The 61,748-nt window shown below is 36.3% G+C and overlaps 2 protein-coding genes, 2 long non-coding RNA genes, 1 other non-coding gene and 1 pseudogene across 5 annotated transcripts; 4 read left to right on the plus strand and 2 right to left on the minus strand.

Moving 5' to 3' along the window:
• Positions 1 to 15,102: 15,102 nt before the first annotated feature.
• LOC140035623 (uncharacterized) lies at positions 15,103 to 30,512 on the minus strand (annotated as a pseudogene).
• Positions 20,207 to 20,313, minus strand: LOC113728283 (small nucleolar RNA R71). Its single transcript, XR_003458012.1, has one exon. It is a non-coding gene; the product is annotated as a small nucleolar RNA R71 (small nucleolar RNA).
• A 3,543-nt stretch (positions 30,513 to 34,055) lies between the features above and the next one.
• On the plus strand, positions 34,056 to 47,775 carry LOC113724290 (uncharacterized). Its single transcript, XM_027247209.2, has 5 exons — positions 34,056 to 35,444; positions 35,926 to 35,984; positions 36,404 to 36,490; positions 36,645 to 36,881; positions 47,690 to 47,775. The coding sequence occupies exon 1, from the start codon at positions 34,317 to 34,319 to the stop codon at positions 35,331 to 35,333; it is 1,017 nt and encodes a 338-aa protein (XP_027103010.2). The 5' UTR covers positions 34,056 to 34,316; the 3' UTR covers positions 35,334 to 35,444; positions 35,926 to 35,984; positions 36,404 to 36,490; positions 36,645 to 36,881; positions 47,690 to 47,775.
• Positions 44,876 to 46,458, plus strand: LOC140035914 (uncharacterized). Its single transcript, XR_011839809.1, has 2 exons — positions 44,876 to 45,650; positions 46,034 to 46,458. It is a non-coding gene; the product is annotated as an uncharacterized lncRNA (long non-coding RNA).
• An 11-nt stretch (positions 47,776 to 47,786) lies between the features above and the next one.
• On the plus strand, positions 47,787 to 48,957 carry LOC140035314 (uncharacterized). The gene is made up of 2 exons (XR_011839366.1): positions 47,787 to 47,871; positions 48,708 to 48,957. It is a non-coding gene; the product is annotated as an uncharacterized lncRNA (long non-coding RNA).
• A 2,285-nt stretch (positions 48,958 to 51,242) lies between these two features.
• Positions 51,243 to 52,538, plus strand: LOC113724291 (stemmadenine O-acetyltransferase-like). The gene has a single exon (XM_027247210.1). It carries the CDS (start codon positions 51,243 to 51,245, stop codon positions 52,536 to 52,538), a length of 1,296 nt encoding a protein of 431 aa, XP_027103011.1.
• The last annotated feature ends 9,210 nt before the right edge of the window (positions 52,539 to 61,748 follow it).

Here is a 61,748-nt window from a genome sequence, read left to right on the forward strand (position 1 = left end):
TCGAAACACAGGAGTTTCGCTTCAAGAAACTCAAGTACGTGAAACTCGTTTAAGTAGTATTCAAGTTACTTATCAAACTCTAGAAAATTCATGCTCACTTGTTTAGTTTTGATCAAAAAATGATTTAGATTTTGGAAGTCGCACTTGGTTCTAAAGACCGGAAAAATTATATTTTGAAAGGATCGCTACTTTCATTTTTCAAGGGTACGAGTTCCGGCGAAATTTCAGCTTATATACTTCTATCAAAGAAAACTCGAATACCCTAGACAAATCAAGTCCAATTCGACCTCAAGTCTTCGTTCAAGTCACGAGTACATACGCCTAACTCTCGAGTGAAAATTTGGGCGGCATGCCCTTTGTATTTAGTTATGTTCTAGTCATTTATGGCTTCCTTATTTTCCTCAACTCAGCCCAAATTCATACATAAACAATCTTAACACAATAGCCCTTCAAATAGGTTCGATGTCATCCAAATATAAGGCAATTCTAGCAATGCAACCATCAAAATCAAAACTGGAAACCGGTTTTAAAGGCAAATGGCTAAGTAGCAGGTTTGATGTCTTTTGGAATTTTTGTCACAACTGAAGCTATGCTTATCAGATTGGAGCAAAGTTTATGGTGTTTCGAAACTAAGATAGAGACCTACATTTTCTATGAGATATCGATACCCAATTCGTGCATTTTCAATGTCAAGATGTGAAATTTTAGAGAAAACAGAAAGCTGCCCGTGCAATAGGGCATTTGGACAGTCAGGGATATTTTAGTCATTTTATAAGATACAGTGCTCCGATTGAGTTGAAAGTTTTCAGGTAGACAGTTAACTCCATTCTCTACAACTTTTATGTTTTGAGCAAGGACTAATTCGGCAATTATCATGGACGAATATGCAGGTTAGTTTAGTTCTAAAACAGGGTAGAATCACTACAATTGCTGGAATTTGATGTTTCAATGCTTAAAAGTAACATTCATGCCTTTAATAACTACCCAAGTCCCTATCCAAGCTCATCAACATTATATACTAGATAAACAACACTAATCAAAACTGAAAATTACAAACCCTAACTGAAAATTATAAGCTAATAGGCAAGACCATGAAATCTTCCATAAAATTCATCACAATCAAGCCATGTGTTGCTTAAATTGCAATATAAGAAAGAAAAAGGAGAGGTTTATAGCATAATACCTCAAAACCCCCAAAATAAGTTATGATACAAGAACTTTTTTCCTCCCAAAAATTCCACCAAGTTCACCTCCAAGCTTTCCCAAAGATTGATCGGAGTGGATTCAAGTTTCAAGTTAATTTTCTCAAGAATCAAGCAAGATATCAAGTTGAAAAAATTGAAAATTTTTTCCCTCGTCTCCTCTCCCTAGAGCTCGGCCAACATGATGAAAATGAAGAAAAAATAGAGCCAAGAGAAACATAAGAAGATAGGAAATTGATTTGGTCAAAATTGGTTAGAGTACCGTCAAGTGTCGCCGCATGGTTTAATTTCAAAATTTTTCTTCTTTTCCTCTTTCTTTTGGTCAAGATTTTCTACCCCCTTCAAGGATATTTTAGGGCTGATATTTCTGAAATAAAATCAAGGAGATTAAGGTAATAAAGTAGTGTTTAAATGATGTATTCAATCGGTAACAAAAGGCGCACGTCGGTTCAAGCTTATTTTCTTTAACTCGTGCGTACATGTGTTTTCACTTGTGATTCACTCACTAATTATTAACACTTCTAATCATATACTTTTTCTTACCTAATACTCATTTTTATCCACCAAATTTAGTATACACACCTCTACAATTAATCACACCACTAAAATATACGCGAAAATCCTAATTTACGCTAACTATAAAACTAAAGGTAAAACTCTTGATTCTCTTATATATTACAACTAATGAGGAAGTAAAGAAGTAGTAAAAAAATTATAAAATAGTTTATTCAAAATAAGATGAAATTATAAGAAAATATGAGCAAATTTTCAGGTCGCCACACTTTCTTCTTCTTACACAAAAATCCGAGGTGTTATATTCTCCCTTCTTTAAAAGAATTTCATCCTCGAAATTCATACATTTATTCGTAAATAACTCAGGTCTCACCATTAGCCAAAATTTTAACAAGACAGTGGAAAACATGAATCGCACCTTCTACCACTGTAGACGGGTTAAGTATTGGCTGGTAGTTTAAGGTATATCCTCTGGCAGGCTCTCTGGATTTATTTCCTCCCACATTTGGTTGTTTAGGGTTTAACTTGAGAGAATAGGTTGCAACCTGATGCTTAGCACTACCACACTGTAAACATTTTCAGATCTTTCTCCAACAATTATCCTCAGTATGATTGGTTTTCCCACAATATTCACAAGAAAAACAATAGATTGAGGTTTGATCTTCTTGTGAGACACCTCTCAGTTGTCCTCCTCCACCTGGGACTCCTCTCGGAGTAACTCTCTTGGATGTCTCCGAAATTCTCACACCCCCAACTCCTCGACCCACCTTAGAGAGTGGCATACCTAGATTCTCTTGTTCTTGCCCTTGGTCTCCACTAGACGTGCCTTTCTTTCTAGCATGAAAAACCTTCACTTGTACCCTTGCAATCTCTATCCTCTGGTCTTTCTCAAGAGCCTCCATGAATGTATTAGTTTGTGCCGCCGCTAAAGCCTCTTCTGGGATCTCTTTATATTTCTTTTTCAGTTCTATGTTCTTGTGTAACAGTTCAATTTTCTCTGCATATTCTTGTTTCCATCGTCCTTCCCAATAGTCAACCAAATTCTTTTGAAATTCTACCTCCATCCGAAGGGTGTCTATTTCATTATGCATACCTTCCAAATTTGTCATATCACCAATTCCCTTAAGGTCAAATGATAGCCTGCCATGACAATCAAAAGATCAAAATGAATAACCAATCACAATTGAAAACTCTAGCCATATCACTCTTTCATTCTTTTGCTTACAGGTTATACAAGAAGTATGAATTTTAACTATACCCTACCGAGGTAGATAAGAAATCTAAACATAAGTACTTATTCTTATTCTTGGGTTTTTTCACGAGAATTACCATTATCACTTATCCATGAAACAAAATGCAGATTTATATTCCTTTAGTAGAAGTTCCGCATCTTAACTCACACTCTCTTATACACTTACTTATAAACTCACTCAAGAAAAAACTATAACTTTTAACTCCTCAATAGTGCCTTTCCATCATCCATTTGGGTGGTTGTCCTAATTTCGCCAAAATTAATGTGCAAGTGTAGAACTTACACTTTTGTCTCCAAAAATTTCATATATAATTCAAAACTTAAATAGAAATCAAAGTCAAGTTCCTATGTGGTATCGTAGAAGGATAGAAAATAGAAAAGATAATCAAGCAAAAGTTAAAACGAGTTCAAAAGAAATTCATGTATAACCGTAATCAAATTGCAATAAAATTATAGAAACACGGAATAAGAGTACATAGGTACGGGAGAAATAAAACAAACTATAATACTAGCGTCTTAACATTCACAACGATCACAAATCTAGTTATCATCTACAGAAACCCTAACCAGCCTTGCATGAGACTAATCGATGACAATACTCACTGATCCACTTTTCTTAATAAGTTCAATCTCAAGTCCATTACTAGAACCTTTCATACCTTGAATTTTACCGTCCAACTTTATCTTAAGTTCAATCGAGATATCGACCATTATTCTAGTATTCTCTATTTTTGGTATTCAAATACAAGAATCCGAAATTAGGAGAATTCACGTCTCAGGCCGTACGCTCCCAAGTGCAAATCATCCAAGTTTAAGATTCTTACCTGACATACATATTTATCTATCCCAAGTATCATGATAAAGGTTTTATGCCTATAAATTTTAAAATTCACAATTTATGCTTATGAAGAGCATGTAGTCCTTTATACTTATTCATATAATTGGAATCATATCACCACTTGGCCCAAGCTCACCTCGCGTAGAAACCACGCAAAACAGCTCTGATACTATCTGTGACGATCCACCTCCCCATAGGGCGTACTCTAGGATTTAGCGGACCGTCTCTCTATCTTTCGCCATGACTCACTCATTTACTGAAAGAAAATAACTTACAACCACAGAAAAAAAATAAAATAACAATTTCCAAGTTTAGAATATACATTAATACTTAAATCCAACTCTAAGGCTCATACATGCCCGTTACACAAAATATTTCAAAATTCAACATCCAACTCTAGTCAAGTACTAGCGCGAGTACAATAGCAAAAATTAAAAAATATCAGACTTTACTAGCCTTTACCAATCCCCACGCCCTTGCTTGTATCCCATGTAAGGAAAACAAATCTCATAAAATGAGCTAAAGCCTAGTGAGGCTCCAAAACTTCATGCAGACCCAAATAGCAAGTTGACCAAGATTTAAAATCACATGTATTAAAATAGCGAGCACATGAAGTCAAGAAATTAAGTAATAACACTTGTAAAACCAATCACTAGATATTTAACATATCAAGTTAAAGGATACAGCCGCTATTTCAAAATAGCTCTGCCATAGCTTGATCAAGTAGTAGTTGACGCTCCGTCAACTTTCAAATAGAGTAACCAGTCCAATAGAGCCCCACTTGACGCCAACCCATCCACCATTCAACCCCCTTACCGGGCTCGAATGTTCAGATAAACACATGTGTTAATACTCGAGTATACCGATTAGTCGATGAAGTATCACTCCACTCGACAAAACAAGAGACCCAGGGTTTGTTATCTAATCGACCAGGCCCTTGCCGACTCGACTCGATTAACTAGCCTCAGGGTTTTTGGAATTCCAGAGTGCTTACGCATATACAAGTATATCAAGTCATGTGCACTCAAGGCACGACAACAAGTCATGTTTAGGACACGTGCGATGAAGTCCACCCTTGTTCGTTGAAACAAGTCAAATATTGTTGAAACACATTGGTAAAACATGTAAACGCAAGTATCAAGTAAAAACATGCCCTTAGAACCACTCACCAAAGGTCTAGTACTTATCAAGGTCACGCCCAGGTGCAACTCCTTGGATAGAGTCCAAATCTGTGATAAAATATTATGCAAGAGTTTAAAATCAACTAGGGTTCGAAACACATGAGTTTCGCTTCAAGAAACTCAAGTACATGAAACTCGTTTAAGTAGTATCCAAGTTACTTATCAAACTCTAGAAAATTCATGCTCGCTTGTTTAGTTTTGATCAAGAAGTGGTTTAGACTTTGGAAGTCGCACTTGGTGTCAAAGACCGGAAAAATTGTATTTTGAAAGGGTCACTCCTTTCACTTTTCAAGGGTACGAGTTTCGGTGAAATTTCAGCTTATATACTTCTATCAAAGAAAACTCGAATACCCTAGACAAACCAAGTCCAATTCGACCTAAAGTCTTCGTTCAAGTTGCAAGTACATACGTCTAACCCTCGAGTGAAAATTTGGGCAGCATGCCCTTTGTATTTAGCTATGTTCCAGTTATTTATGATTTCATTATTTTCCTCAACTCAGCCCAAATTCACACATAAACAAGGCAATTCTAGCAATGCAACCATCAAAATCAAAGCTGGAAACCAGTTTTAAAGGCAAATGGCTAAGTAGCAGGTTTGACATCTTTTGACATTTTGGTCACAATGGAAGCTACGCTTATCGGATTGGAACAAATTTATGCCGTTTCAAAGCTAAGACAGAGACCTACATTTCCTGTGAAAATATTGACACCCAATTCATGCATTTTCAAGGTCAAAATGTGAAATTTCAGAGAAAATAGAAAGCTACCCATGCAATAGGGCATTTAGGAAGTCAGGAATATTTTAATCATTTTACAAGATACAGTGCTTCGATTGAGCTGAAAATTTTTAGGTAGATAGTTAACTCCAATACCTACAACTTTCATGGTTTGAATAAGGACTAATTCGGCAGTTATCATGGACGAATATGCAGGTCAGTTTGGTTCTAAAATAGGGCAGAATCACTACAATTGCTGGAATTTGATGTTTCAACGTTTCAAAGTAACATTCATGCCTTTAATAACTACCCCAAGTCCCTATCCAAACTCATCAACATCATATATTATATAAACAACATTAATCAAAGCTGAAAATTACAAACTTTAGCTGAAAATTATAAGTTAAAAGGCAAGACCATGAAATCTTCCATAAAATTCATCACAATCAAGCCACGTGTTACTTAAATTGTAAAATAAGAAAGAAAAAGGAGAGGTTTCTAACATAATACCTCCAACCCCCAAAATAAGTTATGATACAAGAATTTTCTTCCTCCCAAAAGTTCCACCAAACTCACCTCAAAGTTTTCCCAAAGATTGATTGGAGTGGATTCAAGTTTCACGTTAATTTTCTCAAGAATCGAGTAAGATATCAAGTTGAAAAAATTAGAAATTTTTTTATACGAACGGCACCAACCGTGTGATGCAACCCGTACAGACAAGAAGGATCTAGAAGGTAAGAATTCACGTTGGAGATGATGAACGCAGCGGACAACCTAAACCCATTGATCATGTGGTCAACGAACCTCGGTATTTGGTAGAGGACGTCACAATCTAGCCTAGATTGATAAGTCGATTGAATACCTAAGAATGAATCTAAGATATTCAATAGATGCTTCAACGAAACTTTTAAGAGAACTCTCAATGTAATTTTTATTAATCATCAAAAGGTGAATGTAACATCCGATTTGAGCCTATTTATAGCCGCGACAAGACCTAATAAAATTGGAAAAATAACAAGGAGGAGTCGACCAGCCATTTGGGATCTCATCTGGAAAAACGTCCTCAAATTCCTGCAACAACGAAGAGATTTCAGGAGGTAAGTTAGTGAGTGTCTCATGAGAGAATAGAATCACTTCCTTGCAGTATAAGACATAAACAACTTGTTTGGATAAAAGTAACTTGCGAACTTCTCTGTTCTTTGCAAGCAAAGTTAGACACTTGTCCAGTCGCCCAGAAGTACTAGGTGTGGATGTCTTCGCGGCTGGTGCTTTAATGATTGTTTTAGAGTCGTTGGATTTCTTGGCCAACTCTCGCTCATGCTTCTGTTGCAACCGCAGTTGGTCTTCATGCACTTGCTGGGGTATGAGAGGAACCAGTGTCATCTTCTTATTGTGGTGCAAGAAGAAATACTTGTTGGTGAAGCCATCATGCGTAGTCTTCTTGTCATATTGACATGGCCGTCCCAACAAAATGTGAGAAACTTGCATGGGAACGACGTCGCAAAGAATCTCGTCCTCATACTTTCCGATCCGAAACGGCACCACCACTTGTTTGGTGACTTTGATATCGCCACTCTCGTTGAGCCATTGCAAGCGGTATGGGTTGGGGTACCTCAACGTGGGCAAAGAAAGATGGTCCACCATAAGTGTAATTGCCACATTGGTACAACTTCCGGCGTCGATGATGAGGCTGCATACTCGACCCTTGACGTGACAACGTGTGTAGAAGATATTGTCACGTTGGGGCTCATCTACTCTCTTGACTTGGGTCGCGAGAGCTCGACGGGCTACGAGAGTAACACCCACTTACTCCTTAATGGCCTCAACCTCTACCTCGAAATCTTCACATTCTTCAGTCAATGGAGGCATGTCGGCGAACTCGTCCTCGTCATCAGATATGACATCTCCGCTCGGTAGGACAATCATGATACGCCTATTGGGACATTGAGAAGCAATGTGCCAAAATCCTTGGTATTTAAAACACTTGTCGCGGTTTCATGGTTTGGAGGGGTCGAATGAAGGTCTTGGAGTTGCCTTTGGGATTCTCTTGGGTGGCTCGGTCTTAGGAGTAAACTTGAACACCCCAGGATTAGGCCATTCCCGCTCGAAGGTCGGATTGCCCCTCCACACAGGCGTGGCCGAGAAGCTAGGGTTACGAGGGTTACCCCTCCTCTTAAACCTTCTCTCGATCTTGGATGCCTTGTCAATCAACTCAGGCATGTCCACGTAGTTTTGCAATTCCACCAATTTGGAGATTTCAGGTCTCAAACCGTTAAGGAATCTCGCCATGGTTGCCTCTATATCCTCCACAATGTCTGCTCGGAGCATGGTGATTTGCATCTCCTTGTAGTAGTCTTCCACACTACGGCTTCCTTGAACTAATGTCTGAAGCCTCTAATATAGATCACGGTAGTAGTGGCTGGGTACAAACCGTTTCCTCATGGTGGTTCGTAGCTCATCTTATGTACTAATTGACCGTTCTCTATTGCGGCGCCTGCTAGTGCGCTCCTGCTCCCACCAGACAATCGCGTAATCGGTGAATTCGAGGGTTGCCAGTTTGACATTTTGTTCATCGGTGTAGTCCTGGGACTCGAACACCATCTCAATTCGTTGTTCCCATTCCATGTAAACCTCAGGATTAGACTTGCCTTGGAATAAGGGAATTTTGATCTTGACCCCCTTTAGTCCGTCATCCGTCCTCCGGTAGTCCTGCTTGGGTTGACGGATGAAGTCTTTTTCCTCACCATTAGAAGCCATCTCCTCACGAGGTGGAGCACCTCGATGGGCAGTGTTGGACCGAGTTTGAGAAAACTTCAATTGATCCATCCGTAGATGTAGGGATTCCATAGACTCCTTAAGCATGCGTTTAAACTCCGCCATCAATGTCATGTTGTTCAATTTGGGGTCAAATTTGGAGGGCTCGCTCCCATCCAACATGATGTACGACACCTGCAAAAAGTTGGTAGCAAAGCAAATAGAGGTATGTATGCCTTACTCACTCCCTCACGTGTTTACTCTCGACTCTTGTGTATGTCACTCAAAGAGCATCCTAATAATCTCACCAATGCCCTCAAAAGCCTCTTGACAGCTTACCTTGAAGAAATTAGAACTCCTTCCAGGCAAACGATCAACTTCCGATTTGGATCACGAGAATGTGGTAATCCTCAATGGAATGGGAATGAGTGACTCGAGGACAATGGAAGTGGAATGATTCAAATGCAAGAAATGAAAGAGTAGGACTCGACACGGAATGAAAAAAACAAAGACACGACCTAAAAAAAGAAAACAATACTCTTTTTTTTTTTTTAGAAACGCAAGCTACCTTGCTTGTGGAGTAGATCCGAATGTGCAAATAAAGGCAAGAAATAGTAGCGGTTAACCCCCTATAATGTAGGAAGAGTGGCCGAAAAGAAAGGAAAAGGAACTTCTAAAATGTAGGGCTAAAATATATGTAAGAAATCCCTAAGAAATAGGGCAAAGGTGGCGGTTGGTGTATAGGTTAAAAGGTAGAAAAAAATGTTACTAAAATGTGGGGAAATAATCCCTAAAAGGTAGGACAAAGGTGGCGGCTATATTGTAGGAAGTTGTGAGAAAAAAAAGTAAGGAGAAAATTTAGGAGATTGAGTTTTGGAAACTGTCACAACTAGGAAATCTTAAGGATAGGAAGACAAGTTGGTTTTTTTGGAAAACCCCAATGAAAGGCACGGCTGGCCTAGGCTATTAAATACCCTAATGGGCGTGCACTTTGCCCCACAAATCGCAAACAAGCTTGCAAATTCTGGTCAAGGCAATTTGACAATTTTGGCTAGGCTCAAGACAAGAATAACGAGTTATGGACAACAAAAATGGTGCAACTAACCCTTCTCAGACTCCCCCCCAACGGGTTACCCAAGATGTTCCTACAAGATTCACTCCAAAATCGAGAAAACCTTTCACCACCGCAAGAGAATATAAGAAAATTTTTAAACGAAGAGTGATGCAAGTTCCCAAGACGCAAAGTGCTTAAGAATTTCAAGAAATAGTGGACCAAAATTTAGAAGTAGTGGACCAAAATTTTTGATTGTTTTGCTGTTGCTTTATCGTTTGGACCACTATGTAGCACTACGAATTAATTGGCAATAAAATCTGAAATTTTTTTTGGCTTGGCCAAAACAAATTCTTTGCTTGCTTTTTTTTTTTTGAACGACAAATCAAACAAAGGACGGCTAGGGTTTCTCCTTTCTTTTTTTTGGACTTGATCAGCTGCAACAAACAAAGGTCGGCTAGGGTTTCCTCTTTTTTTGGACTTGGTCAGCCGCAACAAACAAAGGTCAGTTAGGGTTTCCTTTTTTTTTTTGGAACTCAAACCCTAGATAAACCTAACGATTCATGACTTCCAACAAGGTACGGCAGCTCCAAATTACTTGACACACCACAACACCACCCGAACGAGCTACAACTCCACGCAACAAGGACGACTAGTGACGCAATTACTCAAACAGGAAACAGAATTTTTTTGAACGCAAAAACAAGAGTAACAAAGGCGGACTGACTTGGACAGATTGTAGACGGTTTTGGACAGAAATTTGACTCTAAAACACGACAAAACAACTTCAGATTCACGCGGACGAATTGAAGACAATCACGAACAGAATTGGACACAACACAAGAAAAGGAAAATGACAGAAATAATGGAGCAACAAAACAGAAATTTCGACTCCAAAACAAGACAAAAACAAAGATGACAAAGCTTGGGCAGACTTTTTTTTTTACTCCAAACAAGAATGGGAAACGACACCAACGGACACAATAAACGACACAACAGGACAAAGAAAAGGATATACGTGATACCTTCAACTAGCTCTGATGCCAGTTGATACGAACGGCACCAACCGTGTGATGCAATCCGTACAGATACGAAGGATTTAGAAGGTAGGAATTCACGTTGGAGATGACGAACGTAGCAGACAACCTAAACTCGTTGATCACTTGGTCAACGAAACTTGGTATTTAGTAAAGAACGTCACAATCTAGCGAGAACCCCGTATAGCTCAGCGTAGGGGTTAACTACGTGGCCCACATGGCCTAGTCCATTGACTCAAGGACCTCTTTATTACACTCTACTACACTAATAATGGGCCATGGGCCCTTAGCCAAGTCATGGTCAGCTAATTCTCATAGATGGCTAAAAGTAAAATAACATCTCTCGCTTCGTTGAGGCCCTCAATGGCCATTGGCTCTCCACTGGACTCTCGGGCCGCACGAACCAACGTTTGTAGTGCAGCATCTAACCTCTTCGCCCGAGCTCATGTTATAGGCCCCAATAGAACCTTCACTTGTTCTACTTGGATAGCTCCCTCGACCTCCTCATCATTCCCCTCGTTTTGCGAAAGATTTGTCCTCAAATCGACTTCATCATCTATAAGATATGGACTTAGGTCAGCAACATTAAAGGTAGTTGAGACATTATACTCTCCTAGAAGGTCGAGCTTGTATGCGTTGTTATTGATGCACGCCAAAATTTGGAATGGTCCATCTCTACGGGGTAGCAACTTGTTGCGACGTTGGACAGGAAAACGCTCTTTGCGCAGGTGTAACCAGACCCAATCACCTGGTTCAAATACCACGCAACGCCGACCCTTGTTGGCATGCTTGAGGTATTGCTGGGTCCGAGTTTCAATGTTTGCCCTCGCTTGCTGGTGCAAAATCTGGAAAAACTCAGCCTTTTTCTTGCCATCAAGGTTAGTACGCTCAGACAATGGCAAAGACATCGAATCCAAGAGAGTCAAAGGGTTAAAACCGTAAACAATTTTAAATGGTGAAAACTGAGTAGCACTATGAATTGTACGGTTATAAGCAAACTCAACATGTGGTAGACACTCCTCCCAAGTTTTGAGGTTCTTTTTAATGATGACCCTAAGTAATGTAGACAATGTGCGATTAACGACCTCTGTTTGGCCATCGGTCTGGGGGTGACTGGATGTAGAAAATAGCAACTTAGTTCCCAACTTTCCCCAAAAAATTCTTCCAGAAGTAAGAGAGAAACTTCACATCTCTATCAGACACAATGATCCTAGGTACACCATGCAAACGGACAACTTTCTTAAAGAACAGATCAGCTATATGAGTAGCATCGTTCGTCTTATGACATGGGATAAAATGGGCCATTTTAGAAAATTGGTCAACAATGACAAAAATATTATCATGACCTCTTTTACTCCTAGATAGACCAAGTACAAAATTCATCGAAATGTCAACCCATGGTTCAGAAAGGATAGGTAGAAGTGTGTACAAACCAAAGGGTTGGAGTTTGGACTTGGCACGGTGACAGGTGATGCAGCGTGACACCACTCGCTCCACATCTCTTCTTATGCGTGGCCAATAGAAGTGTTCCTGTAAAGCACTCAAAGTCTTGGTGACACCAATGTGTCCTATCAAACCACCTCCGTGAGCCTCACGGGTTAGTAACTCACGAATGAAACATGATGAAATGCATAATTTATCATGACAATACAGAAATTCATCATGGATGAAGAACTTACCTTGACCTGACTTAACACAAAATGCATAGATAGCAGAAAAATCCGAGTCGGTATCATAAAGTTCCTTGATAAGATCAAATCCAAGGACTTTAGCATCAAGTAAAGTAGTCAAGGCATACCTCCTGGACAGTGCATCGGCAACGATATTGGTCTTACCAGTTTTGTATTTGATCACATAGGGGAAGGACTCCACAAAATTGACCCACCGAACGTGTCTCTTATTCAACTTTTGTTGAGACTTGAAGTGCTTTAATGCCTCATAGTCAGCGTGGATGACAAATTTCTTAGGCTTCAAGTAGTGCTGCCATGTCTCTAGTGTACGAATCAAAGCATAGAGTCCTTGTCGTAGGTGGAGTAATTCAAGGCGGCACCATTTAACTTCTCGCTAAAGTACGCGATCGGCCTTCCCTCTTGGATCAACATGGCTCCAATTCCTACACCAGAAGCATCACACTCAACCTCAAAAATTTTATCAAAACTAGGTAAGGACAATAAGGGTGCGTGTGTGAGCTTGTGTTTAAGGAGTTGGAACGCCTTCTCCTAAGCTTCCTCCCATTCGAACTTCACATCTTTCTTGATAATGGCGGTAAGAGGGGCAGCTATAGTGCTGAAATCCTTCACGAATCGACGATAAAAGCTCACAAGGCCGTGGAAACTCCGAACTTCACTCATGGTCTTGGGGACGGGCCACTCATTGATGGTTTGGATCTTGCTCTCGTCCACACTAATGCCCTGTGCACTAACCTTATAACCAAGAAAAACAAGCTCATTAGTGCAGAAAGTACATTTGCTAAGGTTGGCGAACAACCTCTCCCGACGCAAAACCTTAAGGACAGCTCGTACACGTGCTACATGTTCCTCAGGACTCTTGCTGTAGATCAGAATATCGTTAAAATAAACAACAACAAATTTACCTAAGAAAGGATGAAACACATGATTCATAAGACGCATAAATTTACTAGGAGTATTAGTCAAACCAAACAGCATAACTAACCACTCATATAGACTATACTTAGTCTTGAAGGCCATCTTCCACTCGTCCCCTTCCTTCATTCGAATTTGATGGCAGCCACTCTTAAGATCGATCTTGGTGAATATGACTGCACCATACAATTCGTCAAACAAATCATCTAAAAGAGGTATACGGTAACGATCCTTAATTGTGATAGCGTTGACGGCGCGACAGTCCATACACATCCTCCAAGTGCCCTTTTTTTTGGAACGAGGATGACGGAAACTGCACGTGGGCTCATGCTCTCTTGAGCCCAACCTTTCTCTAAAAGTTCATCCACTTGCCTCTGGATCTTCTTAATCTCTTCAGGACCCATCTTGTAGGTCGGCCTGTTCGGCAAGGATGCTCCAGGGACGAAGTCTATCTGGTGCTCGATCCCTCTGAGTGGGGGTAGTCCACTTGGGATCTCGTCTGGGAAAACGTCCTCAAATTCCTGCAACAACGAAGAGATTTTAGGAGGTAAGTCAGTGAGTGTCTCATGAGAGAGTAGAATCACTTCCTTGCAGTATAAGACATAAACAACTTATTTGGATAAAAGTAACTTGCGAACTTCTCTGTTCTTTGCAAACAAGCTTGGACGCTTGTCCAGTCGTCCAGAAGTACTAGGTGTGGATGTCTTCGCGATTGGTGCTTTAATGATTGTTTTAGAGTCGTTGGATTTCTTGGCCAACTCTCGCTCATGCTCCTGTTGCAACCGCAATTGGTCTTCATGCACTTGCTGGGGTGTGAGAGGAACCAGTGTCATCTTCTTGTTATGGTGCAAGAAGAAATACTTGTTAGTGAAGCCATCATGCGTAGTTTTCTTGTCATATTGCCATGACCGTCCCAATAAAATGTGAGAAACTTGCATGGGAACGACGTTGCAAAGAACCTCGTCCTCATACTTTTCGATCCGAAGCGGCACCACCACTTGCTTGGTGACTTTGATATCGCCACTCTCGTTGAGCCATTGCAAGCGGTATGGGTTGGGGTGCCTCAACGTGGGCAAAAAAAGATGATCCACCATGAGTGTACTTGCCACATTGGTACAACTTCTGGCGTCGATGATGAGGCTGCATACTCGACCCTTGACGTGACAATGTGTGTAGAAGATATTGTCACGTTGGGGCTCATCTACTCTCTTGACTTAGGTCGCGAGAGCTCGACGGGCTACGAGAGTAACACCCACTTGCTCCTTAGTGGCCTCAACCTCCACCTCGGAATCTTCACCTTCTTCAGTCAATGGAGGCATGTCAGCGAATTTGTTCTCGTCATCATATATGATATCTCCGCTCGGTAGGACAATCATGGTACGCCTATTGGGACATTGAGAAGCAATGTGCCAAAATCCTTGGTATTTAAAACACTTGTCGCAGCTTCATGGCTTGGAGAGGTCGAATGAAGGCATTGGAGTTTCCTTTGGAACTGTCTTGGGTGGCTCGGTCTTAAGAGTAAACTTGGACACCCCAGGACTAGGCCATTCTTGCTCGAAGGTCGGATTGCCCCTCCACACAGGCGTGGGCGAGAAGCTAGGGTTACGAGGGTTACCCCTCCTCTTAAGCTTTCTCTCGATCTTGGATGCCTTGTCAATCAACTCAGACATGTCCACGTAGTTTTGCAACTCCACCAATTCGGCGATTTCAGGTCTCAAGCCGTTAAGGAATCTCGCCATGGTTGCCTCTATATCCTCCACAATGTCTGCTCGGAGCATGGTGATCTCCATCTCTTTGTAGTAGTCCTCCACACTACGGCTTCCTTGAACTAATGTCTGGAGCCTCTAATATAGATCACGGTAGTAGTGACTGGGTACGAACCTTTTCCTCATGGTGGTTCGTAGCTCCTCCCATGTACTAATTGACGGTTCTCTATTGCGGCGCCTGCTAGTGCGCTACTGCTCCCACCAGACAATCGCGTAATCAGTGAATTCGAGGGTTTCCAGTTTGACTTTTTGTTCATCGATGTAGTCCTGGCACTCGAAAACCATCTCAATTCGCTGTTCCCATTCCAGGTAAACCTCAGGGTTAGACTTGCCTTGGAATGAGGGAATTTTGATCTTGACCCCCTTTAGTCTGTCATCCGTCCTCCGGTAGTCTTGCTTGGGTCGACGGATGAAGTCTTCTTCCTCGCCATTAGAAGCCATCTCCTCGCGAGGTGGAGCATCTCGATGGGCAGTGTTGGATCGAGTTTGAGAAAGCTCCAATTGATCCATCCGTAGATGTAGGGATTCCATAGACTCCTTAAGCATGCGTTTAAACTCTACCATCAATGCCATGTTGTTCAATTTGGGGTCAAATTTGGAGAGCTCGCTCCCGTCCGACATGATGTACGACACCTGCAAAAAGTTGGTAGCAAAGCAAATAGAGGTATGTATGCCTTACTCACTCCCTCACGTGTTTACTCTCGACTCTCGTGTATGTCACTCAAAAAGCACTCTAATAATCTCACAAATGCCCTCAAAAGCCTCTTGACAGCTTACCTTGAAGAAATAAGAACTCCTTCCAGGCAAACGATCAACTTCCAATTTGGATCACGAGAATGTGGTAATCCTTAATGGAATGGGAATGAGTGACTCGAGGACAATGGAAGTGGAATGACTCAAATGCAAGAAATGAAAGAGTAGGACTTGACACGGAATGAAAAAAACAAAGACACGGCCTAAAAAAAGAAAACAATTATCTTTTTTTTTTTTAGAAACACAAGCTGCCTTGCTTGTGGAGTAGATCTGAATGTGCAACTAAAGGCAAGAAATAGTAGCGATTAACCCCCTATGATGTAGGAAGAGTGGCCGAAAAGAAAGGAAAAGGAAAGGCTAAGGAACTCCTAAAATGTAGGAAAAGGTAGGACTAAAATATAGGTAAGAAATCCCTAAAAAGTAGGGCAAAGGTGGTGGCTGGTGTATAGGTTAAAAGGTAGGAGAAAATGTTGCTAAAATATGGGGAAGTAATCCCTAAAAGGTAGGGCAAAGGTGGCAGCTATAATGTAGGAAGTGGTGAGAAAAAAAAGTAAGGAGAAAATTTAAGAGATTGAGTTTTGGAAACTGTCACAACTAGGAAATCTCAAGGATAGGAAGACAAGTTGATTTTTTTGGAAAATCCCAATGAAAGGCACGGCTGGCCTAGGCTATTAAATACCCTAATGGCCGTGCACTTTACCCCACAAACCGCAAACAAGCTTGCAAATTCTGGTCAAGGCAATTTGGCAATTTTGGCTAGCCTCAAGACAAGAATAACGAGTTATGGACAACCAAAATGGTGCAACTAACCCTTCTTAGGCTCCCCCCCAACGGGTTACCCAAGATGTTCCCACAAGATTCACTCTAAAACCGAGGAAACCTTTCTCCACCGCAAGAGAATACAAGAAACTTTTTAAACGAAGAGTGATGCAAGTTCCCAAGACGCAAAGTGCTCAAGAATTTCAAAAAGTAGTGGACCAAAATTTTTGATTGTTTTACTGTTGCTTTATCATTTGGACCACTATGTAGCACTTCGAATTGATTGGCAATAAAATCTGAAATTTTTTTTGGCTTGGCCGAAACAAATTCTTTGCTTGCTTTTTTTTTTTGAACGACAAAGCAAACAAAGGACGGCTAGGGTTTCTCCTTTTCTTTTTTTTGGACTTGGTCAGCTGCAACAAACAAAGGTTGGCTAGGGTTTTCTCTTTTTGTGGACTTGGTCAGCCGCAACAAACAAAGGTCAGCTAGGGTTTTCTCTTTTTTTTTTTGGACTCAAACCCTAGATAAACCTAACGACTCACAGCTTCTAACAAGGTGCAGCAGCCCCAAACTACTCGACACATCACAACACCACACGAACGAGCTACAACTCCAAGCAACAAGGACGGCTAGTGACGCAATTACTCAAACAGGAAACAGAATTTTTTTGAACGCAAAAACAAGAGTAACAAAGGTGGACTGACTTGGACAGATTGTAGACGGTTTTGGATAGAAATTTGACTCTAAAACACGACAAAACAACTTCAGATTCACGCGGACAGATTGAAGACAATCACGGACGGAATTGGACAAAACACAAGAAAAGGAAAACGATACCTTCAACTAGTTTTGATGCCAGCTGATACGAACGGCACCAACCGTGTGATGCAACCCATACAGACAGGAAGGATCTAGAAGGTAGGAATTCACGTTGGAGATGACGAACACAACAGATAACTTAAACCCGTTGATCACGTGGTCAGCGAGCCTCGGTATTTGGTAGAGGACGCCACAATCTAGCGAGACCCCCGCACAGCTCAGCGTCAGGACTAACTACGTGGCCCACATGGCCTAACCCATTGACTCAAGAACTAACTACGACGAAGGTCCAAACCACAAGTTGGTTGGACCTCTTTATTACACTCTACTACACTAATAATAGGCCATGGGCCCTTAGCCAAGTCATAGTCAACGAATCCTCATAGATGGCTGAAAGTAGAATAACATCTCTCGATTCGTTGAGGCCCTCAATGGCCTTTGGCTCTCCACTGGACTCTCGAGCTTCACGAACCAATGTTTGTAGTGCAGCATCTAACCTTTTCGTGCGAGCTCGTGTTATAGGCCCCAATGGAACTTTCACTTGTTCCACTTGGATAGCTCCCTCGACCTCCTCATCATTTTTTCTCACTTCTTCTCTCTCTAGAGCTTGGCCAGCATGATGAAAATGAAGAAAAAATGGAGCCAAGAGAAAGATAAGAAGATAGGAAATTGGTTTGGTCAAAATTGGTTAGATTACCGCCAAGTGTCACCGCATGGTTCAATCTCAAAATTTTTCTTCTTTTCCTCTTTCTTTTGGTCAAGCTTTTTGGCCCTCCTTAAGGGTATTTTAGGGGATGATATTTCTGAAATAAAATCAAGAAGATTAAGGTAATAAAGTAGTGTTTAAGTGGTGTATTCAATCGGTAACAAACGGCGCACATCAGTTCAAGCCTATTTTCCTTAACTCACGCGTACTTGTGTTTTCACTTATGATTCACTCCCTTATTATTAACACTTCTAATAACACACCTTTTTTTTCCTGATATTTTTTCTTATCCACCAAATTTAGTACACACACCTCCACAATTAATCACATCACCAAAATACGTGAGAATCCTAATTTACGCTAACTATAAAACTAAAGGTAAAACTCTTGATTCTCTTATATATTACAACTAATGAGGAAGTAAAGTAGTAGTAAAAGAATTATAAAATAGTTTATTCAAAATAAGATGAAATTATAAGAAAATATGAGCAAATTTTCAAGTTGTCACACTTTCTTCTTCTTACACAAAAATCCGGGGTATCATAATTTTCAATTTTTGACTCTTTTAACATTATATATGTAAGAATCATTGAAGAGTGAGGGAGTTCTTGGAAGTTCTTGCTAGTTCTTGATAGAGCTTAGTTTTTAGTTTGTTTCTTCTCTTTAGCTAAAAGCTTGTAAGAAAACTTGGAGAACTCATTGTATCACTCATTTTGTTAAAGAAATAGAAGATTTGGGAGCTTGTTCACCATCTTGGCCAAACTTTCTTTGTCTTTCTCTTTACTTATGATTCAGTATGTTTGCATACAATGAAGTTATACTCTTTATTGTCTTATATTACACGAGTAGCTTATTTTCTCGATTTAAAGAGTAGATGAAACTTATGGCTACTTGATATGTATTGAATATAATTTACACTTGTTATCTCTTGTATTAACTTTTTCATTTATGCATGCTTATTACTTGTTGTTGTTTGATCACCAATAGCAAGTTTTTAGTTGTTATTATTCAATGAAAATTGGTAATAATGATGAAACAACATAAATAGAGCTTAAGGAATAGACTCATGAGAATAGAGGTACATTTAAATGGATTAACTTTGCATTTCATGAAGAATAAAAGAGTAGATCTAATTATTCACTATGAGAATAGGGAAAACCAGACTATTTTAAATCACTACATTATGAGAGTGAGTTTTGGTAAATTTGAAAATGAATCTCTAGTTAAACAAGAGTAGTAATAAAAAGTATATCTATTCACTTATATCTTTGTGCCATAAGTGGACTCTATCTCTCTGAACTCAAGTATTTAGTGAAATTTCTCTATTGCTATCTTGCAAGTTATTTAGTTAAAATAGTTAGATAGTAAGTATTATTATTTGTATTTCGTTTCATTTGATAAATAGTATAAATAATACAGTAAGTAAAGGACCTAGTACTTGTAATAATTGCTCTTCGTGGGATTGAGCTGGTATATGCTTTAAACTACTATTTGACCTATACACTTGTAGTCAAACAGGTGTATTTTGGATTAAACTTACACTTATATTGAGAACTCGTCAAGTTTTTGGTGCCGTTGTTGGAGAACGGCATTATTAGGGCCTAACAAACTTTATTAATTTGGACATTTTCTTTATTAGTTAGTTGAACTTTGTCAATAGATATGTTAGGATTTTTATTTATTTTTGTGATATAACTACTACATTATCTCTTTTTTTTCTTGCTTGTAGTGTATGCACCGGACGTTACGTGTGGTTGTACCTTTTGATTCGAAAATTTAAAGAACATTAAGACGACAAAGAAACAACAAGAGGAATGAGAGGTATAATATATCGAGGGAATCGCTATAAAGTTGCCTTTTGATGAAGAAATGATGAAAAATGAAACAAATAGGCGAGTTTTTAAAAATTGTACTCTACCAGGAACGCAAGAATCACAAACAAGTATAGAATGGCCAACAGTAAACGTTAACAATTTTGAGATTAAACTATCACTTATTCAAATGGTTCAACAATCTCAATTTGGAGGTAAAGCCGTAGAGAATCCAAATGCACACTTAACCACATTTTTGAAAATATGTGATACCATTAAAATGAATGAAATTAGTGAAGATGCAATAAGGCTAAGGTTGTTCCTGTTCTCTTTGTAAGATGAAGCTAAAGTGTGGTTGCATTCTTATGCTCCTAATACTTTCATCACTTGGAATGATTTATCTAGAACATTTTTGAACAAATATTTTTCACCTGGTAAAACGACTAAATTTAGAATGGACATAACTAGTTTTAACCAACAAAAGAGTGAATCATTGTATGAACTTTGGAAAAGGATTACAGATTTGTTATGAAAATATCCACATCATGGATTTTTCGATTGGCTTATAGTGTAAATTTTCTATAATGGTTTATTTTTCTCAACTAAAACTACAATTGATACAACCGCAGGTGGAGATTAATGGATAAATTGACCCAATAAACTCAAAACTTAATAGATGAATTGGCAGCAAACAACTATCAATAGGCGAACGAGTAAGGTAATTCTAAATGGCAAGTAGGTATGATTGAAATAGACACTCTAAATATGTTAAGTGCTTAAATGAATAATATGGTGAAATGGTTAAGTAGACAAGCCGGAGTTGGTCCCTTCATCTAATATACATGTTTCTTGCTGTTCTACATATGAGGGTGAACATGAAACTAATGTGTATGCTGATTTTGAGCATGTTCAATTTGTCAATAATTTTAATAGAAATGTTCAAAATAACCCCTACTCAAGTGGAGAAAGCATCCAAATTTTAGATAAAATGATCAAAACAATCCTCAAAAATCGATTAATCCGTCAGGATTCCAACCAAAGCAATCACAGATGGACACTAAATCAAGTTAGGAGATTGCGGTAGAAAAATTAGCTAAGAGCACTGTGAAAAGATTTGAGTAATTGGAGGTAAGATTGGATCAATTGACTGGGTTGTATAGGAATGTAGAGGTCTAAATAGGTCAAATTGCCAATTCTATCAACAATAGAAATCAAAGAGAATTACCAAGTAAAATGGAAGTGAATCCGAGGAAGCACGTCAAAGCCATTACCCTTTGTAGTGGTAGCAATTAGAGGACCATCCAATGATTGAAAGTAAGAGAAAGAATGAGAGTGAAGGAGAGAAAATTGAGAGGGAGAACAAAGAGCATAGTGTGGGGAAGGATAATAGGGAAAGGCAAAGTGAAGATCAACTCTCATCTTCCATTACCATTTCAATACTTTCAATGGTTCCATTCCTTCAAAGGTTCAAACCAAATAAATTTGATAAAGAATTTGAGAAAATTATTAAAATTTTTAAACAATTGCATATTAATATCCCTTTTGCTGATACTATTTTGCATATTCCTTCATATGCAAAGTTTCTCAAGGAGATCATGATTCGAAAGAGGAAATTAGAGGATTGTGAAACAATAGCATTAACGGAGGAGTGCAGTGCCATTATACAAAATAAGTTACCGTCAAAATTGAAAGACCCGGGGAGTTTCTCCATACAATGCACTATAGGTAATATTGAATTTTCTAAAATATTATGTGATCTTAGTGCGAGTGTATCATTAATTCCTTTAATGGTGGTTAGACAATTAAGTTTGCATGAGTTTAAACACACTAATATTATTTTGCAATTATTCGATAGGTCTATTAGATATCTATTGGAAGTGTTGAAAAATGTGTTAATTAAAGTGAAAAAATTTATTATTTCCATGAATTTTGTTGTATTAGATATAGAAGAAGATATATCTATATCAATTATTCTTGGTAGACCATTTTTAGCAACTGCAAGTACTATTATCGATGCTAAAAATGGCAATTTTAAGTTTCAAGTACATGAAAATGAAAATAAGGTAGAATTCAATTTGAATGAAATGAAAAAATACCCTTCTTTTACCAATCATGCTTGTTCTATTGGCACCATTGATAAACTAATCCAAGAGCTGAACTGAATTAATTTTGACTTCAACCCTTTTGAATTTTGTTTAATGAGTTTAGGGATGCAAGAGAGAGATTGTGAAGAAAATGAAGAATTGATCAAGTATTTGAATTTTCAAACACCTTATAAATGGAGTAATACTTATAAAAATCTTGGTCAAGGAAAAGAGCTCCCACCACCTTCGAAAATTGAACCTCCCAAATTAGAATTCAAACCATTTCCAAATCATCTAAGATATGATTTTTTTTTTTTGGAGAAAATAGCACTACTGGTAATTGTCAGTGCTCACCTAGATGAGGAACAATGTACAAACTTGCTAAAAATTCTAAAAAAATATAAAAAGGTAATTGGATAGACAATCTCGGACATCAAGGGTATAAGTCCTTCTATGTGTATGTATCGCGTTCTATTAGAAGACAATTGCAAATTGATTGTGAAAATGCAAAGAAGGCTCAATCCAAATATGAAAGAGGTGATAAGAAATGAAATTCTCAAATGACTCGATACAGGTATAAATGTCCTATCTCTGATAGTATTTGGATTAATCCTATTCATGTTGTCCCTAAAAAAGGTGGAATTACTATGGTTATGGATAAAAATGATGAAATGATTCCATCTCGACTTATGGTCGGGTAGAGGATGTGCATTGATTATCAGAAATTAAATGCAGTTACAAAAAAAGATCACTTTCCCTTACCCTTTCTTGATCAACTTTTGAAGCGAATAGCAGGTTATGAATTTTATTGTTTTCTTGATGATTTTTCAGGTTAGAACCAAATTGCTATAGTCTCGGAGGATCAACAGAAGACCACATTTACTTGGCTTTACGGCACATTTGCCTTTAGAAGGATGCCATTTGATCTATGCAACGCCTCTATTATATTTTAATGTTGCATAATGGCTATATTCTCTTATTACATCGAGAAAATTATAGAGATATTTATGGATGTGATGAGTGCAAGGTATACATATAAAAATTAACTCATCCATAGTCAAGTTTTATATTTATTAAGTTCTAAATACCCCACATGCGAATTTTCGCAAGTATATGAGTCGTTTATTGAGTATAGGAGCATTAGGTTTCAATTCCACATGGAAGATTGTCAATTACCGATTTTTTTCAAACTCCTTTATTATTTAAACGATTAACAAATTGAAGAAAATAAAACTAAGTTAAAATGTGCAACAAAATAACAAATGAAAGCTCTTTAGGTCATGGTATCCCTCACTACTCATGCAAGTGTAATTTTTGGATCATTAAACACTACTATCTTGACTAGTTATGGCGTAATTTTCTCATGTATGTGAAACCTACTCTCGTAGTGAATCAACTATACTTGCAGCTAAACTATACCTACTCTCGTGGTTATGAAATTAATTACAATTTTATTTCTTTTATAAAATTATATGAAATGAATCACTAAAGTCACAAAGATGCACCTCTACTTTCGTGAGTGTACTCCTTAGATTTAGCACTTCTTAAACTAGTGTTAAATCTCAATTTTCATTGAAAAAATAACACCTTTAGATGATCATAATCAATGGCCAATTAATCATGATTATAAGAGCAAAAGTGCTAAATAACTCAATCAGGATAATAGCATCAAATAGCCAAGAAGTTAGCACCAAACAATTATAGAAAGTTTAACCAAAACCTAAGGCATAAACTTTAGATCACATATTGAAATACAAATCCAAACTTGTATAATAACTAAATTTAAGAATCCAATACAAAAGATAAAGAGTTGGAGAAGAGAGAACCCTTGTCACATGAGCTTTATTTCCTTCTTCAACTCTATCTTCATCCTAATCTGATCAATACACAAGAGTGGATAGCACACATAACTACCTAAATTGTTCTATACTATACTAACCTAACTAATGAATTAAGAAAATTCTAGTGAAAACTACATTTTTTGATGAGTTTCGATAGCCTTCCAAAGATGTGAAAATATTCCCCAAAGGCTACTATTTATAGAGAGATTCAAGTTTAAGATGAGTTGTTTCTAGTAGGCAAAATTGCTTCTTAAAACTCTCAAAGGTTGCTTCTCAAAATTTCCATGCTCATCTACTCATTTTCAACTGGAATCTTTGCAAAAATGTTGGTCAAAACGGTTGTGTGAATAGAGCACAAGTTGCAGAGCAAGTTGCAGTCGAAATTAGAGACTACGTGTGCTATAAAACGCGACCTACCCTGCGTATTGACCCCCCATTTTGTTCTTTTTGCAGGTTTGCTCATTTTGGACAGATTTCATCCTTGCTCTATTTTTTGTCCAATTTCAACTGATATTTTCTCGATTATGGATGCTAAATTAGCTCTTCTACAAAACATAGAAGTTATAGTCATTTGGTTAGCTTTCCAATGCATCAAGAATCATTCAATTTGGAGATCTGTAGACTAAAAAATAACCAAAATACCCTCAACTAGTCAATTCCCTGTTTCAGCTTTCGACAACAAAATTGCACTTCTGTATTTTGATATTTTGACAATGAAAACGACTAAAATGGATCTCAATATCTTCATTCCAAATGTAAAGCCATCTATTAGCTTCAAAATGGTTTAAAAATCACCTCAATCCAATACTTGTAACTCAATATATAGCCGAAATACCAACAGGTGTCAAAGCTAAAAAACTCCCTTGATTGCATTTCATTTTTTGCACTTCATATTATCTTTTTATCACTTTAAATCATCATCAATCATCTAATTATCTTCTCAATTTATGCCATTCGATGATTGAATCCTTAAACCTATAAAAACATGAACTTTTTGCCATTAAAATCTATAGAAATGTAATTTTTATACTTTAAACTATAAAATACATATTTTCACTAGAAACTTAGCTCATAAGCTATAAAACTAATTAAAACACGTTTAAAACACTCAAAAATACACACTTATCAAACTCCCTCACACTTGAACCATTGCTTGTTTTCAAGCAATTAGAAATACAAACCAACAATGATCCAAAATTTTGAAAATAAACATATGTCCACAATTCAACTTCAATTCTTCAAAACAAGGTAAATAACCATTATGCAATCACTCAATTAAATTCAAGTACTCATAATGTCTAGTAAAGAAGAGCCAATTATACCATAATTTTGACTAGTTCAACTCAATTTCTCATCCTTATCTAATTTCACAAGTAAGTAATTCATATGGTTAATAAAAATGCTATCTAAATCCATGATCATATCTCTCTCAAGTTCAATGAGGGATTTTATTCATATAACATAGCTAAATATTACTCAAATTGTGAAAGTGCATTTTGACATGAAGATCAACATTTTTAAATGAAAATTACCGGTTACTCAACATTTCATATATTCAAGTTGCTTTGCATACTCTTAATTCTAGTACCGTTTTACGTGAAAGTCAACATTTATAGATAAAGACTCCTGGTTACTGAGTACAAGAACCATTGAAGTAGAACAATTCTTATTCTTTTTTTTTCTTTTTTCTTTTCTTTTCTTTCTTTTTTTCTATTTTTATTTTTTTCAAGGTAAAAATAATAATAATTCCCTCAAAAGACTAATCATGAGAAGAGTATTATAATTATTGACCATATTTATTACTCAACTATGTAAAATTAAGTAGGGAGAAGAAATTTCATTAAATTCAAAGTTGTCACCTGAGTGTGTAATCATGTAAAAACTAGGAAGTGTTGTCCTCATTAAAGAACCAAAATATTACAGGATTTCAACATTCAAGTAGAATCAAACAAGATTTCATCTGATAATTCAGTTAAGTCAAAACCTTCATCTAAGTTATCATCTACCCCAGTCTTTTGAAGAGAAGAATAGAAGTCCTAGAGACTATTCGGACAAGAAACAAAATCACAGGTTAGGACTTAATTAGAAGAGGCGCCCACGCATCGCGCGAATGAAAGGGAGGGTTAAAAAAGGGGCACGTGACAACTGTGAAAACACGTGAAAATGAAAACATTCCTTGGCTCTTTTGTTACTCATGTAGATAAAATTATTACTAATACTTGTTTCAAGTATAGTTCACCTGATTTCACATAGTTGGAACCTTGGAAAATCACTTTCTCTTTGTACCAATATGAACTAAAGTTCAGAATGAATTGGAAAATTGTATTTGTTTGTAGTGATTTTTTTTTATTGGCAACCTTAAAGAGAGAGAAATAGTGATGAATTGATGTTTGTTGATTGACATGAAAGATATGGCTGGGTGGCGGTTTGTATATCTTCTAGGTGACTATATATGAACATAATTTACTTTAATTTAATTTAATGCATTTTCTTTTCCCATCCCACCCCCTTCCCCCCCCCCCCCAAAAAGTTGACTTGCTTGCAATGTCAGTGGAAAAATATATTTAAACTTATTTGGCGATTGAATACATTTCCAATATATTTTATCCCTTGTATTTATTTATCATGTAAGTGGATACATGATATGAGTTTGGCCCAGCCTGATTAAGACTTAAAACTTCAATTTCTTTTTACAAGTAAAAAAATGAGCCACACATTTGTTAACCTAATTAAATAGAACTTGAGGTCAAGAATATAATCTTTGACATGAGTTAAACCCATGAATGACAATTATACAAAATTTGAATTTAAAATTTAACTTTTACACATGTGTCATGGATCTAACGGTGATGGTGTATACATTGTTAGTATATATAATATACACTTTATAATTTATTTCCCCAACATATACCTTAATACTCAGTTTACCCTAGAATCTTTTTTTTTTGTGTCACCTTAATCTATGGTGAGACAAAATTACCTTTCCATTATGTTGATATTTTCTCTTTTTCCTTCTCTCTTTTCTTTTTTGTCAAATTAGTTTTCTATTTTAAAATTTTTTTGGACAAATAAAAAAATCCATTAGTTTCCTTTTCTATGATTTATATTTGTCAAAGAATCAAATTTTAATTGAATTTACATTCTCTTATTATTTTCTAACATGTAGCGATTTCTACCATAACTTGTAACTCTTTAATTTTGTGTAATCCATCTTAACAAAAAATTTTGGATGTCTATTCTCCAATTTGCAAGTATGAAGAAGCTACAAAATTAGTCAATGACGAATCGATTGCATTCCAATTAATTTTATTAATTTTCAATCTAGGAAATTAAAGAAAAAATTTATTCTATATCCTTATTATCAGACAATTCAAAATAAATTATTCGTTTTGTACAATCACATTCACATGCTGCTTATTTAAACATCTTTTTTATTCCTTTTTCCTCTAATGTATTTATGCTTATTAGATTCTTTTCTTTACCATTTTTTTCAAAAGTTATCAAATATTAATATATATGCTAATAAATCTACTTCTCTCCTTCGACCTTTACCACTAACTTAGAGTAATCAAAAATAAATCATGGGTTAAAATTAACTGAGAAAAGAAAAAAGAAAAAAAAAAGAAAAATTTAACATAATAAAGAGGTAGTTTGTTTTGCAAGAGTTAAGTAATATGGGAAAAAAGATTAGGGATTAAAGTGAAAATCATGGTATATTTAGGTAGATTAAAGCCTATCTATAAATTCTGACTTCATTAGACACCTATCTATCTAACTTTATTAGGGATTGACAAGCCTATCTATAGATTTTAACTTCATTAGACACCTAAACTGCAAACCCTATATAATTATGTCATTTCGAGAGCAAGTCTTTTTTTTTTTTTTGGATAAAAAGCAAATTTCATTAGCATATTGCTTGAAATCATTCAGTTAGATTTGATTTGCATCACTGCTCTAATGGTAAGATAAACATGCACTAGAAATTACAAATATATAGTTTAACAAATACAATAGATTTACAAAATTGTGAATTAGAGTTAAAAAATATAAGAAATTTCAAAATTGTCTTCTAATAGATAAGTTAATGTAACTCTCTTCTATGCATATTGTAATGTCCAGATCTGCTAGTCAATGGTTTTAAACTCAAATAATGAAGATGAGATCTGTCACAATAGAACAAAGATCCATAAAGATTTGAGAAAGATTTGATTTATATTGCTGCTTTAATGGTAAGATAAACATACACTAGTAATTATATATCTATAATTTAACAAATATAATAGATTTAAAAAATTATGAATTAGATCTAAAAAATGTAAGAAATTTCAAAATTATCTTCTAATCGATAAATCATTGTAACTCCCTTCTGTACATGTTACAATCATTAGATTTGTTAGTCATTGGTTTTGAACTCCAATAATGATGATAAAATATGTCAAAATAGATCCAAGATCCAAAAAATTTCATATCTAACAATCAAATTTGAAATAAATTCATATTTAACAATAAAATAAGGGAAAAAACACAAAAATCCCCATGGGAATTCCTAGTATAACAGAAAAATTTCCCTAAGAATAACTAAGAGAAACATCAAACTCCACTTAGGAGAGACTTTGTTAGAAAAATAAAACAAAACGAAATTCATGGGTGTGATCTCCCTCCCAATGGGACTATCTTTGAAAAGAGGAGAAGTAAAGAGAAGTTGTAGTAGAAGAGCAGATAAAGAGAAGAGAGTTCCTATTGGATTTACTATGGCCTCCCTCCCTATGGGTAGATTTTCGAAAATAGGAGAAAAATTAGTGAGAAGTTGGATGAGAAGAGAGATAGAGAGGAGTTCCAATTGGGTTCGTAACTTAGTGCATTTGGAAAGTAAGTTGAACCAAGCATTGATTGGATAATTAAGAACCAAACATTTGTTAACTAAACGTGACCATCTATTAATCAAAAGAGGAAAAAAAGCAAAGAGAAGTCGACAAGAGGAGAGATAGAGAGAAAAGGAGTTCCTATTGCGAGTTCGTAACTTAGTGCATTTGGAAAGTAGGTTGAACCAAGCATTGATTGGATAATTGAGAACCAAATATTTGTTAACTAAACGTGACCATCTATTAATCAAAAGAGGAAAAAAAGCAAAGAGAAGTCGACAGGAGGAGAGATAGAGAGAAAAGGAGTTCCTATTGGGCTCGCAACTTAGTGCATTTGGAGAATAAGTTGATCCATTGGATTGATTGGATAATTGACAAAACATAGTGCATTTGGAGAGTAAGTTGAACCATTGGATTGATTGGATAATTGAAAACAATAGGACATGACCATCTATTGACTGGATGCTTGTGCACAAATTTTAAACACCTACCTTGAGACATTTGTTAGAAAAACCAAACTATTAAGGAAATATATGAAGTCATACACGGATGAGATAATTTTATATTCATCCACAATAGGATTCTCAAATTCAAATTTCAAAATTATCCACAGTGGGACTCTGAAATTCAAATTTCAAAATTTTATAAAGTGTATTGCAAGATATATATAATACTTTATCAAATAACAAAACGAAAGAATATGTCAAGTGTTTTGTTGACGGTCGTCTCATCTTTGAGACTCCATTCATCGCATCCAATGCCATTTTTCTTTCCTTTTTTTTTTTTGGGTGAGAATCCGATACTAAATTGCCAGCAGTCGCAGGTGATACTTTGGCCCTTGAAACTTTGGCAAGGCACAAATACATCTTTAGTTCTCAATGTCTGACACTTGTGCTGTTTAGTCTCAAAGGATTCGACAAAAACAAATATAGAACCCAGTGTTTGGCACCTGCGTGATTTTTATCTCTAAAATTTGGTTCAGCAAAAATAAATTTGGTTCTAAATATTTCCAATTTGAAGCATATTTAGAACGATTGATGGATTTTCTCCAATTATTGATTTCTCGACACGTACAATCACATACTCTTTTTTTTTTTTTTTGCACGAAAAAAATGATTTATTCAACAACATAGTATTATTGTTCCTAAAATACACTCTCTCAATCACGGTTCCTATAACGGAGCTTTAGCCCATTTTGTAGTCGTTTCTTCGATGGCGGGTTACATTTCCCTTCTTTCATTCTGATGTTCTTTCTTCTGTTTCCTTTGTGTTTTTTTTCCCCCTGTATAGTGATCGGTGGAAAAATGGAGTCATGTGTGATTTGATTCTAAGAAATCATATCTACATCAGACATCGCAGCTGAATTAAGGAAAAATATACAAATCCCCAGATCACACGCCCTTGCCCACAAATGCCTCCAAAGCCCGTGCAACTGTCAAGGCGGGAGCTAAAAAGTAGAACCACCACTAAGATGATCAACAAGAAAACAGAAAATGCCATTGCAGCTATTGCAGATGCGGCAAGCCCAGCTCGTTCTCTAGGATCCTTTTTGAAGTAATTACCAAAATACAGCAATGCGGCATAGTACCACATTATTGGGCAAACAAATCCTAATAGAAGTGAAAACCACCCAACTCCGCAGCCAAAACAGGGTAATGGCTTGTCATATATGCTTGGTTGGAAGTCATCTGCATCTCTGATCAGGGTATATTTACCCTTCTCACGGTCAGTAGCATCTGCCACTTAAATTGAATAATATCGGGCTGATGGTCTCAAAAGATCAAGATGCTTATCTGAAACTGATTTCACCAAATCAAGGCCACTTTTTACATCTCCCTCCTCGATAGTAATATTTTGATCCATGTGTAGTTTTCCAAAGCAAAATTGCCTAACAGTCAGTTGTCACCTCTACAACACCTGCTTTTATGGAGTTTGAGCTGGGGAAGCGGCTATTTGGAGTAGTTGAGCTCCAACTCGTGATGAAGGGACAGGAGACTCAGGGGTCGTTTGGAGTTGGAAGAGGAGACGAAAGAGGAGTCCAATTTCTTTTGATTTATTTTCTGTTTAAAATTAATTGTTGACGCTGACTATTATGCATAGTATGTACAATCACATACTCATTAAATTGAATGTTACATTAAAAAAAAAGGAAAGTAAAACTAGGGATGACAGCGACCGAGTACCCTCAAAAATCTCTCGTACCAAATCCTAACCCACGTATCTAAAATTTTTACCAAATCCTATCGAATAACCCTGCGGGTTTTAGTTCTCATTACTTTTTTTGATAATAAATAAAATAATTTTATTAATCATGGGGTTTTAGTTCTCATTACTAAACCCTCTCATTTCTGATTCAGATTATCTATCGAGTGCCCTTTAGTCACTAATCTGAATAATTAAAAAGAGAGAGAGAGAATTAGTTTTTATCAAACAAAAATCAATACATCTCATGTTAAATCAACACGCTCCATTAAATAGATCATAAAGAAATTTAACATTTTATAAAAGGTAAATTTAACACTCTTCTAAACAAGAAGATTTAAACAACTATCCCATATTTTCCAACAAGTAATTGTATAAAAAGCATGACAAATACCAATATACAAGACAAACATATGTGCCAATTGAATATAAACTAAAGGGAATAAGCATGTTTTATAGAAGTATTAATTCCTCGACACACACACATACACATGCACACACACATATATGGGTTTATGTTTGTCTTTTATATATATACCTAATGCGCGCGCGCACACACATGTTTGTATGTATACCTAATGCTTATATGTGTGTGTGCGTGCGTATGTGTACGTGCTAAACCTTATCAAATTATTCGTTGGTAACCCTTCATCAATATCCACTACAAGAAAATTGGTCATCAGTGACAACTTTTCTCTGTGACGAAAAAAAGTTGTCACAAAAGTGGATCCTTTATTGACGACTTTCTAGCTCGTCACAAACCTCTAATGGGAGCCAACTCATTTGTGACGACTTTTCTAAATTCCGGCCAAGATTTAACAAGAGCGCGGGAGTGTTTAGAACACACAATAGTGACGACATTAAGAACATCATCACTATTGTTTGGCCTATTTACGGACGACTTTTTGTTGTCGTCACTGATCACTAAAAAAAAAAGGTTATTAGTGACAACATTTTGTAGTGATGACAATAGGTCGTCACAAAAGGAGCTTCTTTAATCGCGACACCTAAAGTTGTCACAATTGCATCAAAGCAACTAAATGTTTAGTGACGACCCGTTATTTTCGTCACAAACTACACTACAAGAAATATGGTCATTAGTGACAACATTTTCTAGTGACTACAAAAGTCATCACAAAACGTGGTTGTTTAGTGACGACAAGGAAAGTTGTCATAATTGTTCAAAGCAACTAAGTCTTCAGTGACGACCTTGAAAATGTTGTCACTAAAATGCTCTATATAGTGACAACTTCTAATATCGTCACTGTCACTCTACCGATTCGGATTTAGTGACAAGAATTGATCGTCACTGTTTAAAGTACTTATTTCTAAGTCACTTTCATTAATTCTACTGTGCCACCCTAACTTTTGCGATTTAACCCCAAATGTTGTAAAAAATTTCATTATGATACCTTAACTTTTACAATTGAACCCCATATGTAGTACACCGATTTCTTTAATTCTATTATTGCTCCCTAACATTTGTAATTTAGCCCCATATGTAATTCACCAATTTCATTAATTCTACTATGGCACTCTAACTTTTGCAATTTAACCCCCATATGTAATACACCAATTTTATTATTTCTATTATGGCACCCTAACTTTTACAATTTAGCCCCTATTTTTTTATTAGGAAATTGCGAATGGTATCTTGATAAACTATGCATAAATATTTTATAATTTTCTCAAACTTAAGTAATAATTTGTTATAAACTCTAAAGATATATCTTTCATTACAATAGTTATAAGGCAGACAGGTTTTTTTATCAATGGAATAAGAAATTTATGCCAGATTTATCCTTTGTACTACATGCCAAGTAGTATTAGCAAAGGAATAACAAAGTACTACAAAGTAATTAACAAAATAGCCTTCAGGGAGTGTAGTTTATGGGCAAATGAGCATTATCTATTCAAAGTACCAACTTTTTATGGGCATTTTACTCTCAAACATATAATTTATGATAAATTTATAAATGTTTGTAAGTAAAATTCAAAAAGTGTTACACTGATTTCTTACAAAACGAAAACTGGCAGGTTATCTTTTCAACATAAATTAAATTTTTTTAAAAAAAGAAATGGCCCATAAAGTACCAACTCTTTGTGGGTTTCCTCCATTATATGAACAAATATTCTGGTCTTTATGGGCATTTCACTGCGAATCATTTAATTTATGTTAAATACATAAATGTTTGTAAGTAAAATTCAAAAAGTGTTGCACTAATATTTTTATGGAAGGGAAACTGGTAGGTTTTGTATTTAACATAAATTAAATATGTGAAAGCAAAAAAAAAAAAAGAAATTACCCATAAATTTGTGTCTTGCAAATGTATACTAGTAAAATAGTTTCAAACAAAATTAAACATTAAAATAAACTGTAATTTATACACATTAAAATATTTGTAATTTATACACATTTTGCAACTACTACTTTGTGTTTTCTCTGTAATGAATTTTTTAACTATTGAGAACTTAAGTTTTGTCTTGCAAATCTATACTAGTACAATAGTTTTAAACAAAATTAAACATTAAAATAAATGTTTCAAAAAGAACAAAAGTACATTTATCACTCGCGGTAATGTAACAAATTTTTCTCAACCATTATCAATATTTTCACAAAAGTATTAAAAACTAGCAATTGACAATATTAAAAACTAGCAATTTAATTAGTGACGACTTTTCTTGTCATTATAATCTTGAATAAATTAGTGATAACATTATGTCATCACTAAATTTTCTTTGATTTTGACTTAACAATAATGTCTTATTAATAGCATTTGATTATTTTTAATGAAAGTCTGTTATAACCATAGAATTTGACTTTCGTTATTTTCAATTAATGATGTACTTTAGTGCTGCAATTATAAAAAATTACAGGGCTAAAATATTTACAAATTATAAAAGTATATTTTCACTTATATGTAATTAACAAATTTTGCCACCTATATTGATGAAAATTTGTGTTTTTGTACTAAAAAATAAAGAATAATACTATAGCAATAAAATCTATGCTTCAAACCAAATTAAAAATAAAAAAAAGCATTGTGTTTTTGTAATCATTATGTGTTCTCTAATGATTTTTAACTGTTATATACTTATGAGCCTCCTTGTTAATTTAATTTTCTTGTATATGTAATAACTTCATTAGAATAAAAATAATTGAATAAATAAATAATTCATTAGTGTAAATAAACTTGTAACTACTTAACTTAGAATGATTATCAGTTAATTTGATATGAAAATTTGTGCCCAAGTTTTTTGGATATTGTTTGAGTTATGGGCGAAATCATCTCCACTAGAATTATTTTAGTTGTGAATACCATTACTTCATTTTTTTATTGTGCAAGATAAAGGTTTTTAGCGGAGTTGGTGGTGGAAACGGGTTTGAGAGATTGAGTTTGGGGACGAAGGTGAAGGTTTTAATTAGCTATAGTGGTAGGAGTGGATCCCCTTCTTCATCCACCTCTTCCACCGAGATTAACCCATCTAACTCCACTTCCTTCAACCACCAAAACGGTGGTCCTGCTCCCCACCGCATCGCTGCAGGAGCAAATAACTCCGACTCGATGCACTCCTGGTGGGAGTCCATATCAAAAGCCCGCACTCGAATCCATCTCCTCTCCACTCTTCTCCCCGAAACCTCCTCAGTTCTCTCGTTCCTTGCCGACTCCGACCGCCCTGCCCGCTCCCTCCTCCTCTCTTCCGCCGCCTATTCTTCCATCTCATCTTCCCTCTCCTCCCCTTCATCCGGCTCCGACGACGACTCTCTTTGCCTGTGGCTATACGACACCTTCCTCTCCGCTGACTCCGAACTCCGCCTCGTTGTCCTCTGCTATATCCCTCTCCTCTCCTCCTTCTATCTATCCCGCATCCACTCCTCCTCCACCACATCCGCTATCTCCCCCACCCCTAATCTCGCCGGCTTCGAAGCTGTCCTTCTTGTCCTCTACTCATCTGAAGTCAAGGCTCATTCGGGTATACCCGTGTTCATTTCAATCCCTTATCTCTCTCAACCTTCTCTTTATCACTCTTCTCGAAATCCCCCTTCGAATAAATCGAACCCCATTAACAATAACCCCTCGTCTCGGCCTCTAGTCGGCGTTCTATCGCCTCCTCTCGAACCCCAGATGGCGGTGAAGTCTACTAAACGAGCTTCCATTGTAGGCATTGCCCTTGATTGTTATTATAAGCAGATCTCGCAAATGCCCAGTTGGTCAAAGCTTGATTTTTGCAAATTTTCGGCAGATTGGGCAAGTCAGGATTGCCCTTGTAAATCTGATTTCGATGATTTTACTACCCAAAAACCTAATAATTTTACTGAAAGTAGCCATGGGCTTTCGGGTGACTCGAGGGGTCACAATGAGATTGAGGATGTTGTGGAAGAAATTCGGCATTTGCGAAGTGAGGGGAGGGATGACGAGTTGAGGTCACAGGGGGTGAGAATTCCGCTGCCATGGGAGTTATTACAGCCGGCATTGAGGATTTTGGGGCACTGCTTGCTAGGGCATTTGATTACAGAGGATGTGAAAGCAGCAACTTCAGTGGCAATAAGGAGCTTGTATGCTGGGCCTCCCACGACCTGAAGCCGCAGGCCATTTTGGCGACTAGCAGTCTGATTTAGCTAGATAACAGGGCACGCGAGGCTGTTGCTGCAACTGCAGCTGCCACTGCTACCTCCAATGCTAATACACCCAGTAAGGCTAAAAAGCCTGAGATCCTTTTGGTTTCTAAGTGATATCAAAAGTGAATGAGATAATTTGCTTTAATTTTTGAATGTGAGTTTGTATGTAGAATTATGTAGGTATAGGTGTAGATTATACGCGAGTAATGAGTAGCTTATTTTGAACTTGGAACTCAGCCTGAAAGTTGTGTATCATTATTACTGTGATATGAATAGGTGTTCCAATTGCTTATATTTGGACTTAAAAAAATATAAATAAATAAATCGAATGAATATGTAAGTTTTGATGATTATGTAGTGCTCTTGGAATATGTAGTTGTAACGTAATTAGGTACAAGTATAGATTAGTATCAAAATTAAAAGAAGAAAACATATGTTTTATATGCAAACATTTTCTTTTAAGAACTACAGCTACCATTTTATTCATTGTCTTCGAGCTTATAATGCACATTATCATTTCGCAGGGACATCATTGGTTTGTTATTGTCTTGCAGCTCATTATGCTGATGCTATTGGTCCCTGCGATGGAATTCCCAATTATTGTGATGTTTGGGTAAGTATATACTCCTTTCTATCTATGTTAGACTTGTTTCAAATGGTTGGGTCTTGTCAACAAAGTTTCTGTAAAAGTGACAATTTTCACTTTGTTCTAGGAGACATTTGCATATAAACAAGCTACAAGTGGTCTCTGATTTGTGTTTGATTTTCCTGCCAATTAATGAATATGATAGGAGTAATTTTCTTTTCCTTCCTTTTGGAAGTTTTTGCATGGTTTAGTTGAGTTGTTTGTGTGAGAGTAATTGATTCAGCTTCCTTTTTTTTGCATTATTGTTTGCTGACTTATTGGCCAAGAGGGCTCTCAATTAGTTTTAGGACCAAGAATTCCTTCTATAGTTTTCTAGTGCTAGTATTAGCTTCAAGTTAGCTTCTTAATGTCTCCTGCAGTCGACTGATTTTTGTTATTATTTGCAGCAATTGAACCTGTTGGCAGAGGCTTCGGATTCGGATTTGGGTCTAGGATATTACAATCTACCAATCAAGCTACCATTTTCGCTTGTGGTACCCTTATACTCTCTATCTCCTCTTTGCTTCTTTTTTTCTGTTATTTATAGCCAATCCAATTCACTATAAATTTATACTTTCTAAATCATCCTAAAAATTGAAATGTTGCTATACAGCTACTAAATGCACTATGTATATAATGCATATGTAGGTGCACTCCTCTCTTTCAAGCTCGCACTACCAAATCCATCATGAACTGAAGTTTGCCATTGTCATCAATTTAGGCAACTTTATCAAGTTCGAACCACCAACATACCTAATTCAGCTGTTACACTGGCTTGGTGGCATGAAATAAAAAATTAGGGCTTGAAAATTTGGGTGAAAGCTGGAGTTTAGAGCTTGAAGCTTGGGAAAAATGAGAAGTTAGGGAATGAAGGTATAGTTTGAGGTAATTTCAATATTAGTGTCTGATTTTGCAATGCATGGTATATATTTTTTGTGGGTACGGCTAGTTGCACCTTCTCTGTTTCGTCAGATTTAGTTTTTAGGTTCAATCTTGTTAGTCTCTGATTTAAGCATCAACAAGTTTTGAATCCCTTCTGTTCTGTTCTTATAGATTTGTTGGATTTTCATGAATTGATTCTTTGTTAGTGATTTTTGGCTAGAATGATGTGAATCTTGATTTGGGTTCTAGCAAAATTTGGTCAAATTCGTCAGGTCTCTTTGGAAGTGCTATTTCTTATAGCTAAGAATAATGAACGAGCTGATCCATTTTGGCTTTTCATAAAATCTGAAATCTGAGTTATTTTTAAGAGGTGAACGCTTCAGTCTTGATTTGGTTTTTTGGTAAAAGTAAGAAAGATTGTTGCTTTTCATTGTTGACCTTGGTCGATCAATCCTTGGTTTTGATGATTAATAAACCAAAATGTAGATTTGGTCTAATATTTTTATGTGAGAAATTTGTTAGAATCAGGTTCAATGGTGTCAAGGAAAGAAAACCAACCAAATGAAGAAGCAAAATCAGGTCACTCATGTCGGACGGCCAAAAGGAAACTATCGGACGTCCGAAAGGATGAAGAACATCAAGAAGGAAACTCTGTCGGACGCTCGTGAGGAAGCATCGGACGTCCGGAAGGATCGGACGCACGCCTCGGACGCACATCGATTGCATCGGACGTCCGAAAAATTTCGCAAAGATTTGATGACTCTCTGCCTACGTTCGGACGCAGGGTTCGGACGTCCGACAGGTGGTTCGGACGTCTGACAGGCACCTGTCGGACGTCCGACAGGCCAACGGCTAGTTTTGACAGCATTTAATATTTGACCGTTGGAGAGTCTTTTGGAGCCATTTCTCACCTTCTATAAAAACCCCAAAGCACAAGAAGACAAGGGACTTTTGCCAACACAAAATACAAGCTTACAAGTGAGATTTTTGAGTAGAAAGATTCTTTGTTGGTTGTATAAGGGGTTGGGGAAGTTGGGTTGTGAGGTTGCTCAAGTGAAGGTTACTCTCTTGGAGTAGTAAAACCTTGGTGAAGGTGAACCAATCACTTGGAGTGGTAAAACCTTGGTGAAGGTTGCCTCATTTGTATAAAATAGTTCTTAATTGGGTGAGTGATCTTTCAAGTGTAGGTTGTTGAGGGTTAACTAGAATAGTTGTAAAACTCCTTGGCTCAACCAAAGAGTATTTGGGGTGAGGAAGGAGTGAGCCTTCACTTGTACATTTTGGTTAGCATCGCCATCAATTGAAGAGGCTATTGGTTTGATATTTGGTTTGCATTTCTTATCTTTTCTCTTTAATTAAGTTTTCTTTATTGTGCTTAAATTTGATATATCTTTGTGCATCATTGTGAATTTGTTTGTACTCATTGGGTTGCACCGGGCTCTAACAATTGGTATCAGAGCTTGGTCTCTTTTGATCAAGCTTAACCGCTTAGAGTAAAGATCATGGCAACCATAAAAGTTTCTTTTTTAGAAGGGCAATCTATTGATAGACCACCTATGTTTAATGGTTCTCATTTTAGCATGTGGAAACAAAGAATGATGATTTTCTTACAATCTGTTTACATTGAATTATGGTATGTGGTAGAAGATGGTCCTTATGAAACTAGAATAGTTGACTCTATCACCAATTTGAATAGATTAAAGACTAGACAAGAATTGAATGAAAAAGACAAGAGATACCTTTCTTTGAATGCCAAGGCCATGTGTATATTGTACAATGCATTAGATGTAAATGAATCTAGTAGGATTAAAGGTTGTAAATCAGCTAAAGATATTTGGGATAAATTGTGTGTATTTCATGAAGGTAATCAAGATATTAAAGAACAAAAGAAATCTTTACTTGTTTCTCAATATGAATTTTTCAAAATGCATCCTCTTGAAAATGTTGATAAGATGTGTAGTAGATTTTGTGACATTATTGAAGATCTTAAATTGCTTGGAAAAGAATATTCTTTGGGTGAGAAAAATAGAAAGATTTTGAATGCCTTGCCAAAAGAATGGGAAAACAAAATAAATGCTATAGAAGAGGCAAAGGATTTAAATTCTATGTCCATTGAATCTCTTGTGGATACCCTAACCTCTTATGAATTAAAGCTGGAATTCAAAGTGCAAGAGGAAGAAAATGCAAGAATGTATAAGAGAGGCATAGCTTTTAAAGCATCTCAAGTGGGGGATAACCCATCCTTCATGGGTAATGAAATCATGGAAGTGGACAATGATATAACTCCTCACATCAAAAGTTTCAAGAAGATCTTCAACAAGAGATGCTCAAGAGGAGATTGCAAAATTACATGGGATGAATGCAATTCAAAAAGAGAAAAAGAAGAGTTGGCCCAAATGGCACTAATGGCCGTTGGAGAAGATGAGGTAAGTTCTTATCACTCTTCTTGTGATGAAGATAATGAAGATGATGATGTGAAAATTTTTATGATTAAAATGCATAAAAGTTTGAGAAAATCTTATGCTAAAAATAAAGATTTAAAAACAAAAATAAATGATTTGTTGGAAGAAAACTCCAAACTGTTTCAAGAAAACAAATGTTTGAGAATGAAAAATGATGATTTAAAAAATCAAAAAAGTGTTTTTGATTGCAAAAATAATTTGAAAAGGAAGTTAGAAGAGAAAACAAAGTTTTATGAAAAAATGTTGGAGGAACAAAATGTGTTAAAGAAAAGAATTAATGACTTGAACGAGTTTCTCCAAAATGAAAAACAAAAGTTTTCTCAAACAAAAGAAAGCAAATCTTTTCAAGGCACAAATAAGTTTGCTATGATAAGAAGTAAGAAAATTAATTGCATTAAATCCACCTATGTGCAAAATACTTCTATCATGTGTAACTTTTGTTGCAAATTTGGACATATGCAAAATGATTGCTATGTAAAGAAAAATATGAGAAAAGGCATGAAATTCATGTGGATTGCTAGATCATGTCGTATTAACTCCCAAGGACCCTATAAAGAAAGGGTACCAAATTAAATTTCTCATATTTAGGTACATCATGATGATTTGATCCAAGAAGTGCTATATGGTTGTAAGTACAATTGAAAATTTTGATATTCAATATGGTCTTGATTTGAAAAATAAAGGGGGAGTTTGTTTTTGATTGATGCCAAAAGGGGGAGTAGGATTTATTGAAATTTCTTTGTATGTTGGCACTTTCTAAGGGGGAGCTTTATTTGAATTTATTTGATAAAAGAAATCTTCATTTTGTTTGTCATCATCAAAAAGGGGGAGATTGTTGACCTTGGTCGATCAATCCTTGGTTTTGATGATTAATAAACCAAAATGTAGATTTCTTTTATCAAATAAATTCAAATAAAGATCATAAACCATAAAATGTAGATTTCTTTTATCAAATAAACCAAAACAACCAATGCAAAGATCATAAACGAAACAATAAGTAAATAAAAAGGAAAGGATTGCAAACCAATTAACTACCCAACTCCTCTTGAGCTTGTAGATTAATTGAAACAAGCTACTTCAAGTTGATGAATTACAATCACTCTTGTGTACAAAGGAAGGTTCACCTCCTCCTTGCCCCAAGCAGCACTCGGTCAAGCCAGGACGTTTTACTATCCCTCAGGACAACCCTCACAGAGCTACACTCATGAAAGATTCACTCACAAATGAAAAGCTTACAATGAACCTCACACCACTAAGACTACAAATATTCTTTTTGGAGTATTTTCTCACTAAAATCTCTCTAGATCTTTTGTATCTTCAGTGTGCCAAAGTTGTTTGAAGTGTCTGACCAACCACTATTTATATAGGACCAAGAAAGTGCCTCATTAATGCTTCCAACGGATAGAAAGTAGCTGAACAGTCAACTAGCCGTTGGCAGTGTCGGACGTCCGATAGCTCTGTTTTATGCGTCCGACAGTAGGCAGAGAGTTTAAGACTTTTTCTTCAATTCTTTCGGACGTCCGATAGGCTGGTTTTCTGCGTCCGAAGGTATGATGTAGAACTGGAAATTTTTCTTCAATTCCTTAGGACGTCCGATAGGCTGATTTTCTGCGTCCGAAGATACTCAATGGTTGTCGGACGTCCGATGCAGCCTTTTTGAGCGTCCGACAGCTTCAGCATACTTTGTTTTCTTCCAATTACACTTGTTCATGGAATCAAATAATTTCATAACTGAAAATATATCTTGAAGAAATATTAGTATTATCCATTTGTTTTGTAAACATCAAAAGATAGGGATCAAGATCAACAATCTCCCCCTTTTTGATGATGACAAAACAATGGATGGAAACAAACAAAAATAAGTATAAGCTCCCCCTCAATCATTGCAACCAAAACTTTTAAGAGCCAAACTCATAATCTCATAATAACTCCCCCTTACACATTGCATCCATCTCTCCCCCTTTTTGTCATCATAAGATGAGAGTAATAACCAACAACCATAATCCAACAACAATAACAGAAAATCCAGTATTTCAAACAAAAACAGAGAAATGATAGCAGAATTCAGCAATACCAACATACCAACTTATCACAGAGAAATTAGCAAATCATCGTTAGATCAGAATAGTTCTTTTCTCTCCCTTTTTGACATCATATAGATTCAGTAGTATTCAAAAATATCAGCGAAAACTCAAATCAAAATATCAGAAATATCAAAAGAAGAATATTGTGAACAAGAATCACTGCAATGATTAACAAAATCTCCTACTTGTTAAAGTTAGCATCATGTCTAACTATCCACATGTATTTCATGCCTTTTTTTATATTCTTTCTCACATAACAATCACTTTTCATGTGACCTTTTTGACAACAGAAATTACACATAATCAGGGAATTATTTATATGAACAGGTTTAATAAATTTTACTTGTCTTCTCCTATGGATAACAAACTCATTTGCAGCAGAATTTATCTTAAAATGAGGTTTTGATTTATTACTTTGAAAACAGTCCTGTTTTTTATGTTGAAGCAACTCATTTAAATCATCCATTCTTCTTTTCAAATCATCTTGTTCCCTTTTGAACATTTCACAAAAACTTGTTTTTCTATCAAGATCCAAGTGTAAAGCAGTCTCATTTTTTCTGAAGTAATCATTTTCAGTTTTCAACTTTTTGTTTTGTTGAAAAAGATTTGCATTATCTCGAAGCAAAAAACTAATTTTCTGTTTTAACTCCTTGTTTCTAACATAAGATTCTTTCAAACTATCATGCAATTTTATAATGAAAGATTCAAGATCATCATCATCTTCATCATCACTTTCAAATTGAGAGCTAGAAGATGTTACCTCATCATCTCCAATGGCCATGAAAGCCAATTGAGCAGATTGATCTTCCTCTTCAATTTCACCATCGGAATTGCATTCATTCCATGTGAATTGAAATTTGTTTATTCTTGGTTTTCTTCCTTCTTTCTTTTTCATCACTGGACAGTCACTTGCATAGTGTCCAGGTTGGCCGCATTCAAAGCACTGATCAGTTTGCTTTTTGTTGAACTCTAGCTTCCCTTTGTTTCTCGAGTTGTTGAACTGATTTGGGAATGAATTGCTAGGTCCACCATTTCTGAATCTCCTCTTGTTGAGTATTCGTTTAAAACTTTTTGTGATGAGAGCGATATCATTGTCATCACCTTCCACATCTTCTTCATCTAGGGAGGCAGAATCATCGTCATCTTGTGAGGCTTTTAGAGCAATATTCTTTCGCACTTTTGCATCCTCTTCCTCTTGCACCTTAGTCTTAAGTTTCAGCTCATAAGAGGTAAGAGAATTAATAAGAGATTCAATAGGCATAGTATTCAAATCTCTAGCCTCCTCAATAGCAGTCACTTTATTTTCCCAATCATTGGACAAGGCATTCAGGATTTTTCTATTTTTCTCACCAAGAGAATATTCTTTTTCCAGCACCTCTAAATCTTTAATGAGATCATTGAATCTACAATACATTTGATCAACATTTTCATGAGGTTCCATCTTGAAAGATTCATACTTTGTAACTAGAATGGATTTCTTTTGTTCTCTAACATTCTCACTACCTTCATGAATTTCTTTCAGTTTGTCCCAAATTTCTTTAGCTGACTTGCAACCCTTGACTCTAATAGATTCATTTGAGTCTAATGCACAATATAACACATTCATGGCTTTTGCATTTAAGGTGAGATGAGCTCTATCCACAGCAGTCAGTTCACTTCTTGTTTTCGGTCTAGATGCATGAGTATTTTCATCTATAAGAGAGGCATCATATGGACCTTCACTAATAATAAACCACAATTCGATATCAATAGATTGCAAAAAGATAATCATTCTTTCTTTCCAACTCATATAATTTGACCCATTAAACACAGGTGGTCTAATAACAGAATGCCCTTCAAAAAACATAGCATTATTGGTTGTCATCTTTACTCCAAAACCAATATGGTCTTGATTTGAAAAATAAAGGGGGAGTTTGTTTTTGATTGATGCCAAAAGGGGGAGTAGGATTTATTGAAATTTCTTTGTATGTTGGCACTTTCTAAGGGGGAGCTTTATTTGAATTTATTTGATAAAAGAAATCTTCATTTTGTTTGTCATCATCAAAAAGGGGGAGATTGTTGACCTTGGTCGATCAATCCTTGGTTTTGATGATTAATAAACCAAAATGTAGATTTGGTCTAATATTTTTATGTGAGAAATTTGTTAGAATCAGGTTCAATGGTGTCAAGGAAAGAAAACCAACCAAATGAAGAAGCAAAATCAGGTCACTCATGTCGGACGGCCAAAAGGAAACTATCGGACGTCCGAAAGGATGAAGAACATCAAGAAGGAAACTCTGTCGGACGCTCGTGAGGAAGCATCGGACGTCCGGAAGGATCGGACGCACGCCTCGGACGCACATCGATCGCATCGGACGTCCGAAAAATTTCGCAAAGATTTGATGACTCTCTGCCTACGTTCGGACGCAGGGTTCGGACGTCCGACAGGTGGTTCGGACGTCTGACAGGCACCTGTCGGACGTCCGACAGGCCAACGGCTAGTTTTGACAGCATTTAATATTTGACCGTTGGAGAGTCTTTTGGAGCCATTTCTCACCTTCTATAAAAACTCCAAAGCACAAGAAGACAAGGGACTTTTGCCAACACAAAATACAAGCTTACAAGTGAGATTTTTGAGTAGAAAGATTCTTTGTTGGTTGTATAAGGGGTTGGGGAAGTTGGGTTGTGAGGTTGCTCAAGTGAAGGTTACTCTCTTGGAGTAGTAAAACCTTGGTGAAGGTGAACCAATCACTTGGAGTGGTAAAACCTTGGTGAAGGTTGCCTCATTTGTATAAAATAGTTCTTAATTGGGTGAGTGATCTTTCAAGTGTAGGTTGTTGAGGGTTAACTAGAATAGTTGTAAAACTCCTTGGCTCAACCAAAGAGTATTTGGGGTGAGGAAGGAGTGATCCTTCACTTGTACATCTTGGTTAGCATCGCCATCAATTGAAGAGGCTATTGGTTTGATATTTGGTTTGCATTTCTTATCTTTTCTCTTTAATTAAGTTTTCTTTATTGTGCTTAAATTTGATATATCTTTGTGCATCATTGTGAATTTGTTTGTACTCATTGGGTTGCACCGGGCTCTAACATTCATCCTTTTGTGGAGTTGGATATAAACGGTTGTTTTAAATGAAAACTTGCAGTTTACTTTTTCTCATCCCATGTGTCTGCTTCTTCCAAATGTACTTTTATGATTGCTGATCCCAAAAGTTATAATTTTCTTTCATTTTTTTTTCTTTTTCGCTGGATCGGTTAAGTAATGGATAAGAAAAGGGTGATGTTCCCCTTGTTTGCCATGGTCATTCTCGTCTAGTTGTGGATTTGCAGCTAATTGTAAAAAGTTACAGTAATCTTTCCAGAAAGAACCTTTTTGGCCATCTCTTTTTATTTGTCTATTTATCAAGTCCTTTGTCTTTAGTTGCACCTACATGACTTGTTCTAATTCTCATAACTACCTTTAAGGGTGCGTTTGGTATCCCATAGAATTGGGGTTTAGAATTGGAATTGGAACCCCAATTCTAATTCTTGTGTTTGGACGCTGCATTTTCCATAGAATCAGCATTGAATTCTAATTCCAAGAGGTTCCAATTCCACAATCTTAATTCTTTGCCGGACCAAAAGAATTCTAATTCCAATTCCACAGCTGAATTCCTAATCGGGTCGACACGCGGGTCTTCTTCCAGTAAAAACTAAAAAATGGGTCAACAATAAAACGGATGGAAAAAACGCAAACCTCTCTCCTTCCCTTTCAATTATCGATGGCCATATCAGAAGCTCTGATGGAGCATTCTTCGTCGCCGCCGCCGCCTCCTCCTCCAATTACGCTGAGATAGAGGCACTTTTGCTGCCGCTTCCACCCCTCCATGCCCCACTCCCTGCCTTTTGCACAACTCAAGTTGAAATTTTGGGGTTCCAATTAGTTTCTATTAGTCTTTTCCTTCCCCTCTTTGTGTTGACTTGTGCCTCCACCTCCGCTGGCCTGGTGTTGCCCACCTTTGTCGTCACCGCGCATTCTCTCATCCTTCCTCTCCTGGATCGCTAATTCCTCTCTCCCTACTATTCCAGATTTTCCAGATAGATTTAGAGCTTACGAAGGTAACATCAAAATTTAATTTTGTCTGTTTTCCGGAGTTCCCTCAGCTATTACGGATAGATGATCACTCTGCATCGTGGCTACTCATAGCCCTTTTGACAAATCCACATCAACTGAAGACTCACCGCAGCTGCACAGCTAGTTCTGATCGGTAAATGGGCTCACTTTTTCTATCATTTACATTATACTGTTATGGGCCAAGTAATGGGCAAAATAATCCGTCTTTCATGTCTTACTTAATGTCACTTCCTGTTTGTTTAAATGCTTCAGTGAAGAGCGACCCCCTGTTCTTCACTGTGTTTTGGAATTATGACATATTTCGAACTCTTACTTGATCTGGGTTGTTTTTATTCTTCACAATCTGCCAAAATATTGCCTCTGCTTCTGGCGTTTAAACATCTCCTATCCTAGTAATTCCTCAGCCTATCATGGTTAATTACAGGTTAGTGCCATCTTCTCGCTATTGATGGGACCATTAGCTTACACCAATATATAACTATGTCCGGACTTTTCTGTTTCTTTCTTTTGTTGCAGTGTGCTGGAAAATCCTTACCAGTAGAAACACCAACATATATGAGCTCTGAAGCTACAGAAGACTCCAATGCATACGAGGCTTCTGATCATGGGAACTTGGAATTTCATGAAGATTTATGATGTAGGTTAATGCAAAACCATACAACATATTTGGCCGTCTGGAAGTGGCAATGTTCGTCAGTTGTAGATGCAAGCACATTGTTTTCCATTCTTGTTTGTACAGAAATCAAATTAGTGTAATATGTTCCAGGTTTTAATTTTGGGGTAATTTCATATGGAGGATGCCATCCTGCATAGCAAGAAAAACAGAGGAATGATTTGTATTTACCCTGCAGACTGGGTTTAAATAGTATGGATTGCATGTTTTAGTTGTATCTGATAACAGAAAAACATCAATAATATTTGAGATCTAATTATTATGTTAAGTGCTTATGGATTTTAATTAGGTTGTACAGTTAACCTTGACCCTATGTGTCAGAACAAGAAGGTGTATGTATGTTTTTGGAATTCTGAGAATGTTAATTAAATTGTTTTACAAACGTACTATTTGAGTTAATTAGTGACCAATTCACTGTCTAGTATTCTACCATGTTTTAAGAAATATGCTAGTGTCATTGGGGATTGACTTTTAAGGGGGTGAGGTCCAGTTTTGGTTGGATGCCAATATCTATACCATACTTGAACAAAAGAAGGCAGTCAATATGACACGTCTCGTTAATGCTGTGCTTAGCACAACCTAAGTCTGGAAATGTTCACCAAAGAAATTGATATGAGAGTGGGAAAAAAATAAATTATTAAAGGCACAAATTGGTTCTTTCTTTTAAATCTTTAGTAAAAATTAGCTAAATGTAAGAAAAAAAGAAATTATTATATAAAAAAGAAAAAAAAAAGAAAAATTTTATGTAAGCAAATGTTTCATGAAAACAATTCTAATTCCTAATGAATTCTTCTCTCATACAAACAAAGAATTTGGAATTTCAAATAAATTCCGTATCAATTCTATGCATTTCCCAAACGAAAGAATTGAAATGACTTGGAATTTCAATTCATAGAATTCCAATTCTATAGAATTTCAATTCTAATTCAATTCTAATTCTGTAGAACCAAACGTACCCTAAGATTTTTTTAATTTAAACCTTTTGAATCATGATATCACGGTCATTTGTACCAATTCGTACTTGAAACTAGCTACTGTTTCTAGCCATGAAATATACAGCCAGTCTGTTGCTATCATGAGTGTAAGTAACGTTTGAATGACTGTGTAAGCTCCTTTTTGTAATCTCCAGATCCCAAATACTTACTCGCAATCAATTTTCTTGATGTCTGATTACTTTTTTTCACTTGTTGGGGAGGTCTCTTTCTATTACATATTGGGCAGTATATATATCGTAAGCAAGTGTGATTCACTGAGCTACGATATTGAGGTATGGCATTTTGGCCTCTCAACTTGCTATGGGTTTGTGACCAGTAAAATGAAATGATATTTTTTAGGTCAGGTATGATTATGTGACTTGCCAAGACACTTACCAAGGGCTTCCAAGATTTACTTGTGAACATTTATCTTTGTATCTTTTTTATCATGTTCCTAGTGGTATACCAAGAAACATTTATCCTGGTCATTTGACAATAATGATTTTCTCTTTGGCAACCTTCCAGATCAATATACATTTCTCATTATCTGCTGCAAATCTCTTCTCTCTTCTTGCTCCCTCATTGGTTCTTTCATCTTCCAAGGAGATGCCATGTAGAGAGAGTTAAAGGATAAGTCTCGGAAGATTTCTTCATCAGAGAAGGCCTGTACTGGTTGGGAAGATGAATACGATGTTTCATCCAAGCAGGTAAACAAATTCCGACCTTGTTACTATAAATTTGTCTTCAAAACAGCTATCATGCTGGTTATCTGTTTTTGTTTTCTTGTTTGCTTAAAGGATTTGGTGATATTGGTATAAGTGATATGACCAGTACATGAAGTAGAACGTCAGTTATTTGATGACTATCAGAAGTCCTGTGATTGTTAGATGGTTGTGTGAGTAAGTAATAGATTGGAGTTGCTTCTGATTATCGAATTTGGGATGGACCATAGCTAGCACTAAGAGTACATCTGTGGATCTGTGCTAGGAACCACACTTAGCAACAATCAGTAAATTTCCAAAATTGCCTATTTTTTGAGGAACTCCTTATGTATTTTCACAAGTGGATATTTATGCCGTATTGGCTAATTGAGATTACTTCATTGTGACAACCAAAGAGTTTGTGGACAGAACTCAAGTAAAATCACTTCAACTATGGAGCAATGCAAACTCACCCAATATGATCTAACCTTGTCCACTGACAAAAGTACTTGCTGTTCCAGGCCTCGAAGTCAATTACTTTGATAATCAAAAAGTTAGATGTTCTCATAATGTGATTTGAACAAGTTTTTTAATAAAGAAGATATCCAATATCACAATATAATGCTTGTGAATAATTTAAAATGGCATGTAGATGATATGAAACTCAATTCATTGTCAGTTTCTAGTCCTTATAATCTAAACTTCTTGTTAACTTCTTGTACTTAGATAATACACAACTTTTTAACTGTTTCTTGTACTTAGATAACTTGTGTAAGGTTGTAATAGCATATTTTTTTACTAAAGTCTATACTAATGCATATAATATTTTATTCTCAATCCAGTCCAGTTTGATATTGATCACGAGGAGATTGTTGGATATGATGATAGAGATGGTTGAAGTCCGACATTGGTGGTGCAATCTTTGCTTTAGTTTAGAAAGCTAGTACTCTATTTTTTGGGAAGGATGCATATTGGCCATTAGTGCTTGAATTGATTATGTGGGTTTTGGGACACAACATTTCTGGTTAACTTCTATTTTGATGAATTCACAAATGTTTATGGCCATATATATGAATTTGTAGCTTCATTCTACATGAATTTTGCCTTTAGTCAAATTGAATGTTCTACTATAATTTGTTGAAATTGCTATGACAATGCTATATTCATAATGGTTAATTTCAACTCTTCAAAACAAAGCTCAGTGACAACCTTCGGAGGCTGTCACTAATGAGAAATTATCTAATGACAAAAAAAAGTTGTCACAAAATAGAAAATAAAAACTCTTTGTTACAACAGAGACTGTCACTAAATCTAAGCTACATTTGTGACGACAATTGTTGTCAGTAAAATAGTTATATACAATGGCTTTCGGTGCTTTTTAGTGACGACCTTAAGTAGAGCATTTTTGACAAAAGGTCAATTCGTCAATAAAACACTTCCGGATTGTTGTCACTAATGACAACTATTTAGTGACGACATTTCAGGTCGTCACTAAATAGTGTGCTTATTTCTGACGACAATCTGGAAGTGTTTTATTGACGACTTGATCTTTTGTAAAAAATGCTCTACTTAAAGTCGTCACTAATGACAACTATTTAGTGACGACATTTTAGGTCGTCACTGTTTACTTTTACCGACGGGGATTTAGTGACGACTTTGTGACGATCAAAAAGTCGTCAATGAAAGGTATTTGTGACGATATTTGTATGTTCTGTGATGACTTTGTGTTGTCACTGATGAACAATTTTCTTGTAGTGATCAGACCTTCCTACCAGACTACCTATTGGTCATCTAATTGAATTAACTATCAAGTCGAGCATTTGCGGGTATGGGGTTTTTCCCTACCCGTTGCCATCTTTACTGGTAATTTTAAGCAATAAGAATAACTCACATATGACGCATGAAAAACTAATTAAGTAGGAAAATACATTCTTTTGTTAAATTAGGTTAAAAAACCGAGTGGTTTTTATTTGGGAGCGGTAGGGATAAAGAGATTAGTTTCAAATTTGTAGTTTAACAAATTTCTTATTTTTTCTAGTTAATTAGTTATTGACATGCTGGGACTCAAGTTATTAGTCCAAAATATTATGATCTAAAGTTAGCTGCTGTTTTGCTCTTTTATTTTCAAATTCAATTTAATGGCCACATAAGGGCACGTGGCTGAATTCCATCAGTAATTGAAAAAAACCCTTCAATTGTTCTTTATCTGCTTCAAATTGGATAAATCGAGGACCAGATTTGTTGAAGACTAAAATTGTGGAAATGCTAAAAATTGGGAGCCGAATTTATTTTTTTAGGGACTAAAACTGTATATGCGCTAGACATTAGTAACCAAAACTGTATTTCTTCCAACTTTAGAAAGCCAAACTTCCATTTGAAAAGCCCCTTAGCCTTTCAACTTTAAATAGCAACAACGTTTCTAAAGTATAAAACTTATATCAGGAAACATGAATCCAACACTAATCGTCTTGGAAAAGTTCGTAACTAGCTCAGATAAGCAAGTTGAGTAAGAAATCTGGGATCACAATCCTAAAGCACCAATCTTAGATACATCACTGTTTTGGGATCCTACACTTTCAAATATTTTCAGATTAAATTAAAATGTCCACCATGCAAAACGTTGATATTCCTCCTGCTTCATAAAGTACACAAATGTGTCTGCTTCATGAGTTTTGTATTAGATGTCGGAAAGTAAAATATCTATGACGATCTCCATACAAAATATGAGAAAGAACGTAAATTTCTGAATTCTTGATGTGGATTGTAATTTAGGAGGAACATGGAGGATTTGGAAAGTAGGAAAGTGTTCAAAGTAATAGAAAGGCGGAGAATAGGAAGCGAAGAGCATGGTGGAGAAATATTTCGTATATGGATTAATTGGCTTGACCACGGCAGGAAATGTTTTGGCAGTATTCCTAACCAATACAAGTAAACAAACATAGGCCTTGTTTACTTTAAATTTTTCAAAATTTGATTACGAGAAGTGATTGATTAGAATTAGCAAAAGCAATTCTTTGCCTGATTTTGGATATGAGGTCTTTTTTTTTAATTGTTCAGCTATTAAAAAATCTACATTCTGAATACAAAAATAAAAGAAAATATCAACAAACTGATTATTCAAAATTAGAATTTATAATCAACTAAAACAGTTAAATGAGAGCACGTCCTTAGTTTTGTGGGACCTACTGAAAATGAATGGATCTTCTTTCTTTTCCCTTTTTATTTTTATTTTTTGTATTTAATGATTGATAATGGTATCCTATAAATAGGGGAAGCCATAATACTTGCTTTCCGAAGTATAGAGCAGCAAATCGTTGAGGATTGTTTATTTTTTTCCAAACTTTTGCCATAGAGAAGCTAGAAAAATAACTAATAAGATGGCGCCCAACCTGGAGATACTATCAATAGAGATGATTAAACCTTCATCACCAACGCCCCATCACCTTAGAAAGCATAATGTATCCTTACTAGATCAACTTGCACCGCCAATTTACATTCCACTCATTTTCTTCTATCAGCCTAGCCAGTTGCATACTTACAAAGATCATGCCCAAATTTCTCAGTTCCTCAAGCGTTCGTTGTCCAATGTTTTGTCTAAATTTTATCCCTTAGCTGGAAGAATTTCCAGTAACAATGTTTCAATCGATTGCAACAATACTGGTGCTTTGTTTGTTGAGGCTCAAGTTCATTCTAATCTCTTGCAGGTCACAGAAAAGCCTAGCATGGAGGATATGAAACAGTATCTGCCACTTGAGCTTAATGGTGGAGGCCTTCCCATGAACGAGGCTAACACTGTCCTTCTAGCTGTTCAAAGCAATCTCTTTGACTGTGGAGGCCTGGCCATTAGCGTTCAAATATCACATATAATAGCCGATGGCATTAACTCAGTGACTTTCATCAATGCATGGGCTGCAAGCTGCCGCGGAGATGCCGAAATTCCTCAATGTAGTTTCGATTTGGCGAGTTTATTTCCACCAAGAGACTTGGCCAACTGCGGTTTGACACCAACGACGGGTACCAAAAAGATTGCTACCAAACGTTTTGTGTTTGACAAGGAAAAGCTGGGAATACTCAAACAAGCTGCTGCTGCTGCTGCTTCTTCTCCTGAATCACAAGTGAACGAACCTACGCGGGTGGAAGCCGTTTCAGCCTTTTTCTGGAAGCATTTCATAGAGTTATCAAAATCCAGGGCAGATTCTAAGTCACACAAGATTGTTGCAGCTGCCCATCCTGTGAACCTGAGGCCTAGGATGAATCCTCCCCTGCCTGATCACGCCTTTGGGAACTTGTGGATCCATGCTCTCACAACTCTGACTGCCGAGGAAGACAAAGGGAACCTGGCTCGTGTTTTGAGTAACACATTGAGGAACATCGATAGCAATTATGTGGAGCAACTACAGAGTGGAGATAAGCATTTAGGTACTCTGAAGAAAGCAGCGGAACTACTCTCCAAGGGTGAGCTAGAAGTTTGCATCACTAGTTGGTGTAGGTTTCCTGTGTATGAAGTGGATTATGGTTGGGGAAAGCCGACATGGGTGTGCCCTACCACCGTTCCCTTGAAGAACTTCGTTGTATTGATGAGTACAAGTTGTGGGGAGGGAATAGAAGCATGGGTGAATATGCTTGAAGAAGATGTGGCTAGTTTTGAGAGGGACCATACAGGTGTGATGTGATGCCTTCTTATGAATCTTATCTTATACGGGAGATTGAAGAACTGAATAATCCTGTGGTTCATGTATGAAATATCTAATTTTCAATTGTCCTAGCTAATATGGATTTGTATGAATAAAAGTGATGGATTGATTTTTCCTAGTTTGCGGTCTTTTCAGGTAATAAGTGGTTGATATTTTCAGAAGAATACACCCTTTTTTTTTTCCTTTAAATCCACCCACGTTAAGAACTAGTACATTTAATGTGAACACAAATTAACCATCAAACTAGTGACATTGAAATGATCACTCTAGAGCTTTACCTGCTCTTGATCTATTAAGTTCAACTGAATTAATTATTCACGATGTCGACATTATTGTCATAATTCAAGGAAATTAAGTTTAATATTTAGGTCAATAGATAACTGCATGCAGTTAGAAGTTTCTTCAATTGACAAGATTCAGTTGATCTCAGCTGTAGGAACATAAACAACAACATTTGCTTAAAACAAAATCAGGATATATATTTGAGTTCTCTTTGATACGGACATACATGCACGCCTATCCATTACCTTTATTTTGCTTTATTTTGTAATATTTCCAGCTCATTAATCTACAGAATCTGTTGTCTCAAATATCCCCATTATATCCCTATAAAACTTATTTTGAATGAAGCAAATATGAGAAGAGAAAGCACCTAGAGGAAAAGAAGACATTTAAATAGTATATTTGAATTTTATGAGAAGAAAAAGAAAGGAAGGAGAGGAATGTTATAACTTTCACTTTTTCCCCATACTTGAATAAGAAGAAATAGATTCGAAAGAGAAAAGGGTTTTTAAGAAACTAGATAAAATTCTAATTATGAAAAACGAAAAGCTCTCAAAATGTTTTGAAAGTGCATATCTGTCGTTTCGATTTCCAAGTAATCAATACTTCATGATAATGTTTCTATCTCTCTGACCATTTTGAGGGACAAAAGTTGTCATAAGTTGGAGCTTTATTCTGTATACATTTTTTTTACGCCTTTGTGTGGAAATATTAGATAATCATTTGATTCAACAAATCTTCAACAGTGAGAAATTGTGTTTTTGAAATGTTTAGAGATCAATATAAAAAATAATATTCTCGGGGCAAACAGCAACAAGGGTGATAAATTTAGTGGGAAAAGAGCAGTATGTTTCTTTTTGTTTTTCAAAACATTATAGGGTTTGGATTCTTTATTAATCTGCTACGGATCAATGTTAGAAAAATAACTAAATCAGGATAGTATTAATTGGTTACTTAAGTTAGTAGCCATTGTTGGTTGATTGGCTAGTAGTGTTTGTTGTAATCTTTAGTTTTGGTTCTCGCCACATGGGATTGCATTTTAGATAATTTGAATTTACGCTGCACTCCTTAATCTATTTATACTATGAAGTATTTTATTTGTTCAAACTAATTGTTCCCATAAATCTTTAGCCAAATTGGAGTTAAATTCTATCTTCTTAAAAAAAAAAAAAAAAGAAGCTCACAATTATGTTTTGTGGAGAACTTTAGTTGTCCACGCCAAATATACTGTACTCCTTTTGTAGATTGTTCATTTTCATGCATTCTTCATTATAAGTAATTTAGGAAAAATAATCTTTTGTTAAATTGCAGTAAAAATTTAAAAACCTATCATAATCTTTCAAGAAAGATATGAAAAATGAAAGCAGTAAAGCAAGCAAAGCGAGGTTTGTTTTACAATAACATGGAACTATTTAGATATAGATATAGAAGCCACCATACAGGAAGACTTCAAAAAAAAAAAAAAGATTTATGTTGCAATGAGCTCTCAAATACTCCAATTATGACTTCAAGAAGCCATTGTTCCATTCAGCATAAAAAGTATGGATGAATTTAAGCCCAACAAATTTGCAACTTCCGTTCTTTATCATTATTACGTTTATATTTATCATCTTTATAATTTTGTTTTTAAAGTTTGCTACTTTTGTATCTTTTTTTTTTTTTTGCTACTTTTGTATCTTTACTTTTTGAAAATTTTAATTATAGGCGGCGGCGGGTTTTGCAAAAAGAACTATAAAAAACTTGAAACTTCCTCAAGCATTTGTCATCCAAATTGGTTGATGCATCCAGGTAATAAGCCACTTAATTACCGTTAGTTGATTCATTTTGGTGAGTTTAAGAACTCTTTGATTAATGTCATTTTTGTGTTGGCAGTAATCTGCGGTGTGTACATATACGAAATCTTTTACAAAGGGAGGAGGATCTATATTTTATGCTCCTGTGTCTCAACCAATTTTTTATTGATATCTTGAATAACCTTTTATTACAAGAGATGAATTGACCATCATAGAAATTTCTTCCACATGAAAGTTAACATTATTTGACATATACATTCAAAAGTTTTACTAGCTTTTCACTATTTGACATGCACTCAAACTACTTATTACATGTTATGCGTATGTTTATACAGTCATTACTGCTATTGCTAAATTTATTACTCTGCTACAATCACTACTGGTCCATAGTAGTAGGGTAATGGTCCATTACTACTAATTCGAACTAATTCACAATTATTAGTTTAAATTCATAATTTTTATATAGATTTATCTAACGCAATTATTAGTTTAAATTCATAATTTTTATATAGATTTATCTAACGCCGGGGGAGGGAAGAAAAAAATCCCTCCACTCCTGCCCCAACTCTCATCCCATTATTCGCGAACACTTACGTCTGTTGCCATCCCTATGAATTGTCTGATCAGTGATCAGCTAAAGTTTCTTTTTTTTTTTTTTTTGAAATGAAACTAAATTTCATTAAAGTAAATCTGCATTTGCAGCATACATAATCTCTTTTGGAAAATTTACAAACCAAACATGGCTTCCCTCAAGTGTCAGAGACAAATGAGCCAAAACATGAGCAGGACCATTGTTCTTCCTTTTTACATGTGAAACCCGTATGTAGCAAAAGTCTTTGAGCATATCTCTGATGCCTCACTGATCAGCTAAAGTTTCTTTAATAGAGAAAGTAATGTATAGTCTAATTCATATGTATGGAAAAGTGATTAATATTACATATCCAAAAGTTTGAAACAGTAAAACGTTTGATAGCAGATAAAGGCGCCGAAGTTCTAACGCTTAACGTGTTAATGATAACTAACAACAATGTTTTGGCCAACTTATGCGCAAACAAAACGAGAAAAAAAAATGGAATTGTTTGAAACTGTAACTTTAGTGAGCATTTATTACTATGTTTACTGAACTTCAAGAATTTTGTATTCGTACCATGGAATCATTACTTGATTGTTCATGTCCTTGGAGGAAGTCAGTTTGCGTACCGTAAGTGCCTAGAATTAACGCGTTCAGATACAGCTGAATTGCATCCAACGAATTAAACTGCACCTTCCACATCAAAAACTTCCGAATTTAATTTCAGAAACCTCAAGCGATTTCACTGGGCTCCCTCCAAATTTTAAAAATTACACTAACCTCCCTTGAGGTTTCTAACTACTTCATAAGCCTCCCTCTAAATTTCAAAAATTACACTAACCTCCTCTGAGATTTATTAGCTTGTAACATTTAGGCCCAATCAATAATTAAAAAGTGATATTATGAGAGAAAAAATAACATGATTCCATCATTGCCCGTCATTTACTATATTATTTAATTAATTTAATACTAACCCACATATTAAAGAAAAATACTAAAATTTGTTGTTTATCATTAGGGATCAAATCACATATAATATCAAAAAAAATAGTATATCATTTTATATTTTTCCACTTAATGCAAGATCCAACTTATTCTTTTCACTTACATACTCATTATCAAACATATTCAATAACTAATAATCAAAAAATTTGCAATGAGGCTGAATTTTAACCACATAAATATTCTTGTCAACATGTTAGGGTTAGTTGCCTAAATTATTATTGTCTTAAAACTAGCTCTTTGTAATATATTGGTTATAGATTTTTTTGATTATTTATTATTGATCGCGTTTAATAATGGATTTGTAACTAAAAAGAGCACTTTGGATCTTACATTAAGTGATGTATATAAAATGATATACTATTTTTGATATTATATGTGATTTCATCCCTCATGATAAACAACAAATTCTAATATTTTCTTTTATGTTTGGATTGGTATTAAATTAATTAAACAATTTAATAAATAAGAGACAATGGTGGAATCATATTATCTTCTCTATCCTAATATCACCTTTTAATTTTTGGTTAAACCTAGATGTTACAAGATAATAAACTTCAATGAAGGTTAGTATAATTTTCAAAACTTGGAGGGAGGCTAGTGAAATCGATAAAATTCTCAGGGGAGGTTTCTAAAATTATCCCATTTACTTTTAGCACCACCATATTTCACGGATTATTTTTTTAAAAAAATGCAAGATTTGTTTCGGTGCAAAATAGGCCACGAGATTGGAACCGAGTTTTTTGATCAAGTTTTTTAGCTACAAGTTTTTTAACAACTTTAGCTACAGAAATCAAAAAAAAACTTAACAAATTTTTTAACCTGCACAGTTCAAAATATCTAATACACAAAAAACTTCCTCTTTTCTTCTTCTTTCTCCCCCACCCTGACAGGGGCCGAACCTGTGCAATAATAAATACCTGCTCAAATAAAATACAAATTCTGCATATAGCGATAAGCAGGGTTGAATCCACAGGGACTGGGGATAATTTATTTCTTTTAGAGTCCGAAGTGTGGGGGGTTTTTGGAAAATGAGAGTAACTAAATTACTTGGAATAAATTAAAATAAAATATAATAACTACAACTCAAATAACTAATTATCACAATGAAAATAATAATGGACGAACTCTAGCCAAGAGACAACTTCAGAGATGATTCACTTAATTCGATCACAGATGCAAGGATTATTCCAGTTACTATCTGATAAATTAGTTATAGTTGTCATACACGCGATAAACAACCAACTCTTCCTCACTTTGTCGATAGCCAAGGTACGACCGTTGACTATTTCTCTAATCAGGAAACAACCCTAGGTACGACCATAGAAGTTCAATTCCCTAATTGCATGAATAATTAGAAGAGCCTAATTCTAACCAATCAACACGCTACGAGGGTCTCTTTAAGTTAGCCTGTCTATCTCCCTGACACAAATCCAATCATGCCAGTTGCCACCAGTTTAGAATAATTAAACAATTACGGATTTAACTACCCTAATTGGCTTCAGGTTATTGAATTAATTTAGAATCCGGACCCTGGATAATCGAATAATAAAACAACCATATGAACATAAAGCAGAAGATAGACAAATACCAGTGAATAATGGAAATAAATAAAAACTAATTCGATCTCACAAATTTAGTAGAACCAACTCCTCCGTTGTTCCTCGACTAGAAAAAATGAATTAGTTCATCTTCATGGAGGAAATCCCATGCAAAATTGCATGGGTCATTGCGGCCATTGTCACCGAAGTTGAATAAGAAAAAAACTAAAAAGTAAGAACCACCAAAAAAACTCCCAATTCCCCAAAGATAAAGCCGCGGCCCAAGGAAAAGAATTGTCTCCTAATCTAAAACAAATTGCCTCACTTCCCTCCGTGGTCCCCACGAAATTGAAGGTAAAAAGGAGTACAAGAGCTGCGGCTCTGCCAAATTTCCTCTTCTTTGTGTTTCCTCTTGCTAGTAAGAGTCCTAGTCAGCAACCCTTCTAATCAGCCAAAAGAAATTCAATCCGTCTGTAGCTTCATGTAGGCCAGTTTTATGAGGCTTTTTGGACCCTTTTACGTGTGGAGCAATTCCCTCCAACAGGTCCCCCATTTTAGCACTTTTTAGTTTCCCTTCCTGTAGATAGGTCCAAATACCAAATATAAGTAAATATTACTAATTTAAAACATTATTTGGCAAGGATAAAGGGAAAAATTAATAATAAAATTACTAACAATTAACACCCTATCAATTCCCCCCACACCTAAATCATGCTTGCCCTCAAGCATGAGAGCAGCAATTGAACACCAAAATTTTGACAATGGCTATCGCTCTAACTACCGTATTGCCAAGATACCCAGAAAAACATATATCACGCATCACAGTTAAGATCCAAGAAAGACCACTCCGGTTAGCTTCTCAACCACCAACTCCTCCAATTTAAAGTAAACTAATCTAAGAAAAAGGAATGGTTGCTCACATTTATCAGTAAATGGTCCAACTATTAATCAAAATCTCGACATTAAAATCACAAACCGGCAAGCTGACTTGTTCATATACTAACACAATCTTTATTTTATATATATATATATATATATATATATATATATATATTTTTTTTTTTTTTTTTGGTAACAAAAGACTTAGTCTATAGCCCTTAGAGCCTTTTGACGCGAACTCCAACATTTGACAGATGGAGGAGCCCGGTTACTCAGCTCCAATCGCTACGGGACCACGCACTCATAGCAACTACTACCTTTTGACGCGAAAATCAACACTTTAGGTGAAGATCCCCGGTTACTCAGTAGTAACTACTAGCGGAGTACAGTCAACTCTTATTTATAACCAAATAACACAATATCCAAAAACAACACATAAATAACAGCAGCCAGCCTCAAATTTCCAAACATGAAGAACTAAAATTAATGATTGGACCAATTCACATGAAAAATGCCAACTATCATTCCCCATGCCTAGAAAAGTTAACAAAAAATTGGAAAAGTCAAGCAATTACTGATATTCACCAGAATGATGTTCCTGAACTTAATCCCATTAACTTGATACCCTTTTATTACTAAAACTTGGCAACATCAGAATCAGAGACAACAACCATCATCAAACCTTGGTAGTCACAAAAGAGCTGATCGCTAATACAAGTAAAAAGAAAATAAACGAAAAAAATAGAACAAATAACAACGAAAATAAAGGAAAAGAAAAAAAACTAAAAACTGAACACCAGAAATACCAGCTGTACCACAGCTCTCCCCCCCACACCTAAATCCGACATTGTCCTCAATGGAGATCATAAAGTAAAGAAAGCGAGTAGGACAACTACACTTCCCTGAATACGTGGTGGAAGGTCTCGGGCGGCTATGGAATAGGTGGGAACGGTGGAGTGAAAATGGTGCTACGGTAGTGCGTGGCAGCGAAAGATTGTAGAGGGAAGGAGAGCTCCGACGTGCGTCTTGATCCAGGCGAACTTGAGTGCAACAGAGACATCAAACCAGCAAATTTCCAGACAATGCAGCAGCTTCAATCAATGGCCGAGGACGTCCAACAATGTGCTTGAACGCAGTCAATTCCAACGAATATGGCGATCAAACAGACTAGAAGCGGTAATAGAGTCTAAACAAAACAACAAATCTCAACAAATGAACCCAATTCTACCCAAAATCGCAACAAATGTCCCCTAAAATTTCAGCAAGTCCAGTAATAGTAGGTCAGGATTTTAAGCAATAACAACTTAGTCACAAGCTCTGAGCTTTCAATCAAGCAACCAACCAAGGAGAATGAACAAATGCAATCAAAATACCCCAACCCGTACCACTGGTGCCTCGCACAGATAATGAAGCAACCAAAAAGGGCCACCCCAATCAAGAAAATGGAAACTTCAGGCACCTAAGGACTAGGCGAAAGTCTCAACAAAGCAGCTATTACAAACAATAAGCAATGGTGGTCCGAATATTAGTCAATGCAGAAATCATGCAACTCAAAATCTCTGCAAGTGCTCCAATGAGCTTAGCAATTGAAATCACAAAACCAAATACTCCCCAAACAATGTAACAGTTAAACTCCACGGGCAAGGGACGTCCAACCAATTTCACTCGAACAAACTAGGAGCAGTGCGAGTGACTAAACAAAGCAACAAATTTCAGCAATTGGACACAAATTCAGCCAAGATCTCAACAACTGGTTTCAAATTGGCAGCCCAGCAAAAGGCAATTGCAACAACCAATGGAATCAAATAGGCAGTCCATCACAGATGATTAAGAAATGGAAAGCAACCCTGCAACCAGTACCACTGGTGCACAGACAGGAAAGAATTAAATTCAATGGCAGCAACTCAAATGCAAGAACTTTGACTTCAAAATAAGCAAGTATCTTCAAATACAAGCCACAACGATAGGCAAAAGATCTCAACCAGTACCACTGGTGAGTTGCAGGGAAAAAGTAATCAAAAGGCTAGCTTTTCAACAAATAGCAGAAAATACCCCAACTTTGGCAGCAATTAAACCCAAATCTGTTCAAAAAGTTCCCCCAAAAAATGCCTAAATCACCCCCTGCTTTATCCAAACACTCAATCACAGGGTGAACTCAATCACAAATGCCCAGTAGTCCCAACTCGCTTAATTAGGCAGTCCAGAATACATGATTATCAGATGTCAAACAACTACCATCACCAGTACCACTGGTGAGTGTATAGGGGGAAAATAAAGCAAGTAACCAACCCAATGCACAAAATAGATGCGAACACCCAAGCAGCGCCAAAAAAAATGAGCGAAAATTAAAACCAGAAGCCATTGGCAACTCACTCCCAAAGTACCCCCAAATATCGCAGCAGTTTAACTCAACTCTACCCAAAATTAGACCAGAAAATGCCCAAAATTACTGCCCGCTATTTTCCAACAAGAAGCCCAAGCAAAGGTGCAAAATTTCGCAATTTAGGGTTCAGAATAAGACAAATTGAGGCAGGAATCGCAATACCTCCACCTGCCAACAATTGACAGGTGGTAACGAGCTGGGGTGGAGCTGGCGGAGATGAGAGCTCACGAGCTGGTGGTGGGCTGCGTAGGTGTGGTGGTCAGCAGCGGCCGTTGACGGGTTGTGCGGAGGAAGCTCCTGGCGGCGGGTTGGTGGTAGCGGCATACGAAAGAGATGGGAGAACTGGAGCTTGGAGATGGTGGCGATGGACGCAAGCTGGGGTGGCGTTCGGTGGTAGACGGCCGTGCGCTGGTAGTGGGTGGCACAAGGTGGAGCTGGTGGCGCGCGGCTGTCGCGGTGGGAAGAGAGAGGCGCGGCGAGTTGGAGGTGAGTGAGGGAGGCGGCGACGCGCGAGGGAGGAGCGTCGGCCGAAGAAGAAAAGAAAGAAAAGAAAAAGCCAGGCAGCGGGGAAGAAGAAGAAGAAAAGGGAAAGAAAGGAAAGAAAGAAAAGAAAAAGAAAGAAAGAAAGAAAAAGAAAAGAGAAAAGGGGAATTGTTTTTTTTTTTTTAAACTTACGCTAATGTAAAACGTCCCAATTGGAAATTGCTGAATTTTTTTTTGTAATAATAAAAAATTTTT

This window comes from Coffea arabica, chromosome 2c (assembly GCF_036785885.1).
Source record: "Coffea arabica cultivar ET-39 chromosome 2c, Coffea Arabica ET-39 HiFi, whole genome shotgun sequence".
In the NCBI taxonomy this organism is placed as follows: domain Eukaryota; kingdom Viridiplantae; phylum Streptophyta; class Magnoliopsida; order Gentianales; family Rubiaceae; genus Coffea; species Coffea arabica.

Bases quoted from the DNA above. Each gene is read 5' to 3' on its own strand.
- LOC113724290 (XM_027247209.2), top strand. From the start codon at position 34,317: ATGCACTCCTGGTGGGAGTCCATATCAAAAGCCCGCACTCGAATCCAT.
- LOC113724291 (XM_027247210.1), top strand. From the start codon at position 51,243: ATGGCGCCCAACCTGGAGATACTATCAATAGAGATGATTAAACCTTCA.